The sequence below is a fragment of the Triturus cristatus genome, chromosome 7 (assembly GCF_964204655.1).
Source record: "Triturus cristatus chromosome 7, aTriCri1.1, whole genome shotgun sequence".
Lineage (NCBI taxonomy): Eukaryota > Metazoa > Chordata > Amphibia > Caudata > Salamandridae > Triturus > Triturus cristatus.
The window spans coordinates 176528665-176600753 of record NC_140590.1 but is presented as its reverse complement, the minus strand read 5'-3'; positions in this window follow the sequence as shown (position 1 = coordinate 176600753).

Sequence of the window (72089 nt, the reverse complement as noted above, 5' to 3'; positions counted from 1 at the left end):
GCAAAGTAGAAGGCAAGCTGCAGCGTGCTCATGCTAACTTATTGAAGACGACAATGTCCCTATAGGCCATGTGACAGGGCCTGTCTGACCACCTATCTCGGACTCGAGGTTGATGGGGAGATCATCTTGAGTGGATTAGACAGCAATGAATCGAGTTTGTTATTATGTGTACATATAACTTGGTGGTCATTGATATAGCATTTACTGACATTCTCATTATTATGCATACATTTGTCATGGCTTACATCGACATCATGTTTACTGGTACTGACATTGTTATGTGCACATATATTATGTTCAGAATCAAGGTAGGTATGGCGCCTAAATACCTTCTAGCTTTGGCCCATCCTTACATCCCCAAGCGAAGTCTTCGTTCACAATCACATTCCAACTTTTGTGTTCCGAGATTTAAATTGGCAAGAATGGGAGGCAGATTGTTTGCCTACCTTGGTCCGTCCCTCTGGAACGCACTCCCTCCTTTCATTCGAAAAGAGGAAAACTATGTCAGGTTTCGAAGAAATGTTAAGACCTGGTTATTCGAACAATAACTAGAATAGCTAGTAATCGCCCCTGACATTCTTTTGCTGTATCATGGCGCCGGGAAACCCTTTTTGGGTAGCTGTTGCGCCTTACAAGTTCAAAAATAAATAAATAAATAAATAAATAAAATGGCGTACATTGACTTCACATTCACCAGTATTAACACACAAGCCATACAGAGTTGTTACAGAAGAAATGTGTTTCTTGATTCCTTTACAACACAAATTATATACCTTTTTTAACATTTAAACATTACAAAATGTTAATGTTTACTTACCTTCCATAAATTTCCATAACTGAAAATAAAGGAATACAATGGTTTACAAACTGCAAGTCATTTTCTATTTGTTACGATTGAATATTTAAGTTTAAAACTTACCTAGAAAAGTAATGATTTGTCATGTTGACACATCTTATTCACCCTGCTGCTGCTTTTGACTCATCATGCGGTTGAGATGTTGGCATCTGTTCATCCTCTTCATCAGACTCTGACATCCTTACTCCTAAGCCTTTTTTTGTCGCTATATTGTGCAGAATTGCACATGTTTCTATAATTTTGCAACAGGTTTCTGGTAAATATATGGAGGACACTTCCCCTCTTATATAAACATCAGACTCGACTTTTTAGAAGTCCAAAGGTACTTTCAGTTACACCTCTTGTCCTATTAAGGGCAAAAATGTATCGACACTCACTTTGTGTGAAAGTGGACAGATAAGGATTCATTTTCTAGGAGTATAGGGCATAGGCACTGCCACCTACAACAGTAAATAAGATATTAACAAACAATACTTATATTATGTAATGAATAGGTACAATTCCTGTAACAACAAGCATTTGCAATGCAATCGGTCTCGCCTTTGGGACCTTATATGTATTTAGGTATGCAGCACATTAACCTGGGTACTGAAACATCTACTGTTCTTTAACATGGTGGAAAGTAAGCACCAAACTGCGTGAGACACCAGGTATGGGAACACATGGAGAGAAATATTGCCTTTCAGCAGGAAATGGTATAGTCCAAAGCTCTGTTTTTAATATCAAATCAGGGCCTTTGGTGTTCATATCACTGAAAATACAATATTTGAAAAAAATATTATTGTCTACGGGTGCTCTTTGAAGACAATTGGACTGGAATCTAGAGAATGCTAAAGTGATTCTGGTATTTTACTGACCTCTGCTGATCGTTTTCTCTCAAGAAAGTTAAATAGAGGCAGTTGTGTACATCAAGGAGAACTAGGTATAATATTGGTGCTCCTAGTGTATGTTTGTACAGGGGAAACACATTTGCATTTTTAGAAGACCCTCACTCACCAACCTAGTTGGTGATATGGTTCATCATTGGGACAGTTTTTTAATTCACATTCATTCATTTGCACTGCTCACTCAGCACAAATCCTGTTCCGCTGTATCCAGACGTCGAAGCACACCCAACGTGCATTCGGTTCCTTGGGTGAGACCCAATGATGAAGCATGTCACAAACTAGGTTGAGGAGTGAGGGTCTTCTAAAAACACAAATGTGTTTCCCCTGTACAAACAGATACTAGTAGCACCGATATTACAGCTAGTTCTCCTTGATTTACACATTTATACGTGGGGAAGTGAACTGGCTCCAGTACCTTTCCTCTCCCTCCCACTTGATACTTGCAAAATAGAGGCAGTTGCCAGGAAAATTAAAAAAATAAAGTCCCTCAGCATAAAGCAATTCTGGTATTTTTCTGACCTCTACTTGTCCTTTTTTATTAAGACAGTTAAATAGAGGCAGTTGAACAGAAAAAAAGTCCCTAAGCGGAAGCAGACAAGTCCTAGGGCTGATCTCCAGAGTCCACAAAGTACATACACATATAAGTATATACTGATATATAAGTATGTACTAAAGTATATACAAGAGGTCTCGAAGGCTCGATAAAAAAATTACCCAATAAATACCCATCCTCGAAATCTCCTCTTTGTAGCCTTGTATAAATGCCACTATGTTGAAAAAGAAAAGAAAAGCAAGGAAACACGGTTTATTATATGGCGTAGTTGTGTGAACTCACAGTGTAATAAACTCACAAACCCATCTTGGGTCCCATCAGGCTCATTTGTAAAACCTCAGCTCACCCTGGTTAGCTGTGGCTTCGAGCAGTCAGGCCTTAACAAAGGAACAAGTGCAGAGCAACAAAAAGGTAATCCAACACCATTCTTTAAAAAATAGATCTAATTTTTATGAATTTTTAAGCACCAAAAAAAATAAAATCCACCGGAGACATGAATTATTAAGCAAATCGTAAATCACTGCTTGTTACTCAAAATGCAAACAAGCATTGGTGACTACCACGGTTAGCGGCTACTTTGAAAACTTTTTGTAGAGTTATGTTCAGCTACTCTGACCCACTTTGGGTAACCAGCGTCACCAGACAAAAAAAACTACAGGGGCCAATAAGGCTTATCATGACAGGTACCTTACAGTCAAAGCAGTCTGCAGGCCAGTTCCAGGTTCCATGGGCAAACCACCATGGACATCAATGGTCTTGAGGCAAACGATTCAGAATGGTGAGGATGCTGATCCGTGGGTCTCTCTGGGGCCACCCCTCATCACAAAAACATGGTGAGCAACTTTGGACCCAGGGGTCATTGTCCTTTGAAGTCCAGCCAAAAACCAGTTGCCACTGGTCTACTGGTCTCCGATCACAGCAAAACCAGTGAGTCCTTTTAACTGCAGTTAGTATCTGTCTTGGACAACTAAACTGCACTTTGACAACTCTCCCGGGTCCAGTAGACTTGGGGGCAACCTTTGAGTGTCAGGATTTGGTCTCCTGGGTTGTCCTTCAGCAGTCAACAGTGATCAAGTGATTGTAGCTACCAACTTGCCAAGGTGGCTGCTTCAGCATTTATGGCCCTGAAGCTGAAACAAGAAATTGGCCAACTGACTTTTGGAGTTCACCTCTTCTGTTTGGGGCTCAGGGGACGACTTTTCCTTGGGCAGGGCACTACATGCACACTTTCTCTCTTTGTTAGTCCAGCAGCAGCAGATGCAGTCCGGTCTTTGGTGCAGCCTCGCTTTGCCAGGTCCGGGGAGCAGCAGCTTCTTTTGTCCTTTCTCTAGTTCAGATGTGATCTGAGGTCTGGTGGCCAAGGTGGCACTTTTATGTCCACAACTTGCCCTCCGAGAATGCATTGACTACTATCCAATGGGCTACCATGTTCCCTTCCCTCTGATGATGACTTCCTGAAATGTGTGGCATATAGCTATCCAACAGTGCAGCATTCTGCCCACTCCCAAGATAGCAACGCCCTTTTCTAGGTGTGTGGAGCTTGATAGCCCACCAAAGAGGTATTGCTATCTGAGGACTACACACCCAGAGGATAACTGTTTTCACCACTGATTCCCCCTCTTATGCCCCAATGCCATCCTGCTTACCAAGACAAGAAAGCAGCCCCTCTCATACAAATCCACCATTTCCCCTTCAAAGGTGGCTTCTCCTTCAAAGTTTGCCTTTTAGGCTTCCACCCTGTGTGGCTCCATGTCAGGGAGAGGTAACAACTCTTTCAGCAGCAGGTGTCTAGTGTGTCCTTCTCTTGGAGTTGTTCACATCTCTCCCCAGGAGGGCTGAAGTGTGTCTCGTGCCCAGCAACAGAGTGACAACTTTCTAAATTTGCCTTAACGCAAACTCAAAAGTTACATTAAATTAGACTTTGGCATCTAGTCGGGTTAATGCAACAATTATTTTGATACCTTGAAACACAACTTTACTAGACCAATTCAGAAATTAACACATATGAGAGGTCAGCGTGTAACCCTGTACTTGCCAAGCTTGCTAATAGCCTTTCCACAGTAATAATGACAATTTTGGGTTTTTACTGTTAGGACATAAAAATACATGCCCTACTTTTTAATGCGTGAATGCACGCTCCTATTTGAGGAGTGTGTGTCCCTTTTGCACTCATGGTTAATGTTCAATCGTTAGTCATGTTACAATAAATGTTCTTCTCATTGAAATTTCAAAGAAATCTTTCTTTATTTCTCTTTAAGATAGTCTTTGTTTCAATAGCGTAGTTCCAAATGTAAATAACGTGTATACACTCGAATTGAACAGTCATTCAAGTCTACTTTTTAATGCAGCACTCTCCTTGAGGGCCTGACGGGCCTACTTTAAGGGTTACATATTGAAAGGGATTGTCATTACTTTAAATTGGAAAGTCAATTTATCAGATTAAAACTGCTCTAACAGTCTGCAGTAGCAGGCTGAGAGACATGTTTTACTTTGTCACAATGATGGTTGAACAATAAGTGCTGCAGCCCATGAGGAACACTTTAACTCACAGGCCCCGGCTACCCCTTGTTCTAATACTCGGGACTTCTAAGTAAGTTAAAGTATGCCAATTGGATCTCAGACAATCATCTATATACATTTGAGGGTAAGAGCAGAGGAACTGATGTCTGGTTAGCAGCCTCAGTGCACTCTCAGAGTAAAAAAACAACCAGCATCATTCCAAAACTTTGGGGCGATCATGCAAAAAGAGACATTTCCTTACATGGGTGCTCCCTGGAAATCTTGATACAATATTGGTAATCATTTGTTTGTGTCACACACCACTAGAATCCCTGTGCATTGCTAGGAAAATAAGTTTTAGTATTTATTCCAATTAACATTGCATCAAGGAATGCAAAACAATTTTTAGATAGTGCCCTCAGTGAAACCCCACTACTTGCAGCAATAATATCTTGGTTACTACCAAAGGCTAGTATTTTATCAAAAGAAGGAGGCAGAAGCAGAGATCCCTCCAGCTTCCTATCTAAGGTAAGTAATCAAAAGGAGAATGGATCACTTGTACCTGCATTGACAGGGTCGGGTGTGTTGACCAATCTAAAACCCCTCATTCACGTACAGGAGTGGTAAAGCAGTTTATCATGGTTCTCCGCTTTTCTCCGCTTTTCTTAGAACATGAAAGCATCATCATTGGGTCTTTTTGATATTGTGCTTTCCTCCACCTGGAGGTAGACCAACTAGTGATAGCAGTAGTTATCAGTGATAGTTGAGAAAAATGGTGAGTTAAAAATGCTTTCCGTTCCTTGCCAAAGACACTTTATTCGGTAGGAGAGGAGGCAAGGTTAAAAAATGGGGCGGTGCGCTTATAGAAATGTTACTGTTCTATGGAACCTCTTCGTCCATGTGAAAGGTTGCCATGTTTCAGCCTTTTACTCACCCATAAGGGTCGGGGGGCTTTCTTCAGGACATATGTAATTGAGAGAAGGCTAGTTTTAAGCAATCTGTAAGAGCAGGTAAGTAACTCACCCTTCTTCGTATTCATAACCTTAATTGGAGTAACAACCTTTGTAACCAGGTTGAAAGGATCCACCTCTACCTTTACCTTGACCATTCCCCCCAGAGATTGTCTGTTCCCCAAAACATTGCAGGATTGCATGTTTGAATCAACATTTTGAACATTCATGTTTGTATCTACATGGGTTTCATGGAAAATATCCTCTGTTAAAATTCCAACAGGTGCCTGAATTGGGACTTGAAGACTTCTATAGTAAATTGATTTATGTTATCCTTATATGATGAAAGAGATAAATCCAAGATAGAAGAGCAATGGGAAGAAGACTTCGGGATTGATTCGAAGTTTGACAGACGGATTGCTCTGTCACAACATTACGGATGTACAGCGTCCGTATTACAAGTGATTTATATCCTATGGCACTTGTAATAAGGGGGACAGGGGTTTCCATCATTTTGTGACTGTGCAATCCATTCTTCAAACTTTAAATCAGGCCATGAGATATCATATGGTCCACTGATACATGGAAATCTATTTGGATTAAACTGCACTCTACTTCTCGGTCAGCAAGCTTGACACAGATCCTATTGTTCTTACACAACAGATGGTTTTTATTACCATTTACAATGCATAGTGTAAGGAGATGCTTAATTTTACATGTTAGTTAGGTAACTGGATTGATACAGGTTCTTTCATATAAAATATGTAAGAATTGCCTTTAGTTCAGAAATGTTGACATTAGGTTTGAAAAGTAGTCAGTGATATTCTAAATATAGTGATCCAATACACAATATCTTTTTGGGAAGTTTGGTTTTGGATTGGAGGAAGTTTCTCCTGAAGAGAAGAATTTAGACCTATTTTGGTGTTACCATTTCAGCAGATTCCCTAAAATTAAAAATATGAATCCAAAATTTCATATAAGGCATGGTGCAATGCAATATGTTACAATTGTAAAATAAACTATCTAGTTTGTACTAAATCCTCCATTCTGTTTAAAAAGGGATGATGTGGTAGATGCAATGTAGTAATGTCTAATTCATGTCCTATGATCTGAGCTGCGGTCTGAATAGGAACCATCAGACTAGAATGTATTAATGTCGTAAGAACCTTAAGCAGTAGTGATGACAGCTGGAGGAGCATTGTGAAGGATAAACAACTTGTGTCTGCTAACACTGAAGTCTCATTTGGCTTTTTCCTGTGTGTCCATTGTCTCACTGACGACGAGTTGGGATGCTGAGGACCCTGGAACAAATTCATGAGAACAGACCTCAACAACAAAGGGGTGTAATTTAAGGATGCTGCCCCAACTTCATTGCCAGCAGCAGAAACATCTTCATGTGTGCTTTGGCTATAAGAGATTTTGTCTTCCCACAGCTCCTGAGTGAGGTGAAACTACGTTTGCTAATATTTTTGGCAGCATCCACTGGGACAGTGTCCCTCAGCGCCTGTATACAGAATAAGGGCCGGGTTGTAAATTAAAAACCAGCCAGGACACGTATTTCGTGCCAAAAAAAAGAAACAAGAGGCCTGCTGATATGTGGAGTAAGACTGCAACCTACTGCATAATGTGTGGCGGTCCCGGCATGCCTGAATTCAGCGCGCACATATCCTTGGGTAGAAGCGAGTCAGCATGAGCACCGTGAATGGCAGCTGGTCACGTGTGCTGATCACAAGTGTAAGGATAACAGTGAAGCACTGCGTTTGAGATCCATAAACTATAAATCATCAATTAAATGTTTGGGAGACGTCTATAAAGCGTGACCGTGATCTGTAACACAGTGTGGAATCTCTGTTGGTTGCACACTTGACATGCAGTAAAGAATTAATCCCTGTCGCCTGCTTGTCACGCAGTTGAGAATTCATTAGAATCTTCAAGGTTTATGGGAGGCACAAGAAGCGCTGACAAAGACGAAGTGTGTATTTAGCTGTTTGTACTCAAAGGAGAGTCATCAAGTTGACACGAACTGCAGCAGTATCGGGTGAGGAGGCAATAACCAGACCGAGTGAAAGGCCGCATTATTGGGGCAGGTATGCAGATCGATATTTACAGAATATAAATCATCGCCTCACTAATAAAATAACGTATCCAAACACTAACCCCACCCTTATGATAAAATCCCCAAACCATTCTTACAAGATACATTCCTCACCATCCCCTTTCTCTCATCCCCTGACCTTCACACATGGCTCATCCATCGCTCCGCTGTGCTCCCTCTGCCTGCTCCTACTCTGCAATGCCGCTAACCCTTCCGGCCTGGCGGAAGCTCCTCGATTTCTGCCACCAGGAAAAAACCCTGCCAAGGCGTTTTTTCTGCCCCCCGCCCAAAAAAAAAGATCAGAAAAGCAACAACCACAGCCCTATTCCACCCTTGAGAAAAAGGGGAGTTCATGTATGTCGCCGAAATGCAACCAGTGCTATAGAAGAAGGAGGCTGTCGCCAGAACAGCCCAAAACTATTTTTGAATAGCCATGGTTAAATCTAACTTTTCCAGAATGTTAGGTAAATACAACTCATTACCTATGAATGACAAGTGAACAACATCCTGTCTATAAAATTGAAAATCTTCTTTCTTTATATCAGTATGTTATAACCAGCCTAAACTATTTATGCTGCTAAAACGATGCATTTCCCTATTAACTTTGCGTCTAGCCCTTTCTATTGCAGTACAGTTTTCAGCACCCCGCCAAACTCTCCTTGGTACCAAACAGTTAATATTATCTTTGTTACAGCTCAGGATTTGACTACCACTTCTAAATCTTTCTTCATCTATTTGATCAACCCCAAACCTGACAATTGAACAAGTCATTTTACCCAACATGTAATAGCAAAACATCGGGACACTCTAACTGAAATCAAATTAGATAACAAAGGTAACAGCTGTCCCAATTTCATAACTCCCTTTACTCACCGATCAATCTTGATTTCATCACTGCGGAAACCCAAAATTCTTCCAAATGGCCGCTTTTCCACTTGTTTCTCTATCAATTTAATAAAAGAGTATCCAATTATCCAAATAGAAAAGAACACAGACCTGTCATGCAACCTGCAAAAGAAACAGGAGTTAACAAATAGATAAAGGCTAAGTATCCTCAATGTTCCTAATTTCGACTCAGCGAAATCGCTGGGAGCAATGCTTGACAGAAATCTATACATGCAGAAACACATTAGCGCCGCAACAAAAGAGGCAACATTTTAGATGAACCCCTTGAAAAAATTAAAACCTTTCCTTACCACAAATAACTTCAAACTGGCAGTTTAAGCACTAGTTAATCCCAAGAGTGGAATATGGGAGTGTCTCTCTATGCGGACTTCCCAGATCTACGACGGCCCCTCTAAGAGCATCAATCAATGCTGCAGCCAGACTCATCACAGGCTCCAAAAGAAACTGCCGCATCTCCCCTGATCATAGAGCTCTTAACTGGTTACCTTTTGAAGCCAGAATTCATCTAAAAATCACCTGTATGACGCACAAGACTATACATCACCACACTCCGAGTTATCTGGCCCAGAAACTGGTGTTCTCTTGTGGCAACAGATCCTCCAGGAGCTCCAGTAACCTTCTTCTGAAACCACAACGATTTGCCAAGAAGAAAACATACAACCGTGCCTTCTCGGGAATTGCTCTCGCATTTGGAAGCATTGCCCCCAGAAACCAGACTAAATCCCTCCACTGCCTCTTTCCAAAAAGAAGTAAAATCTCTTTTCATGTCTAAATTCACATGAACAATGTATGTAACTTGTAAAACGGCCGGTGGTGTTTGCATAACATAATTCTGTCTTTCAATGTTTGTTGCTTAATTTGAGCCGGTGCTTTCCGGTGCTCAGCACCGGAACTTATTTCACAGGGCCGGGGCAAAGATTTCTGAACCTGCAGGTGGTCGTCTCAATATTAATTATTCCATTCCAAAATATAAAGAATAACATACCTTGCCATGGTGACTGGCTGGTATGTGTTCACAGGCAGGCATACGCCGATACAGGCAGGCATGATTGTGTATCACCACGTTAGTGAAGATGTCATCACACCTGTCACGAATTCAAGAAGTCATCATCAAAAAATGGCTTGCGTTCGATTCCACAAGTCTGCCGCACCCTGCCATTGCCTGAGCCTCCCATTGGCTTATTGTAGGTGGGGGCTAGCTCATGACGGATTTCAGGCAAGGACGCTGCGAGAGCTCATTTGAAACTTGGGAGTGAGGTCGCGAGGAAGAATAAACTAAAGTAAGTGTGCATTTTCAAATTGCTTCATGACCAGAGTAGTATAGATGGCAGTCCTACATTGCTGCTATCCTCAATGTGCTCAATACGGCTGTGGCCGAGCACAACTTTTGTGTGCCATGGAGTCACCTGTTTGTGCGCTGCCCCCCAGCATGTTAATTGTGAGCGCGTGAGTCCAGCAGGCGCCACATCCATACACACCGGCATTGGCAGCATTACGGTCGGGGACAATGCTTGTGCTGTAGCAGACAGGGTCACAGCAAGCTCAGCACTGGATGCCGATGCCGTTGTCACCCCTGGACCTACTAATTGCAGGCAGCACTAGCAGTGACATAACCTGCTGTGCTCGAGCAGCCGCCTGTTCCGCAATGCTCTGACCAATATGTGCAAAAAAGCATTTTATTTTGGTGTGCATTTCTTTTTTTTGCACTCGTGTCGTGTCGGTTTAGGTAAAGAATTAAAATACATGTCACCTTGCCCTTCTTTAGGAATGACAAAATAGCAGGGACATGTACAGGCTGGAGACAGGGCTAAGAGCACTAGTAAAGATGAGAGAGAGCAAGAGCAAAGAGGGGAAAGAAACAAGGAGAAGAGAGGGATAAAACACAGCAGAGTAGAAGAAAAGGAGGAGAGCAAATCAGATACAGAGAGAAAGAGAAGGCAGACATGGTGCGCAGAAGACAGTGATAGAAGAGAGAAGATAGATTGAAAGGGTGTAGAGGACAGGACGTGACAGAGAGAAAAAAAGAGCAGAGAAAGGATAAAACGGAGACACAGATAATCTATGTTAGAAAAAGTAAAGAGCCAAGATCGAGCGGAGTGAAAGCAGAATATGGATAAAAAGGAAGATGAAAAAGGGCACGGGTAGAATGCATAAGGAATAGAGGGCAAATCAGAAATACAGGGAACTAGGTAACACACCAGGTGTGACAAAGACGATAGAAAATGATTAGAGAGGTGAGAGGACAGACTCTTAGAGCAAAGACCTATGGGACAAACATCAGAGCATGGTTAGAAGATAGACTGAGGCAGTGCTAGTGTTGAAAGTGGAGCACACCAGAGGTAGAAGTGGGCTATGGGCTCCTTGGAAACATTTTCGGCACCGGCACTTCTTTTTTTGCAAATTAAGTACTGGTTTGTTGTTCAAATATATGCCCTTGTAAAGCGCTCTGATACCCGCAAGGGTCATGTTCGCGTGATATAAAAACCTTAAAAAAAATTAAATGTATCTCAAACAGCAATCTGACGACCATCGACTCAGTTTTTTTTTAACATCAACCAGGGAGAAACTTAATCTTGCTTCTTCAGAAGCAGCTCCAATTCTGAAACAATGGGTACCAACGCAAAAAGGATTTTCCCCAATATGACAAAGTACTTTCCTCATCAGTCCTAGCACCTGTGATGCTATAAGCAATGTAACGTTTTGGTGTTTGAACACAAATCCTGACTTTTCTCCCCCAGCCACCTGGAGGTCTTGCCAGGCTACCACTGGGAATTTTATGCCATTTATTTTTTGAAGAATTACTTTAGATCCTTTTCCTGTCTGATCTATCTTAGAGCGTTCTAAAAATGTCTGAATAGATTCTTCTGAAGCAGCTACATCCTCAACCTTTCAACCACCTGAATGGCCCCTTCCTAACAATTCAGTTATCTTAAAAGCCCCAAAAAATAACCAACACATGCAAAACCTGAATAGCAACTGCTCAAACTCTGATAAAAAATATGGAAGGAAGGATCCTAACCATCCGAAACAAGATTTTTATTGAAACTGGATCCCTAATAAACTGACCTCTCTTATTTTCTTTAGCCCAACCTTGTAACATACACCTCCCCATCTCGCCAGCTTAAGGCTCATACCCCCAGAAATATTTCCGTAAAAACTCAAGCTGGCTAGTTTACCAGCAATTGTGTTTGCTGACACTTTTTTCTCAATATTATACATAATGAAATGAAGAACATCCTCTCTGCATAGCCATAAACCTTGTTAATTGTGAAACTTAAGTGATGCACCTGATATCAGAAATTCTTCCCAAGCTCTTCTATAAGCTGACTTAGTACTTACATCTAGTGATTTTTCAACCAACGCTAGTATTCTCAGTCTGCTACCTCCCATACCTCTTGTGGGACATGAGTTTTCCGCCTCTCAGCTCCGCGTGGCAAAAACGGAATCTCAGCCACTTCGAATGAGATAATGCGTCTGCGATGTTACTATACGCTCCTGGGACATGTTTGGTTCTAAAAACAATATTGTACATTGAGCATCCCAGCATAAATCTCTGCAAAGGCTTCAACAGATATTTGTCTTTGGCTTTTCGTCCATTAACCAAATCTACCACCGTCTTATTGTCAATATTAAAGGTAACAGTTTTGTTTGCCAGCTTTGAACCCCATACTGACTTAGCCACCATATGCAGAAAAAATTTAAAAAAGGCAAGGCTTCTCTTTTCACTGACCCAGTTCTTAGGCCATTGTTCGGCGCCCCATCTGCCTTCCCAGAATAAACCAAAGCCATTGGACCCCGCCGCATCTGAATAAATCTGTACCATCCAAACAAAATTCAATCCAAGGACCACATGTTAACTCCATTAAAAGCTTTCAAGAACATCAACCATACATCGAAGTCTGCCCTTATTGCTGCAGAAACTCTGATTCTGTTGTGCGGCAACGTGGCTCCTGACACCTAGTCGTTTACAAAAAGACCTTCCTGCCCTTACCAGTCGACAAGCGAAATTCAAATGCCCCTAAATGTACTGAATTTGTTTTAATTTCAATTTAGGTGCTTCGTCCAGCATTTTAACAATTACTTGAACCTTTTCAGCTGGTAATCTCACCTCAATCTTGACTGTGTCTAATTCAATGCCTAAAAATACCAGATATGTGTAAGGCCCTTCTATTTTTTCAGGAGCCAGATGTACTCCTAAATCCTGTGCTACCTTTTCAAACTGCTGGAATGCCCTCTCGCAATTTTTCGGTACCTGCAGAACCTACAAACAAAAAATCATCCAAATAATGAATGACCATTTCGTGGCCTGTTCTGTAGGTAAAGCACCACTCCAGAAAAATACTAAATGTTTCAAATAGCTTGCACGAAATAGCACAACCCATTGGCAGTACTTTATCTACATACACTTGATTGTCAAGTTGAATAGCTAGCAAAGCAGAATCCAAAGGATGGAATGGTCGCAAACGTAATGCTGACATTATGTCACATTTAGCTAACTCAGCTTCTGGGCCAACCTCTCTAATCAATAATATGGCTACAACCACTAATGCAAACTGTACTGCCGTTTCATCTTTTGCTATAAAATCATTCACTGACGAGCCATGGGGCCATGAAAGGTTTTGTATCGTGAATTTCTCCTTCTGCTTTCTTAGGTATTACCCTTAATGGTGAGATCATTAGGTCAGGCAAAGGCCAGTAATTAAACGGACCTGCCATTCTTCCTTCTGCAACTTCTTTGTCCAATTTCGACTCACAATATGAGGATGCTCTTTCGTTGACTTTAGAATGTCAGCAAACCTACTTGCTTTCGTACCTTGATAATCCAGTCAAAATCCTTCTTTAAAACCCCATTCCAAACTGTTGCATCCTCCCTTTTAGGGTAAAGTTTTAACCAATAACTCAATACCTCAACCCTAATTGGAGTTAAACCCTTTGTAACCAGGTTGAAAGGATCCGCCTCTACCTCTGCCTTGAACATTCCCCCCAAAGTTTGTCTGTTCCCCAAAACATTGCAGGATTGCATGTTTTCCCCAACATTTTGATCATTTATGTTTGTATCTACATGGGTTCCATGGACAATATTCTCTGTTAAAATTCCAACAGGTGCCTGAATTGGGATTTTGGCTTCATATTTCATATACCCCACAACCCCGAGGTGGGCCTACTAAGAATAGGCAGGTGAGAAACAGCCAAACGGCTTGCTGTATGTATGGTGGGTGGAGGTCTTTGAGGATACATCCATTGTACACATAATTCTTTGTCCACTTCCCCCCAAGTTTTCTCTGAAATAATGACCATGTGGCTGTACGAATGGTGTCAATTTACTTGAATATGGAAAATGCCCTTTCAGGAAACTTCTCACGATAGACACTAGTAAATATAAAAATTGCTGATGTCCAACAATCAATTGTTGTTGGAACCTCCAGACTTTTTGCTAGTTCCCAAGCTTCCTCCCTAGACCCCTCTTTAGACTGTATTTCTCCATGGAGTAACTTGAACACATCCACAAAATCACCCCTCCAAATTTTTTCTTTTGTTGCCGTGCTGAGATGGGCCCCCACAAGCATTAATAACCCCATGTAAGGCAAACTTTTTAAACCATACATTTTTTTCTTTTCACCTTCGTCTTTAGTTTCTTCATCTTCATTCAAACTCGACTGAGAGACCCTCTCTGTTACCTCTTTTTCTGTGTCCTCCTTTTCTCTAATACCCCCCTGATCTTTCGTTCCTGTAGACTCAGACGCTTCTCTAATCAAATCGGTACCCACACCTTTATCGAAAACACTGGGCCTTGATAATTTAGCTTTCTTGTACTGATCTTTACCAATCCCCCAAGTGATCCACCACTGATTCTCACCTGTACTCAAGTTGCTGAATGACTCTGGAGATGCCCATCTTCTAGGGTCTCTTTCTCGTGTTCTTTTCACAACCTGATTTCTGGGCCATAAACTCGCTCTGGTGACCTCGAGTGAGATGACAATGTCCCAGCTCACAGAGCACTTGGTGCGAGGAGGCTGGAGTTCTCTGGTGGAAATACTGCTTGGGGAAAGGACTACACGGAGTTCAATGCACAAGCTCGGGAATTGCCAACAAACATATGCACTTACAAATAGACGTGGTGCACAGGGGCTCGAGTTATACAGCCCCCACGAGGTATACTGGCCTCCAAATCAACCTCAGGACCTTCAAAACCCACCTTCTGTGTTGCTGGACTCTTCAGAGTCTTCAGGAGCTCGGGGCAGGAGACCGGTCAGTTGCGATGAGGTGCCTGCGTATGCAGGGGAGTGACTCCTTCACCCCAAGGGAGATTCTTCAGTTGTCTTTGGTGCACCACAGGTCATGCACGGAACCTGTATAGAGCAAGGACCCAGACAAGCTTTGGATGGAGAGTGGGAAGAAGTTGGGCCCAGTCGAAGTCCAGCGAAGTCCCGAGAGTCCAGAGGGTCAAAGGTCAGTGGTTTCTTCTTGTAGAATCTTGTCCACATAAAATCTAAAGAGCTACAGTCAGGTAAGCCCTTTTGTACCTAAAGGAGAGGGTTGGACAGATTCAGGGGATCCTCCTAGGGGAGAGGCAGGACAGAGGGGAGGTTACTCCCATGTCCTTTGTCCAATGTTGCACCAGAGCAGAAACCAATAGCTCCCAGAACTAGTTTGAGCTGGACTATTCACAGGGACACCAAATGAGCCCCAGGTGCAGACTTTCAGGCACTCTCAGAGTGCACCCACTCAGCCCCAATAAACTAAATCCTGTCTGGGAGGTGGTCACACCTCCCTGTGACAGGATGCCTATTGTACTGCCTTCCTCTGCTCGAGCTTGGCTCAGCAGCAGGCAGGCAGAAATGTGTCTCTGGTCGGCAGCATCCATTTTGTGCTGTCCGGGTAGAGAAGGCTGGAACCAGATAGACCAGTGACCCCACAAAGCTTGCTTCAGACGGGTTGAATCATACCTCCCACACCGGTTACCGCTGTGGAGGTATGATTCCAAGGTGTTTGATAGCAAACACAACATGTTTCTATGCAGCCGTTTTCGAGATAGCATTTACGTCGAGGTTATAATGCACATCTACAGATATGTCTGGCTGAGTCACAGACAACCCAGTAGAATGGTCTCCGAAGGCTGCAGAGGGGCTCTGCTCATGCAGGAGCACCCTCTCACATAAATCCCAGCACCCTGCCTTCGGGATTGATAAGGCCTGCTATAGAGGTGACTTATAGTGTAGTGACCTATAGATATAGTGAACCTATATCTAAAGTATGTGGTGAAAACACCAGCTTACACAGGTTACAGTAGCATACCTGTAGTTCCATTTTGCATGGCCTCTCATGAGTGGCATTATGCATGATTCAGCCCATGGGAGGCCTCTGGTTCATGCATAACAGTTTAAGGAGAAAGCAGATAGACTGGGGTCCTGATTAGCAGGATCCCAGTCAGACTAGTCAAAAACAGTGCAACATCAAGCAAAAAGTGGGGGTAACCATAAAAAGCAGATCCTACTTTCCAACACTGGCTAAACATGGTTTGGTGCATCCCTACATACAATGTCTGGTCAAAACTTACCCGCCCACTCGCCAGCTGGGATCAGCTAGTCTTTTCTTTTTTCTGTACCTAGTTTCTGTCTTACTCGTATGAGAGGCCACTCCTTCTCTTACTTGGGCCTAAAACTTTGGAACTCTATTCCAGTGGAACTTAGGATGTGCCACTCATTGTTAGGCTTTCACAAGATTTTAAAGGCTTTCCTTTTCAGTCAAGTATAAACTCCTTATCCTGTTTGTGCTTTGCTTGTTGTCCTGCTCAGCACCGGGAGACTATGTTAGGTAGCTTCCCGCTCTATAAAACTATATAACATAACATGACATTGGTGGCAGCGCACTTGGGTCTTTTTAAAACCAGCCCAGGCTTGGGACAACACGCCGGGCTCTGTTAAATCTTCTTTACCAGCCTCGCAAAATATTTTAAGTGCCTGCCTTACTGCCAAATACTTATTGGACATTTTTACATATTTTAAGTAACTCAACCTAATTAGACAAACTGCTTTAATTACCCCTACCTCAGACCACAGCGTCGGAATGAGCAACTAACATTTATGCACCTCACAACAACTTAAAACACTCCCCGTGCATACCTTAACCTATCACAGCCCCCACAAGGTCTGGACTCAACCACCCACCTGAAGCTGCCCGGGGTGGAAACCCTGTGGATGCCACCCCCAGGATCCCCCATTCTGTGTTTTTGTGAGAATCACCGCTTGTCAAACAGAAAATAATTATTTGGCTCATCATAGTGAAGTGCTGTGCCTTTGATGCTCAGGTTTAGGTCTGCGTGCAAGGGCAATACCATTTTCTTAAAGAATTAACGCAACCGGGAGTGTGCAATGAGAATAGGAATGCATGTGTCATGCTCCATGGGACGTCTACTGATTCATCTTAACTATAGTAGAGAATCTCAGCTGGAAGTGAAATCGACATGAAATGTGGACAGGAGTCCAGGCACCATGCACAGCTTGAAGCCTGTTTGCTCAGTTGCTGCACCCAATTCACTCAGCGGTGAATGGAATCATGCACATGTGTAATTAGAAGAGCGCGTGTCACAATGATAATCAGCCCTGCTGGAAGCCTATTGGTTCACTGCACGTATTCATCGCGTGGCTGCATTTTTTTGGGAAACAGGGAAACTACTATGGGCCTCATTTATGAGGCCATACCAGCACTTTTATGCCACTGGAACATCACTTTGTTTGACGTTTCAGTGGTGCAATGTGCTATGGCATATTTGTAAGGCCAGCTAAAGCCATTTTACAAGTCTTTTCATGGCCTTATAAATATGTGCCCCTTTCACGCAGAAAAATGCATGAAAAGGGCGTTCCATGGGTGTTACTGTGGGAGCTTCCATGCTACACCCATGGTACCTGACACATTCCTATATTTACGAGAAATTGTAAACCTGGGAATGCATCAGAACCTAACACCACTCCCTGGTTGGCGTTAGGGCGCAACAAGGAGAAATGTTTTAATTTCTCCTCGTGCTTTCCTTTTTCTATGTGTGCTGCATTCTGCAGCACACACAAAAAAAGGAATTCGTCTGAATTGATTGATTTTGTGCAGGAAGGTGTTCCTTCCTGCACAAAATCACTCAGCCCTGCAACACAGGCACCCTTGCACAATGGTGCAAGGGGGCCTGCATTGGTGCAGGGCAGCCCATTGTGCGACAGCTCTGGGGAAAAGGACAGGAATGTGCAACATCACATAGATACGGCACATTCTGCCATTTTGTTTTCACGTAGGGCAGCGCAGCAATATTCCTTGCGGCGCTGCCCTATGTCAAAACCTCATAAATGAGGCCCTCGATATACACTGATTTGTTACTGCCCAACACGCGTGGCTGTGTTCACTAACGTTTTTTTAAAGTCAACACTTACCGAGGAGAAGTAATAAATGCTGCTGGAAGTGAAATACATGCTGTGACTCGACGTCTCTGTCAGGAAGTCTCAAGGGCAGTGTAGAGAAGAGAATATCTGAAAAAAATCTTGTTCCCTGTATTCAACAACTAGACTGCTTACTAAGCATCCTGTGTTCAATTTCCTGTGCTGAGTATTTAATAACTAGAACACTGGATGATCAATACTTATGGTTAATTGGAAGACATTCCTTTGTGCATATGGGTTTCACTAGTTCAGGTGTCTGAGGGTATTGGTTTAATCCATTGTGATTTGCAATGTAATTCTTCATACATTTACAAGTTGTGTAATTATTAATGCATACATTTTTCCGTAGGTAATTCTCGGACACAAGTATCGGGTGTCGGAGCTATAATATTTGCAGTATATTATAAGTAGTGTGGGAAAAATATGCAGAACCAGGGGTACTTCCTTTAAACTGGCAAAAATGGAAAAACTTTTTCGATAGATATGCTAAAGTATGTGGGGTTAAATTAAGTGTGGAAAATAAAACTTTATTACTACTACACTGTTTGGGCTCGGAAGGCAAAGAAGTCTTTGACCATTTGCCTGAGATTACAGAAGTGGAGGCGGAGGATCTCAATGAATATGAAACATGTAATATGAAACCAGCTAAACGTTACCTCCCTAAAACGAGTACCATTTTGGAAAGGTACTTTTTTGTTAGACATAATCATATGGAGAAGAGACGGTAGACAGCCTTGAGAAAATTGGCCTCTTCATGTAAATTTGCATGGTTGGTAGAAGGAAGAATTCTGGATAAATTCATGTTGGGGTGTAGTATTCACAGAGTTAGAAAAGAACTTTGGAAAAAAGATGAACCAACATTGGATGAAGTGCTAGTTGTGGCAAAGACCATCGAACATTCTGTTAAGTGTGTAGAGACTATAAAAAGAGAGAACAACAATAAAGAATCCCTCACAATGGATAATAAAGTTGCAAAAAGAATCAACCAAATTAAATTCACAATAACATAAATTAACCTAACTGAAAAGAAAGGTTTTCAGGCACATGCTATATGTGTGGGAAGATGGGCATTTAGCCAAAAACAGAAACTCTCCTGCCATTAAATCCGCATGTAATTATTATAAAAAGAACAGCCACATTGCTACAGCATGTAGGAAAAAGTCCATATCAGAGAAAAAAGATTCATAGATAAAAAATGATAGCAGTGATAGTGATAGAGATACTGAATGTGAATGTGGTCAAATTGTACTTCAGGTGGGCATGTTAAAATGTAACATGTCATTAGATGATTTAAGGGTGAGTGGAGAAAACACAAAATGCTTTTTGATTCTTGGGCAAAAATTACCATAATTTCAAAAAGGTTTTACAAAACGTATCTCAAGGCAGATGTGGAAAGTCACAGTCCGGACATTAGACCACATGCATATGGGGATAATCCTATTGATGTACATGGCTATTTTGAAGGCATGATAGAATATGGTCAGAGATATATTACTGCAAAATGTAAGTATCTGAAAAGGGAGACAGTATAATAAGTTGGTTTCACCAACGTGATCTTGGAATCATGCTTGATCTGAATAGTGTACCTCCTTTCATACTGAAAGAAAAGCATATGATCCAGAGTGTGGAAACTTAGGACAAGACTCTGCTCCAAGATGTACAGCTGAGCTTCCAAAACGTTTCCCAAAATAAATTGGGATGTTTGATGGGTTACATACATAAGATTCACTTGCTGCCACAAGCTAAACCTGTTAGTGGTCAGCTTTGCAGTATGCCGATTTCTATCAGAGAGGATGTGAAAATAGAATTGGAGAGGAAATTGAAGGCACTGAATGGTTGGCACCAATTGTGGTGGCTAGAAATTCTAATGGGAGTCTTCGCTTATATGTGGACATTAGAGAACTAAATCAGAACGTGATGATTGACAAATATCTTCTGCCTAATGTTGTTGGCATGTTGTTGATACTTGAAGGTGCTAAGGTATTTTCAACTATTGATTTAACCTGGGCATATCATCAGATTGAGTTGGATAAGGACTCCAAAGACCTGACAGCTTTCATTACCCCTTGTGTTACCTTTTTATATGTTAGATTACCATTTGACCTTGCTTCCGCAGCCTCTGTTTCAAAGATATCAAAATTCATCAAGATGACATTCTGGTGTTTGGAAAGGATATGGAAGAACATGATTATAGAGCCAGACAAGTTTCTGGAAAATGTGAGGAAAGATATTTGACAGTAAAGGTGGAAAAATCTAAATTTAGGAGGAATTCCATTGATTACTGTAGACATACCATTATTAGAGAGGGCGTTGTTCCCAAAGAGGAATTGATAGATTCAATACACAGGCTGCACTCACCTTATAACAAGGAAGAGTTAATGAAATGTATAGGGCTGAGTGAATATTGAAGCTAGGTTTTCAAAGGATTTTCAGACATTTTTGTCACTATGAAAAGACTTTTGAAGAAAGGTCGAATGATCTGTGTGAAAAAGAGTTCAAAGAGGTTAAAGACAAACTTAGCTATGCTCCTAGATTAAGGAGTTTTATTCCAAAACAAAAACACATACTTGTTACTAATGCCAGTCTGACAGGTCTGGGGGCTGTGTTACAACAAGATGAGGGTAAAGCACAAAAACCAATTTTGTTTTTGTCACGAAGCCTGAAGAAACAGAGACCAGGTATTCAGTGATAGGAAGAGAGGCGTTAGCATTGTATTGGGCAACAAGAAAACTCAAAAGGTTTTTATAGGGAGGAAAATTCTAAATCAGGACAGATCACAAAACTCTGTGTGAGGTTTTTAAAAAAATGAATTGATGCTGTCTGAAGTAGAATCACAAAATGGTTTGTTACACTTTAATAATATGGGCCTAATTAAAAGTTTGGCAGTGCGGAAGTGGGGCGTTGTGGCACACCACCATCCCCTTCGCCAATTTCAACCACCGGCCATCTGCCAGATAACGAGTATTCTCATTGTCTGGCAGGTGGTCCTTTGGTGTTCCCATGGCAGTGCCTTTGAAAAAGGCACCACAATGGGAAAGCCAAAGCAAGTTCCTGCAGGGCATGGACTTCTAAGTCCATAGTCCATGCAGTGGAGGAACTGGGTGTGTGCATGCAGACGGGGGCACACCATGTGCACCCCTGTATGCATCCCCATGGCCTGAGGTACCAGGTGGCCCGGTAGGGCCTCCTTAGTTTCCTCTCTGCCAGCAGCTTCATGGCTGGCTCACCGTCTTGAGACTGCTGGCAGCGGCCCTGTCAAGCATATTGTGATCTCACACCATCGCACCATCGCCACGGATTGCGGATCCCTGTTGTTGCGGTGGTGCCATGGAGGTCCAACCGCAAGGAGTTGTAAGACGGCGGTCGGACCACTGGTGCGGCGCTACTCGATGGCCACCACACCTCCACCACAGGTCTGACCGCAGAACTTGTAAGCAGGCCCTATGACTTTACAATAAAATAGGTTCCCGGAGTAAAATACATGGCAGCAGATTCTTTGTCTAGGTTAGTTACAACAGGTCAGGATCACAACCATGACAATTCTGCAAATGATTAGGTGGTTGATGATAAAATGGTTTGTTGTATAGATACAGCAGTAATTTCAGAAGACAAATGGTGTTTTGGGTACAAGTTACCGGCTTATTTGGAAGACTATGTGAAATAACATATGTATGATGAGATGAGTAAAGTTTTATACAAACAGTATTGTTAGAGGACAACGTGTGTTAGGCCCTTACCTGCAGAAGTCCAAAGTGTGGATTGAGCCTGTCTGTCTCCTAGGAGATCCTGAATAGAGGTGCAGCTTCCCAGCCCCCACTGGGCAGCAGCCTAAGCATTCTGATTGACTCCCCAGCTCCCAGGCAACCCTGAGCCCTCCTCTCACACCTGCCCATGCCCCTTAAGGGTTTGCTGGATTAACCCAAAACATTCACCTCCATTTTGTGAAATGCAGTTTCCCTGTGCCCCAGATTGCAGTGATCCAAAGACCAGAAGGTGGTATGGAGGCAGGCTAGTGCTGTCTCTTTCCTAAAATTTAAAAAGCAATTTTCCCTACCCGTGAATGCATAATTTTTTAACTGTTTGCTTGTGGTTGTTACAGTTTAAAAATGTAAGTTTTCAACCTGCCAGTGATTGCATCATTTCTCACTTGTTTTGTGTAGAAACTTGTGTTTTTTACTTGCCTGTGAGTGTCTCATTTAACCTTTTGAATTGGGGGATTTGTAGTCCAAAATCTGGTATTTTGTTTCCTCACACTCCCCGTGTGTGGGTTCTTGTTTTTCCCTCCTAATTTCTCTCTTGCTCTGTGCTCAGACCTGTGTGTTGAGCAATCTACACCCAGCTCCCATTTTGTGTTAGCCTAGCCCACCCTTAGCAATAGGGATATTCTACATCAGAGAGTGAACAGAGGGTCCTCTAAGACAGCAGTAATCTGCTGTGAGCCGTTGAAGCTGTGTTTTGTAGGTATGGTGCACTTGGTTTTTGGCTAGGCGAGTGAGTAATGTTTTATACAAACAGTATTATTAGAGGACAAAGTTTGTTAAGCCCATACCTGCAGAAGTCCAAAGTGTAGATTGAGCTTATATGTCTCCTAGGAGATTCTGAATAGAAGAGCAGCTTGTAACTCCCTGGCCAGGACACTTTGACTGAGGTCGCAGGAACCTTATCTAGTGTGCAAATGAATGGTACATGTGTGCACTGATTGGTGGTTGCATCTGGTGTTTGCATTGGATTAGGGTTAGTGTTCTCATTGGTTGGTTATTTGAGGGATCTGATTGTTTCCTGGGTCGGTGATTCTATTGATGTAGGGCTTAGGGTTAGTGATCTAAACAAACAAGATGACCACTGAGTAGGTGCTCTTCCCTAGAGCTCCCGGTTGGGGATTACCTTATGGGCTGATATCCCAGCGTTAACCAGCCATCCAACATCATCTTTCAACTATCTACCACCTTCAACATTCAACTCATTGTAATTGAAATTTGGAAAACACTTACCTGCTGCTGAACCGCTCTACCTGTATCGGTAGAGCCGTGACTCGTCTGCCCCGACGCTTTCATCAGGACTGTGCCCAACTTGATAGAAGGCACTTGTCCGCCTTTGATCTCGACAGAAGGGATCGGCTGAAGTGATCTCCTGTGACAGGCGCGACCTGCCTGCCAGAGCTGCACCGCCGATGCACCAGATGCTGACAGGGCCTCTAGCCGCACTTGCATGGGCCAAGGGCTGTGGCGACCTCAGTGGAGACTGATCCACGGGGAGAGTCGTCCCCTGCCAGCCTGCTCTTGTCCTGCTTGCGGGGAGCTGAATCACCCCTCATGGATGTGTCCTCTCCGGTATGACTGCCATTCACCAAGCCGCTTGACTTGGCCGATTTGCCCTCCTGAGGTATGCTTTATTGCTTTGCTGGTGGGGACATCCAGACGAGTCAGGCCTGACTCCCCTGAGATGGAGACTGAGGCCCGCCGCCTTCTGAGCCTGCGACTTGGACCGTGAGACTGGAGTGCCTGGTGCCAGTGAGCCCCATGTCACTCATCTCACAGCAAGGTAGGTTGCCAACCTGGCTAATCTCCTGACCTCAATGGTCTTCTGGGCCCAGGCTCCCGCTGATATCCCCAATGTGACTGGGACATAGTGGCCCTACATCCGAGACTGACTGCTTCTTGACTGCATCTTCTGCTTCAGGCTAAGCCCGCTGTCAAGCAGGGATGTCTCCCTGCTAATCTCTGCACCCCGAAGTCAGCCACAGCTGACTTCTGCCTCGACCCTGTGCATTGCCCTGGGCACAGGTCTGCACCAGATCTCTCTCTCCCTCCTGCTCTCTGGCCCCCTTCCCCTCCCGCGACGCTGCTGCTGACGATTGCTCCGTGACTGGGATGGGTGCGGCCAGGCCTTCCGCTGCACATCGGAGGCTGCATGTGGTCTTTGCCATCAATCTCCATCTTGCTCTAGCCACTCTCCCCCCCACCACAAGCCGAGTTCTCCGACGCTCTCAACGCTGAAGGGGTAGGCCAACGCCCAGACCTCCCATGATGCTACACTCTGTTTTCCCTCTGCCCCGCTATGATTACATGTCTCTGAGCCCCCAGCCCCCTTGCGTGTTGAATCCTCAGGGCTCAAGGGCATCGGCTTGGAGACTGTTGTGTCTGCGGATGCTCCTGCCTCCTGCTGCTGCTACTCCGGTGTAATTGCGTGTCTCTGAGCCCCTAGCCCCCTGGCGTGTTCCGGCCGCTGCCGGGAGAATCCTCATGGCGCAAGGGCATCGGTTTGGAGACTCTTGTGCCCGCAGACGCTCCCGTCTCCTGCTGCTGAGGGGATCACGGAGTGTGCTCTTCCGACGCTGAGAGCTGCCTGCTCTCGCGCTCTGATCTTGATGGCTTCATGTTTCGAATTACCTCTACACGCTGATGTTGGGGTAAGTGCCCATAGTAATACTCATGAAAGACTTCATGTCCCTGTCTCTTCTCAATCCTGAAAGCTCTAAAATGGCTGCCCCCTGCTCCTCTCTGGAATAACTGGGCCAATTGCATGACCCCACTACCACTAATCCTGAACTCGCTCTCTAAAATGGCTGCTCCCTGCTCATCAGTGCTACAGCTGGGCTGTTTTCATGACCTCAGTACCACATAATCCTGAACACTCTAATGGGACCTAACGCATGACCATGTTTCAGCCTATCCCTGAACTCTCTAATAGGGTGCTCCCTGGTCACAAGGGATTTAAAATTGCCGCCCCCCTGCTCCTCACTGTAATAACAGGGCTGATTGCCTGATCTCTCTCTAAAATGTCCGCTCCCTGCTCATCATTGCTATAGCTGGTCCAATTTCTTGACCCCAGTACCACATAATCCGGAACACTATTATAAAGGGGCAGAACTCTTGACCACGATGCAGTATAAACCTGAACTCTCTATAAGGGTTGCTCCCTGGGCACAAGTGCAACCGCTGACCTAAGACCTCCTCGGAGACATTGCTCTCCCGCTGAGCTCCGCTTAACTCCAACATTATGATAACTCTGTTAGGAAATTGCTAAAATGATTACGTTATGAGAAATATGACCATCCACGAGACCTCACCGTCCCGGTGAACTTCCGCTGAATTCCCACTGACCTCCAACTGTTTGGATAGCATGATTGCATGACAACGGGTTATCCCACAACTTGAGTTATGATAACTTGTTAGAAAATTGCTAATAGGATAACTTTGTGGGACAATTGCTATAATCGCCGCTCCCAGACCAAAGTTGCAACCGCAGGCCATATTTGTAGATCGCTCTCCCCCACTTAGCTCCCGCTGAGCTCCAACATTGTGACTTCATGAAGGCATGACCACGTGCTACCTCACAACTTGAATTAGCTAAATTGAACAACGGTGCATCCACAAGACACACCCTCAGGGAGGAGCACTCACTGGAATCCTGTTCACTCCGACCCCTCAGCTATACCGCGCATCTTAAGCTCTCTCCTTCAAGACCAGCCTTGCACAGTCGCAGAATGGACTCCACACTAGAAATGTTTGGCACTAATAGCTACACAATTAACTATCCAACCAACCTCTCCAAAAATGTGACTTTGTCTTTGAAACATAGACTACTCAAAGCTAACCCAGAAACCCTTATTTCTGACCCCTACTTCTGTCCAAAAAAAGGTGCTATTATTAGCGACCTGATCTTCTATATTAAAAGAAGAGCTCAGTGGAGATCAGCGTTCCACTCCTTACTCAGAATCGTCTCAGCCAAAAAGTTCCCTTACGGTCTTAGACTCTTGGTTACAACGTCTCCCACATTTAGAGCAAATGCTAATATATCCATCTACAACAATGGAGCTATACTAATTCAGGCCACCGATCGCAACCTCAACATCTTTGATGACAGATTTGCCCTCCTTAAAAGATCGTTGGTCACTAGCAACTCCCCTATTCAATCTAGGAACGGGCTTCCCCTTACCCCGTCTCAGGACGACCTTGATCCCTCTCCAAGGGGCCACAACCTGAGGATTGCCCTACATACCTCATTCAACACACACAGGACCATAGCTCCTCCAATCCCAGGCTCCCCAAACTCACCCACCGTGCCCCGACCTAACCAGACACATGGCAGTAATTTTGGAGCATGCGTTATCCCTTGCTCCGACCACCTCTCCGACACCTCCCCCATTCCCTCTCCCACTAGCTCTTTCCTACATAACTCCTTTACTCGACAGCTGGCTCACCCACTCTCCACCAGGAACTCATCTTACCCCCCTTCCCCTAACCTTCCTTCCAGCGCCCACTCACCTTGCACACCCGTACATCAGAGAGGGAACTCTCCCTTAGCGGATTTGACCCCTCCCCTTTGTCCCCCTACCCTGTTCTGACCTCTGCCCTCCCATTGATCAACCCTCCTCCTCCCCTCCACGTGAACCATAACCCACATCCTGCTCCTAAGCTCAAGGAAATAAAACAGGAACTTCTAACTCTCAAAACTGTCACCCAAAAACTCATTAAGTCTACCGAAGAGCTGGCCCTTGATCTCTCTTCCAACAAGACCTCACAGGAGTTCCCGCATATGATCCAGTTGAAACCCTCAGTCCAGATTTGGAATATCACTCCCTACCATAACGCCCCATCTAGACCCGCCAGACCCAAAAAGCCATTCTCAGAACCAGATATTCTCTCCCTCCTCCGTGCTTACAACTTTCTGCATACGTCCATCTCAGTCCCTTCTAGAACCTCACAAACAGCCCCATTAAATGCCACTACCTCGACATATCCTAAGCATGGCAACACGGAAGCCATCCAAAGCATCACACCCAACCCTCATAGAGAGCCGGGGCGTGGCCGAGCTGCCGACTGAAATGGCCGTGCGGCATTGAAGCTCCGCCAGCCGACCCACTACATGTGCAATATCCCCCTCATCTGGAGCAGCTTGTGCTACAATCGCAGCGCCGCTGTGCCCCTGATGTTCTGCTGTACGCACTGATATGTGTGCGCTTCGGCAAAACGAATTCATGGCGGTGCTCCGGTGACCTGAATTCGTGAAGCGGGATGCGAGGTGCCTGCGGCCTACTACATCTGCAGCGGCAATGAGGAGACAGCGGGAGACGGAGACTGCAGCCTGCCAGACATGGTGATCTTTGTTGCTGGTGAGTGTTCCGGGTGCCGGTTTGGTTTGCCTCCGTTCCCCCCCCCCTTCACTGGGCTCTCGATCGACTCGCGAGGGGCTGGGCCTACTCTCATTGCCCCGAGTCACAGACTGTGCTCCTGCCTTGTCCCTGAGGCTCCGCAGGGACAGGGCCTGCGGGCGAGCCCGGGAGGCGGCCGTCTGGTCGTCGTGGGTAGCGCGGTGTGGGGGAGGGGGTGGAGGCTGCCTGTTGCCCCCGGCGCCTGGTTCTGCTCCTGCCCTGTCGGTGGTCATACAGCTCCTGTCAACACGGACTGTGCAAACCCTGTGCCGCGGCTGCTCGCCTATTGACGGCGAGGCCCTGAGACCCTCCGGCACCAAGTGATGCTGCCTAGGGACATCGCGCTGAGACTGCGCCTGGCCTGGAGTGCAGCTCCTGCAGTGTGCTGTGGTCCCTCTCCTACTGGTTGCTCCCGGCCCCGGTCTCCGGCCACGCCATTCCTCGCTGCACAAGTCATTACAGCACCACTATGTAAACCCTCAAGATGCAAACCACAGCAGCATAAAGTGAGAAGCTATATTACCCGGATACAGCATTAGCAGTGACTGCAATGCATGCCCACATCACCCAGAGGCCTGGATTCGTGGATCCGTTGGCTGGCCCGGCGCGGAGGACACATTGTTCGCTGATTGCGCTCTTGTAGGCCTGTATACTTTCTGTGATGCCCCGTGGCTGTCTCAGCCCTCGGCCTAAGCCATCTTTCCCTCAGCATATAATTCAGCGGTCGCAACTTGGCGGCCTGATTCATCTCATTGCGCAGTGGCATGGGCCACAAGGACCGGAAACAGAAGACTCTCCCATTCGAGAAAATAGTCAAGAAGGTCACGGAGGAGAGTTCCAACATGGCGGAGGGTGGTCAGAGTTTGGAGTACACTGATACCTCCCCTGCCCCTTCGGATGCATTACTCCAGGACATGAGGGCAGGCTTTAGGGCCTTGGATGGGTGCTTTGATGCCAAGATGGCAAGAATCTAGAGTCACTAGGGGTCAAGATCCAAGTCCAAGACAGGCGCTTAGATGTGGCAGAAGCTCGTATCTCTGATATCGGGGACGGCACCGCTCAATCTGTCAAAAGGCTGGAGAGGGTGGAGCATACGCTGAAGGAGGTGGCCATCAAAAACGAGGACCTTGAGGCGCGCAGTCGGACATACGCAACCCGGGCGTGCCAGAGTCCACCGCCACTGGCTGATTTGATCTCTTCGTTGAGACCCTGCTATCAGATATGTTTGGGAGGGAGTCCTTCACACCTGGCTTTGTGGTTGAATGCACCCATCGCATCTTGGGGCCACAGCCCAACCCGGGGTGCCCCCGACGCCCTCTCATTGCTCGTATCATCAACGTCCGTGATCGGGACACTGCACTGCGCCTGGCCAGAGAACGCGGGGACACCACGTGGCAAGGCTCCAAACTTGCTTTATATCCAGACTTTACTGTCATGGTGCAGGAGGCCCGAAGCAAGTTTAACGGGGTGAAGGCCACCCTTAGAAACCTCGGACTGAAGTACTGCATGCTGTATCCTGCCAGGCTTAGGGTTGAGGCTGGAGGTCGGGTGCGAACCTTCGACAATCCCACCGAAGTACAAGACTTCTGTCGCACATAGAAACACAATAACGATCAGGCGACGGCTGGTGGAAGCAGGTCCTCTCCTCCGCACAGTGGTTCAGACGCAAGCATGGAACTTTTCTCAGGCTCCTGTGTTGGTTGACATTGCTTTGTTGCTGTCTCTTACTTCAGCTAGCCTACATGGGGATTTCACTACACACTAGGGGCCCAATTCACAGAACTAACTTAAGGTAAAATCCTAACCTTACTACCATTTTGGTATTCACAGAAGGCACTTACTCATTTCGGTATTCACAGAAGTTAGGAGTCCTAACTTTAGGACTCCTAAATGCCTTCTGTGAATACCGAAAGTCTTAAAGTTAGGATTTTTCTCAGTGTAGGTGTAGTAAAGTTAGGACTCCTAACTTTAGGACTCCTAAATGCCTTCTGTGAGTACCGAAAGTCTTCAAGTTAGGATTTTTCTCAGTTTAGGAGTAGTAAAGTTGGGACTCCTAACTTTAGGACTCCTAAATGCCTTCCGTGAATACCGAAAGTTAGGCTTTTTCTCAGTTTAGGAGTAGTAAAGTTAGGAGTCCTAACTTTACTTCTCCGAAACTGAGAAAAATCCTAACTTTAAGACTTTCGGTATTCACAGAAGGCATTTAGGAGTCCTAAAGTTAGGACTCCTAACTTCTGTGAATACCGAAATGAGTAAGTGCCTTCTGTGAATACCAAAATGAGTAAGTGCCTTCTGTGAATACCAAAATGGTAGTAAGTTTAGGATTTTGTCTTAAGTTAGTTCTGTGAATTGGGCTCTAGTTTACTATGTTACATACAGTTGGTCGACTGGTGTGGCATTGCCACCCCTCTTGGTGCACACCATGGGTTTGTTTATGATGTTTCTAATGTACCGATTTGAGGTAATTTTGTTCCACTGTAAAGACAATTGGTACTATGTCCTTTGTTTTCGCTCATGGGTTTGCCTTGCCGGTATTGTAGTAAGGTTGGGTGGGGGAGGTGGGGGGATGGTTGTTCCTACATTACAATTGATGATTATTAGGAGGTCTATTTTTCCACAATGGCGCTCGATTCTTCCATGCACTTCACGACATCTAGATGGCTCAGCCAGGTGTGATTGACGGCCCCTCCAGTTTGTCATTGATGTCCTGGAATGTACAGGTTCCAAATACTAATCGTAAAAGGCGACAGGTTGTTCATTATCTCCTCCAACACAATGTGGACATCGCCTTCTTACAAGAAACCCATTTGCCTACACTTGACCTCTACTTTCTTTGCTTCTTATTGGGGCACACATAGATATTTTGCAAATTTTAGCAACTACGCGAGAGGTACGGCTGTTCTTATATACAAGAGGGTCCCATTTAGCTGCCAGTCGGTTGTCAATGACGACGAGGGTAGATACACAATGGTAGTTGGATCGTTGATAAGTCACAAGGTTACATTACTATGTGTTTATGCCCGGAACACTGATTCACTGGAATGTTTTCATTCTTTGCACACACAACTCTCCAAACTGGAGCCCAATTTATTACTGGTGGTTGGGGACTTCAATATCCTTCTTAATACTGACCTAGATAGCACAGCCAATTCCCCTGACACTAAACCTCGAGCGCGTTGCACCTTCCTTGAACTGTATGATCAATTTTCTCTGATTGATATCTGGTGCAGGCGTAACCCTTCCCTTACTGACTTCACACATTATTCAGGTCAACACAATACTTGGACCAGAATTGACTATTGGTTTCTCTCTCCTGGTGTGTCCTCCTGGTATCACATGCTGAAGACGCTCCCCAGGACATACTCTGACCATTCCCCGGTCCAGCACTTTCTCCGGGTTCCACCGCCAGACGGGTTTGAGAGGCAATGGTGCTTCCCTGGTCGGGCACTTCTCGACGACCTCTTCCGCCATGAGATGCGCGAGGCCATCAAAGACTGCTTTACTATTAACATCGGCTCGGTTGACACCTGGGCGGTACTGTGGGAAGGGTTTAAGGCGCACATATGAGGTGTATGCATTTCCAAAAACGTGGGAGTGCTTAAGACTCTCCATACCACATTGACGAGATTGGAAGGTGAGCTCACAGATCTTGACAATGAGGATCGACTCACCCCTACATCTACTCTGGCAGACCGGAGGCTGACCCTCCTCTCTGATTACAGAGACACGGCCGATCGTGAGATCCTATTTTTGGGCAAATACCAGACTTCCCAACGGTATGGCGAGGGTGATCGCCCGGGTCGAATGCTGGCTCAGGTGCTTCGGCCCCTCTATAACAAAGCTTACATCACGGAGATTCGCTCTTCAATGAATACACTACTTACCTCAACGGCAGACATTTGTGATGAATTTCGGTCATATTAGACTTCTACACCTCGAAACTGGGTCGGGACCCTACTGCTCAGGACGCTTATCTCTCTGAGATTGCTCTGGTGTATCTCGAAAAAGATATGCAGGACTTCCTGGTGGAGACCGAGGTCCTTGGAGCTATCAAAGTTCTTTGCGGTTCCTCTGCCCCAGGGCTGGATGGTTCCACCGGGGAATATTACAAGGCCTTCCAGGACCTCTTAGTGCCACAATTGATCGAAGTGTATGCTGAGGCCCTAGAGAAACAGATCCTTCCCCCCACTCTGTAGGAAGCTGTTACTATTCTTCTCCCAAAAACCAGCAAGGATCCCTCCATCAGCGGCTCGTACAGGCCTCTGTCCCTACTTAATTTAGATGATAAAATACTCGCAAAAATAATTGCCAATCGCCTATCTCAATTGATGGAATTCATTATTTCCCCGGCGCAATCCGGTTTGTCCCTCACCGCTCAACCTCTTTAAACCGTAGAACATTGTTCGCGGTTCTACACAGGATCAACCCTGAGGTTCCCGCCGCTGCGATACACCTCGACACGGAAAAGGCCTTCGACACTCTAGAATGGCCTTTCTTCATGTCCATCATGCGCCTCATGGGTATGCCAGTTGGCTTTATGGCCACAATGGCTCTACTATACAGCCATCCTATGGCAACAATTCGCCTGAATGGTACGATCTCCCGCCCATTCTCCCTATCTCGCGGTACACTACAAGGATGCCCGTTATCACACCTTTTATTCATTCTGGCCATGGACCCTTTAATTCGATATTTACAGGAGAGGCACCTACAAAGAGGGCTACAATTTAACCCTGGCCCAAACTTGGTTTCATTGTATGCTGATGACACTAGCCTATACGTCAGGGAACCCCAACTAAATCTAGACCCGCTCATTCGAGAGATCCTTCGTTTTTGCCAGCACTCCGTGCTAGGCATAAACTGGCACAAATCTATTATCTTTCCCTTGACTCCCAGCACGACCCCCTGGTCCTGACTTGAATGGTCTGTAAACAAAAGGAACGTACGGCTGACCACAGTTAAGCACACCAAATCCAAAATCAATACACAATTTTTTCTAAAAAGGTGCAAAGACACGTCCAGAGCATGCCGTACTTTTGCTCTACTGGAAAACCAGATATACAAACTCTTTTACAAAAAGACGGTGCACCAAGGGAAAACTTCCAATTTGTTGTTCTTTTATTTTCATTCAATTTTCAAAAAACAGACTCAGCCAACGCGTTTCGTTCTCTACGAACTTCGTCAGGGCTGTGAAAGAACATAGATAAAAACATACATATGTATAAAACACATAAAGTACACCATGAAACACAACAAACTACATTGCCAATACTACACAAAAAAGTGACATTATTACATATTGCCATACAAAATAGTAGAAACACCACAACGAACATACAGAATAAATTTTAAATTTGACATATACATATATTACACACAAAATTTAGTTAAGAGTATTTCTTTTTAAAAAACAACACACATATTAGTCAAATACATATACATCACAAAAAGTTTAAAAATACTACAGAAAGCACATATATATCCTGCCTAATTTCACAGACAAAACCTTATGTGTTCTGCCTAACTACATACGCTGTCCAATGTTATGTAAAGAGAACTCCTTTGAATTAATTTAAAAGTGGGAAAAGAAACCCCGAAACCTAATCTACAAGCAAGTTGATTGATAGAGATAAAGAAAACGGTCCTTTTAATTTAAATAAAAAAATAAAAAAATGTTTTTCTTTATTTCTCTCTTTTCATAGATCAGTAGTTACTTTTGCTATTGTTTTTGGTATCAAAAGGACCGTTTTCTTTATCTCTATCAATCAACTTGCTTGTAGATTAGGTTTCGGGGTTTCTTTTTGTAAAAGAGCCTGACTTGAATGGTGCTCAGATTCAGTCAAATATTTGGCCATCCACGTTCACTTGGACACGGACCAGATTATCTGCCTTAATTATGGGCAGGCAGTTGGGGCTCTGGAGACCCAGGTGGAGTAATCGTTGTGACTCCCGATTTCCATAGCGGGCAGAGTCGCCATCATTTTTAGGGGTGGGCGGCATTTGCATAGTCGCGCTACGCAAAGCTCCGCGAAACAGTAAAAAATCCCCGCGAGCATGCTGAAATTCTGCAAACACTCACAATTGCTTGTTCGCAATGTTTTTTTCTTGTTCACGAATGCTGTTTGCGTGCTCGGGGGGAAATATCTTGCGAACACACATTTTGAAAACGCAAACAAGCAAAAAATTCCTCGAAGCCGCGGAACGCAGAATTGTGGGCAATTCTGTGTTCTCCGCGGAATGCAAAATTACCCAGATTCCACAAATTCCGCGAGTGAAACGGAATTTACCGCCCAGGCCTAATTTTTATATCTTTTTAATAATATCCCCATTCCCCTCCCGAACAGTTTCTTTTTAAAACTATGTCGCATCTCATTCGGCTGGTTTGGGGTGGTAAACAGGGACACGTTCATTGGCAGGTTCTCACCTTACCATGTGACAGAGGCGGGATTGGGGTCCCGGATTTTCACTTATATTATCTCGTAGCTCAATGCAGTTACGCCTTCACATGGTCTCACCCCGATGCCAGGATTCCATTTCTGTGCCCGGAGGCGGATTTGGTTCTGCCTGAGCGGCTGGCTGCTGTCCTGCCTAGAGGCGTACCTCGGGACCCTACCGATATACGAACTGTTTGACCACTAGCTGGGCATGGAATAAGCTTCAGCGATGCACTGGCACTCTGTTGCTTTACTCCTCAGCTCTTGTTATATGAATTTGTTACGCACACGGCTACTCGTGAGTGTCCCTGCATGAGACCATCGGGGTGAGGCAGAGGACTTCAAGTGAATAGATGTGTTTTTTTTTTTAATGCAACTGAATCCTGGATGGAGCGTAGGACCAGAGGAAGAGCATTCCATGCAACCGTTGCTTTACCTGAGAAGGAGCTGCCCCCCATCCTCTGACGCTGGAAACGTGGGACTTGGGCAAGGCATAGGGACGAAGATCGCAAAGAGCACGCAGGAGCATAGAAGGAAATATGCCTCTGCAAGTAAAGAGGGCCACACCCATGGAGAGTGCGGTGGGCCATAATCATTCATTTGAATTTCACTCTGGCTGCTAAGGGCAGCCAGTGGTATAAGCGCAACTGGTTATGGACACTATCCCTGGCTGACAGACCTGATAACAGTCTGGCTGCGGTGTTCCGGACCACCTGTAACTTCTTTAACAGGTAGCCCGGAATGCCAGCAAAGAGAGCATTGGCATAATCCAGCCAAGACAGGATCCGCGCGCATGTGGTGGTTTGTCTTGCCGCAGCAGTCAGGAGGGGAAAAAATCTTCTAAAGGAGTTAAGCAAGCCGAAGCAGCTGCCAGCCAGCTTCTTAAAATGTGATGCAAAGGACATTTCTTCGTCAAATCAAACCCCAAGATTTTTTGGTGGCTTCCCAGTAGAGGTCGGACGAGGGTACTCGGGAGGCCAGAGCTGCTCTCTGAAGTTCGAAGGAAATGTGCCAAACAGCAGAATCTCTGATTTCCCTTCGTTGAACCTAAACTGTGCATCCGCCAGCCATTTAAAGATTGATGAAAGGCAGTGTTGGACCTGAGATACAGAGTCTGCCCATTTGGCCCAGGTGAAGAGCAGCTTGGTGTCATCCGCATAGGCCATCACCTTAGCCCCCAGCTCTTCCCCTCCCGAATGCCCTCTGGATTCCTATCACAGGCAAAAAGCTTGCACAATGCACAATGACCAAATTCTTCATCTCTACATTGGATGACTTGTATCCCCTCGGTCACATTATTTCGGCAACAGAAGATGCCCGCTTCCAAAAAGCCACGTTCATGGACAGTTTTGTACTGAAGCGGCTACACTCTGCATTACGGGCGATGATTCCTGGGTTCCCTCTGGATCCCGACTCGTTTGCTTCTTTTTCCCCTCCTCATTCAAAGTGAGAGCGGAATGCACCTTATATCCAAACTCTACAAGGCTTGCTCCACGATGATCCCAATTATAGATGACAAGGTCCGCGGGGATTGGGAAGCTGATCTAGTTCGCCCTATTACAGATGACCAATGGTCTAAATGCTGCAAAGTCACGAAAGACGTCTCATTGAACAACCGGCACAAATTGCTCCATTTTAAATTTTTACGCAGAATATACATTACCCCGGCTAAAGTTCATAGACTGGATCCTAATAGACCGCACACATGCCTGAAATTCGGTGCCCCACATGCAGATTTTGCTCACCTCACCTGGTCCTGCCCAGCTATACAATCATTCTGGGAAAAAATCCACAAAGCGCTAGGTGACATGACTCAGCTCTCCCTCGCTCCCACTCCGGAAGTGGCACTCCTGGGTTACACGGTAAACTTCCCTAAGAATGTTCGGAGATTTGCATCACTAAGCTTGCTGTTAGCCAAGAGGAAAGTTGCACTTCACTGGGGTCGTAGGACTTCCCCCACTTTGCAAAGCTGGCTGAACAGTTTAGCCTACTGCAACACCAATAGCGAAGTCTACTCCAGCACGTTGACTTCTTCCTCTCGTCCCAAGGACATTTGGGGTATCTACAAGGCATACGTGGCCGCCCTTAGCAGTTCCTCCGCTACACCGCTGGGTTCGAATATAACCCCCACAGGTATAGGGTAGATGGTCAAGGCCACACACCAACATGACCTCATAGACAGCATTGCACCTTGTGGAATGGTTCTTTGACCCTTCTGGAGACTCCACACACTGGGACTGAGAAGGGGTGGGAACATGGCCTTACTGTTAGTTGGTGACTGGACAAACACTGGATACGGGGGATGCCTTGGAAATTGTATTAACCATCAAATTGTTATCTACCTTACTGCTATTGTTACTACTTTCAATATCGAGCTGTGACAGACCCTTTGGTTGTATTCCAATACTATGATCCCTTTCTTGTTGGCAACACTACGCAGTGAGCACCTATGATTGTATTGATTTACTATGCTTTGATAATCAATTAAAAGAGTTAAAAAAAAACTTATAGATCGCCCAGACTCAACGCCAATGCCTTAAACATTAATAACCTCATGCAGATCACCACTATACAGCCTGCGCTCACTGACAGCCTGCACAAATCACACCTGAAATGCATGTTACTTAACTGTAGATCAGCGGTGAAACATGCCACAGACCTTGCAGATCTTATCCTTGCCCAAGAACTTGACCTCCTTATCCTCACCGAAACTTGGCTCAGCTACTCCTCTGGCCCTATCCTTGACAAACTAGTCCCTCCCACCCACAACATTATCAGGCTCGACCGAGTTAAGAAAACAGGAGGTGGCATAGCCTGTATCTAACGCAACTCTCTCAGCAAAACAGTCGCCTTCAGCTAATCTCTCATCCTGTAAATACTTATGCATAGACATCACTAGCACACACAGACCCTTATGCAGCCTTTGCATCTTCCACCACCCCCCAGGTGATAACCTCCCTCTAATTGAAAAAACTATGAAAACCATCTCCTCCAACCTAGGCCGACACTGCCCCCAGATCATCCTTGGTGACTTCAATCTCCATTGGAATGACCCTCATGATCAGTTGGTTAACACTTTAAAAAAAATCCTAACTGAGCTTTCCCTGACTCAATTCTGTGAAAGTCCCACACAAAACTTAGGCTCAAACCTAGATCTAATCATCTCCAACCCCAAGTCCATTCATCTCGAATCTATTCTACCCAGTGACTGGTCGGACCATCACTATATCAACTTCCTTAGCCTTGAAAGCTGGAACTCCAAAAGTGCACAACCATTAAAACTAAAGTAGCGAAAAAGATCGCTCCATAACACAAGCGTAAATGAGCTCATAGCGAGCTGCAATTTCTCCCTTCCGCCACCTGCAATCATGAACGACGTTCACGACCTCACTGAGCCCTATAATAATGCCATGCGGTCTGCCCTGAATGCTACAGCCCCCCTTCAACTAAAAAGAATACCCATAAAAGACTCCAAACCATGGTTCAATGACAGCCTAAATATGGACAGACGCAGCCTAAGACTAGCTGAATGCACCTGGAGATCCACTCCCTCCACTGATCTTCTAAAAACTATAAGACTAAAAAGAAGTAGATACAACACACTCATTAGAATGGCAAAAGTTACCTTCTTCAAAGCCCAACTTGACAAAGCCAAAAATTGCCCAAAACGACTATTTGAGCTGATTAAAATACAATACAAAAACACCTCTATCCAATCTCAGCACATCTCTCGCCCTCAGCCAAACTGCGATGCTGTTGCTGACTTCTTCCTCAAAAAGGCGAATAAGATCGAATCAGATCTAAAGTCTGCTTCACTCGAACTCTCACCCTCACCTGTCCCTTCTTTCTTAACGCGCATTCCCACTCCTTACGGTCTCTCCCCCAAAAACAATGCCTCTTGGAGTCAATTCACACCCCTTAATGTCATTGCTATCCTCAACATACTCTTGACCCTTAAATCCTCAAATCACTTCATTGACCCTCTTCCCCGAACTTCTTTAAGGAAATAATAGGATCACTTGCACCACTCTGGTCCAAGATCATCAACGCCTCTCTTCTTCAAGGTGAGATCCCGGACTGCCTGAAGGCTTGCCTAGTGCTCCCTATTCTCAAAAAACCCTCGGCTGACCCTGAAAACGTGAATAACTACCAACCAATCACAAACATCCCTACCCTGGCAAAACTACTGGAGAAATGTGTACATGAACAACTGCTTAAATACTTTGAGCAATTCCAGCTTCTCGACCAATTCCAATCGGGCTTCCGCACTGGCCACAGCACCGAAATGGCCATCACTCCTATAGTGGACGATGCTCTCACTTTGCTTGACCAGAATGAAATCTGCCTATTAATTCTTCTCGATCTCTCATCTGCATTCGACACTGTCAAACATGGCAATCTACTCAACCTCTCGGAAGGCAGGCTGGGGCTCTCAGGCACGGTCTTTAAATGATTTGCCTCTTTCCTCAACAACAGAACACAAAGAGTCAAATCCAATCAGACTCTATCCAACCCCAGTCCCTGCACACTGGGTGTTCCCCAAGGGTCCTCACTCTCCCCCACACTCTTTAACCTTTTAATGGAACCACTGACTGTAATTCTAAAAGCCTCCAACATCCAATATCACATGTATGTGGATGACACCCGACTTTACATGGAAATACCCACCCCCCAAGATATCAAATCTCTCAGTGGAACCCTGCTCAAAACCCTAAACTGGCTAACTTCCAACCATCTCAAACTAAACGCCCTCAAGACGGAATTCCTCCTCATTGCACCCGCTAGGCAAACCCCCACTGTTGTGAAATATCTTTGTAACCTCAGCGCTCTCAACTGCACACCACACATCATTGATTCCACTAAATCACTGGGAGTTCTGCTAGATAAGAACCTAAACATGCAAGACCACATCAGAGCATCTACGAAAGGAGCAAACTTCAAACTGAGCATCCTAAGAAAACTCAAACCCTACCTTCCCCAAGAAGACTTCAAATCAGCGGTGCAAGCCCTTGTCATCTCTAGACCAGAATACAGCAGTGCTACTCTATGCGGACTGCCGAAACTCAGTTTAGCCCCCATCAGAGCATCTCTAAATGCTGCTACTAGACTCAACGAGGGTTCCAAGAAGACCAATGACATTTCGCCTGACCTGAAATCGCTCAACTGGCTTCTTTTTGAGGCAAGGATTGAACTAAAGATTGCTTGTAGACCCATAGAGCACTACACTTCAATACCCCACTCTACCTGACAAATAAACCAGAACTATCTGGTGACTCCCAGCCCTCAAGGAGCACCTGCACAGTGCTGCTTAAGCCAAAGAAATTTAATAAACTTAAAACCTCCAATCGTACATTCTCAGGTATTGCCTCAAGAATCTGGAACTCCCTTCCAGTGGAAGCAAGACTGATTCCCTCCACATTTGCCATCAAAAGGGAAGTTAAAGCTCTACTAATGAACAATGTGCTGAACTAGAAGCTTTTCTCCTCTTTCCTCGAGCATTTTTAGCTGTTTTACTTATTACATGTCATTTGTTGTGACCCATTGTTGGCTGCCATAATGTCATTTTTGTTCTTGATGTATATTGCCCTACTTTTCTTGCTCCTGTTGTATAATGTCCTACTTTTACTTTGATTTTCTCCCTTAGCTGTCTTTCTATGTCTTCCTCAACCGTATGTAAAGCGCTTTGATACCCACTTGGGTCATGTTCACACTATACAAAACTTTAAATAAATAAATAAAATAAATAATTGGTGGACAGGTTTAAGGTTTTGAATTGGTTCCTGGGGCTGAGCTTTCTATTGCACGTATGGCTTAGGGTTTCCTGTGTGATTGGTTGCTGGGTCTAGGGTTGGGAATAAGGCTAGGATTGGGCCTTCTATTTCAAATAGGGCTTAAGGTTTACTGTGTGATTGGCTGCTGGGACTAGGGTTGGGACTGGGCCTAGGGTTAGGCTTTCTTTTGGACATAGGGCATAGGGTTTACAGTGTGACTGTTTGCTGGGAAAAGGGTTGGGACTAGGGATGGTATTTGGATTTCTATTGGAAATAGGGTTTAGGGTTTCGTGGCTGATTGAGTGCTTGGACTAGGGCTATGATTGGTTATAAGGTCTTGGTGTCCTATTGGATCTAGGGTTTGGGCTAGTGTTGTGATTGGTGAGGGTTAGGGCTCCCATCAACTGAAAGGGTAACCTGATTACTATGGCTATATAAGACCAGGATTCAGTGCGTCTCAGCCTGGGTGTCGAGGCTAAGGGCAGAAAAGACAAGGGTGAGTGCCTGTTTGAGCTTGTTCGAGACTGGTCTGGACTAGGGCCAGAAATGCTGCTCAAAGTCATATATACCAGTAGCCACCCTACACCACCCACATCCACAGAGTAACACACTCACAGCACATGTATTCTACTCATTTACTACATTCTAACCCTATGCACAATTCGCAGTCTCAGTACCCACTACAAAACCCCACAAACCACAACTATACACCAAACTATTCCAGCTACCACACATTTGCAACATCCGCAGTACACAACTCTATCCAATACCACTAACCAATCCACTCATGACTAACTCAACCCAATTCCACGCCATACTTGTCTATATCCCAACCAGATACACGCTCCCTACTCTTATTACTCCTAACAGACCCCGTTTTGTCACTAACAAACCTATACCCAGCCTACCATCATATCTCCAACTAACACCCTCCTCTTCTTTCTACCACAATAACACAACCACAGAACATCTACACCCCACTACACAACACATATTACCTCTTGCAGCAAACAAGTCTAAGACAAACACTTACACCTCTATTTCATCCTTTCTTACACACAACATACACTCTACTCACAAACACATCAACACTCCCTTTACCTTACAACGTTCTGTCACAAACAATACTATACTAACAAATCCATCTCATAAAACAAATACATCAGCATCCCCTTTCACTACTCCTCAAAAACTAAACATATCATGCACACTAGCACAACAAAATATCTCAAGCGCCACAACTCATAATACTTACCATCACAAACTACAAACATCCACCCACCTTTCAAATAAGACAAATGAACAAACTCTAATGCCAAACTTTAGCTCTTCCATCACACCCAACACATATACAGCATCACAACAACTCTCTTTTAACCGCCTCTCAACCATTGGGCAATTTAGAACCTTACTACATGACCCACACCACATGCTGCAACGCCACCCCTAACTCTTACACGGATGCAAACAAAATAAGCAAAGTGTCACACCTCACAACTTTGCTTCTCCATGTCTACTGCACAGGTTACACTACAAAAACAACACAGCTCACCAACTCACTCTCAAACACTGTCTCCATCACCAACACATGCAGACCCATCAACATGCCATTTTAGCCTACTGGACGAAGAACACAATACAGAAAAGCTACAGGATTGGCGTCTTCATATACCTAATACCAACACTTAATGGACACACCAGCTGCAAGCCCCCAAAAACTGCTCACTCCTCTTCAACACAGAGTCACACTATCTCTAAAGCACACTCTCTAAACTGTCTACTGATGAATGCTAAATCGCTCTCTAAGGACAAAGATCACATCCACAACCTTCTAATTGACGCAAAAGCAGACATACTATTCATTACTGAATCATGGTTGGGAGATGATATGGCTCTAGTCCTGCATGAAACCGTTCCTCTAGGCTGTCAAATGATCACCCAAAATTGTATAGGCAAAAAAAGAGGTGGCCTAGCTGTTGTGTTCACGCAAACATTACATATCACTAAGGTTGACGAGGACCTTATAAAAAATTGTAAGGACTTTCTCACCAGATGCAACCCTACCCCATCTTCCTCCTGTAACTTCCTGCTCCTTTACAGACCTCCACCTAGCAAGGCAACTTTCCCAGATGCACTTCTAATAATAATAATAATAATCCACATTTGTAAAGCGCGAACAATCAACCGTAAGGGTCTCTAGGCGCTGGGGGCCGTCGGGAAGATTAAGCAAGCTATTGCCCAGAGTCACATGGTGCTGGGCTAATCTGCCGCCGGGGATCGAACCGTGATCCCCAGATTCCGGAGTCAGTCGCCCTGGCCGTGGTGCCACATCTCTTCTAGACACGGTTTCAAACCTGATAACACTACGCTCCAACCTATGTGTTCTGGGTGACCTCAACATTTGGTTTGACAAATCAAATATACCCCATCCGAAAACAATCATCACTGGCCTAGAAGCACTGATTCTGCTTCAGATCATCCACAAACCCACTCACATCGCTGGTCACATCCTAGGTGTCATTTTTGCTAGTATAGAACTAGTTACCTTTCAAACGATGACTCGAGTCACACAGTCAGACCACCATTTGCTTTCCTTCCAACATAAAACAACACTAAGCGACGCACCTCAAACCACCTTACATGCATCCACCTATCGGCCATGGAACAAACTCAATTCGGAACACTTAGAAACACAACTAACAACCAGTACATACCTAGAAACAATAAATTCTGTTAAAACTATCGGAGTGGCTCCAGAAAGCTTTTGATATCCTGATACCTCTAAAAACCACACAACAGAAGCACCTTGGAGAAATACAGAGATAAAAGAGATAAAACAACAACTTAGAAAAAGCAACGTGCCTGGCTCAAAATAAACGCCAACCAAGACAAACTTCTCCTACAGAAAATTTACAGATTGTACAAATCAGCTATCAAAAAAGCAAATAAAAAATACAATTCAGACAGAATTCAAAATGCAAAATTATCCAAATATATAATTCTATAAAATTCTCAATGAATTTCGTAAACCAAATTACCTAGAAGCAGCTCATCCCATTAGTCAAGAGTTCAAAGACAAACTGGCAAATCATTCCACAGACAAAGCAGACACGTTGGACTCATAATTAAAACAAAGCCAAAGCATCAGCACTACCCTTTTTACAAAACTACAATCCAAGAATACCCTAACCCAGACTTTCTGTTCCTTTCAGCACAATTCACATGATGAATTTATAGGCCTGGTCAAAGCAAGCAGACCTGCCACCACTCACATTAACTTCTTATTTTACTATACTAATTCACTACTAATCCTTTATGGGTTCCGAAGTAGTGTGCTACTTGCCGAAAAATCACTTCAACACCTCATCAGGGGTAGCAAGCACTTTACAAATGCAAACCTTGTTACCTCTTCTACCCTTCCGCTATCCTTCTCAATCCAAAAAACTGACTAACATAGCCACCATTCAAATTACTTTCAATTTCACTATACTCATTCACCACTAACACTGTATGGGTTCCAGAGTAGCGTGCTACTCGCCAAAAAAAGCACTTCAACTCATCATCAGGGGTAGCAAGCGCTATATAAATGCAAACCTTTTTTCCCTCTTCTATTCCTCCACTATCCTTTTCAATCCAAATAACTGACTAACATATCCACCACTCAAATTAGTTTATATTTTCCCTATACTAATTCACCACTAATCCTTTATGGGTTCTGGTGTGCGTGCTACTCGCTGAAAAAGTGCTTCAACGCCTCGTCTGGGTTAGTTAGCCCTATATAAATGTTTCTTACAAGTACTATGTATGGTGTATACTTTTGATTGTCTCGCTTAAGTTATATAGATGAATATTTATTCAAGAGTGTTTAAATAAGTTGAAAGGAGTGAGGTGTGTGGTATATGCAAAGTAGTAATATCTAATTCATGCCTTATGATCTGAGGCTGGGTCTAAATAGGAATCATCAGACTAGAGTTTGGTGATGTCATAAGAATCTTAAGAAGAAGTGATGACAGTTGGAGGAGCATTGTGAAGGAGATGAGATATTGGATGGATGAGGTCTTATTCCCGACAGTGACACTTCCAGTTTTAACTTATGGATCACAACTGCTTTAAATACAGTCGCTCCTTTAAGGTCAGTTAATACTTCCAAAGCCACACCTTCAGCCCCATGATTCTTAACCGAACTTAGAGCGGAAAGAGCAGCTGCAAGAGGTCAGAGCGCTGCTGGAGAAAGAGTCATATAAGCCTGCAGTAAAAAGTATCTTCAGGGAGGTCTTGAAGAAATTCCACAAACTGCTGATGTTGAAGAGGAGGGAACATTTTGTTAATCACATAGAGAGTTCTTTAAATTCCATTGAGGAAATCTTTAAGATTGTAAAATCCTTCACCAAACCGGTAGCGATGGAGAGTACTATCCATCCCTCATATACCCTGTGCACAAACCTGTCCAATTTCTTTGAAGAAAAAAATAGAAAAACAATTCTTCATTTTCGGCTGTAACAGGGGTCACTGTATATAAGCAGCCCATAGCTCTCCCCAAAGGCCTTGCTCCTTATTTGGAATTCCGTCCAATAACGGCTTAGGAATCATTGGCTTGCCCTTCTCGATTCTTAAGCTCAATGGCCCATTGGCTAAATCCTGTACTGAACCAAAACTGGAACTCTTCATTTAAAACGGGCAATTTTCCAGCCACTTGGAAACAGGCGTTTTTATTACCACTGTTGAAGAAACCTAATGCTGACCCTGAAGTGCTCAGCAACTTTCGACCTGCTCTCTGCACCTGCTAAAATCTTGGAGAAACTGGCTCAGTGACAATTAGCCGGCTTTGTAGAAGACAATGGCCTTCTATCTACCTGACTATCAGTCAGGCTTTCGGTCTGGTTACAGCACAGAGACAGCTTTGGTAGAAGTGGCCTAGTCAGTGAGTGTGACAGTTGACGGTAGCGCATCGGCCATGATTGTACTGTTAGACCTATCAGCAGCGTTTGATACAGTCGCTCATTCAATCCTGTTGGAAAGATTAAGTCATTTTGGTGTCCAGGGGGTGGCACTCACCTGGATCTGGTCGTATCTCGAAGACTGCTCCCAATAGGTTTTTCTCCATCTACTCTCTTCCTCACCAAAAGCAGTGTTTTGTGGAGTGCCTCAAGGTTCCGCCTTGAGCCCGCTACTGTTCAATATCTTTCTTGCTCCTCTGGCTTCTTTTGGTGCCTCATGGGGGTGAAGGCAGTCTCATATGCGGATTTCTCTCAATTGGTGTTCTCTTTCAAAGAACAGTCCACTGCGGCCTTACATAAATTTAAGGAATGCATAAAAGACAGTTCAATCTGGATGAACTGAAATTGTCTGATACTAAATGCAGATAAGACGGAGGTCCTGTTTTTAAGTCAAGTATCTCCCCCCTTCATGCCTTTGGTGGCCGGGGGAGGTTGGTCCCCCGCCTGTGCCCACAAATTCAGCTAGAAAACTGAGAACCAACAGGAAACTTTTACGTTTTCTGTCGGATGAAAGCCGCAGGATTATGGTCCATGCTTTGGTAACCACTCATTTGGATTATGCCAACGGCCTCTATATGGGGTTGCCTGCCTTTTTGATTCGCAGATTACAGATGGTACAGAATGCGGCGGCATGGCTAATCCGGCAGGTCCCCTTTCATCATCATATTTCTCAGCACTTGAGACAGCTACACTGGCTCCCTGTGGCCAGGAGGATTGAGTTTAAGGCGCTAACTTCTGCCTTCCGAGCCGCAAGCGGCAGGGGCCCTGGCTACCTCAGGCAGAGGCTCAACACATATTGACATGAACGGAGACAGAGATCCAATCACCTGCGACTCATTTGCGTCCCTCGATATGCCAAGGCTCGACAAGGGGGCAGGTCCTTCACTGTAAGGACCACAAAACTGTGGAATGCACTACCGAACCCCTTGCGCCAGCCCAGATGAAGATCCTGCTGAAACTCCAGCCCCGGCCACGGCAGAATTAAAGGACCTACTACTCGCCATGCAGGCGAGTCTGACGTCGATCGCATCTAAAATGGACTCCATGTCGGCCAGGATGGACTGGCTGAAGTGCAGGGTGGATAAACACGATGAACGAATGACCGAGGCAGAGAGGTGAATATCCGACCTGGTGGATACTTCTAACTCAACCTCCACTCATACACTCGAAATCAACAAAGTTTTGAAGGTGATAGCCGCTAAGAATGAGGAGTTGGAATCGCGGTCCAGGAGCAACAGCCTCCGCATTCTGGGTGTACCAGAATCCACGGCTACTGGACGGATGGAGGGATATGTGGAGCGCCTGCTCACTGCGCTTTTTGGCAGAGAGGAGTTCTCGGCGGTTTTAGTGGTAGAGGGGGTGCACCGGTTCCTGGCAAACCGCCCTCCCCCCGGAACTCCCCCACGTCCCATCATAGCCAGAATGCTGAACTATCGCGATTGAGATACTGGCTATCCCGGGAAAAAGGTCACCTCACGCATGAAGGGACAGAGATCTCCATATATCCGGACTTCACCATGGCTGTACAAGAACAAAGACACAAATTTCTCCAGGTTAAAAAGAAGCTTCAGCAGCTTAACATCCCTTACGCCATGCTGTTCTCAGCTCGCCTGAAGGTGACCTCCCAGGGGAAACAGCACTTTTTCACTAATCCGCAACACGCTCAGGATTTCATCAAAGCTCTGCCCAAGCCACCCGAGGGACGCCGACCCCCGACGCGGCGAGATGAGAACAGTAGAAACGCGTCCGACATTGAATAAGGGGCCTCACAGTCTTGTGCTACTAAATTCTAAGAACGCAGAGCCGAATCCACCTGACAGCTCCCCGGCTTCCTCGCTAAGCCCACTGGGCTTACTTTCATTATGAAGGCAACATGTACGTCTCCTATACTGGTGAGCCACCCCTTCATGCAAAGAACCCAGCAAACTCCCACAGGAACACGAAAAGCAGGACTCGACTTGAGATTCCAAAAAAAGCACTTCAACTCATCATCAGGGGTAGCAAGCGCTATATAAATGCAAACCTTTTTTCCCTCTTCTATTCCTCCACTATCCTTTTCAATCCAAATAACTGACTAACATATCCACCACTCAAATTAGTTTATATTTTCCCTATACTAATTCACCACTAATCCTTTATGGGTTCTGGTGTGCGTGCTACTCGCTGAAAAAGTGCTTCAACGCCTCGTCTGGGTTAGTTAGCCCTATATAAATGTTTCTTACAAGTACTATGTATGGTGTATGCTTTTGATTGTCTCGCTTAAGTTATATAGATGAATATTTATTCAAGAGTGTTTAAATAAGTTGAAAGGAGTGAGGTGTGTGGTATATGCAAAGTAGTAATATCTAATTCATGCCTTATGATCTGAGGCTGGGTCTAAATAGGAATCATCAGACTAGAGTTTGGTGATGTCATAAGAATCTTAAGAAGAAGTGATGACAGTTGGAGGAGCATTGTGAAGGAGATGAGATATTGGATGGATGAGGTCTTATTCCCGACAGTGACACTTCCAGTTTTAACTTATGGATCACAACTGCTTTAAATACAGTCGCTCCTTTAAGGTCAGTTAATACTTCCAAAGCCACACCTTCAGCCCCATGATTCTTAACCGAACTTAGAGCGGAAAGAGCAGCTGCAAGAGGTCAGAGCGCTGCTGGAGAAAGAGTCATATAAGCCTGCAGTAAAAAGTATCTTCAGGGAGGTCTTGAAGAAATTCCACAAACTGCTGATGTTGAAGAGGAGGGAACATTTTGTTAATCACATAGAGAGTTCTTTAAATTCCATTGAGGAAATCTTTAAGATTGTAAAATCCTTCACCAAACCGGTAGCGATGGAGAGTACTATCCATCCCTCATATACCCTGTGCACAAACCTGTCCAATTTCTTTGAAGAAAAAAATAGAAAAACAATTCTTCATTTTCGGCTGTAACAGGGGTCACTGTATATAAGCAGCCCATAGCTCTCCCCAAAGGCCTTGCTCCTTATTTGGAATTCCGTCCAATAACGGCTTAGGAATCATTGGCTTGCCCTTCTCGATTCTTAAGCTCAATGGCCCATTGGCTAAATCCTGTACTGAACCAAAACTGGAACTCTTCATTTAAAACGGGCAATTTTCCAGCCACTTGGAAACAGGCGTTTTTATTACCACTGTTGAAGAAACCTAATGCTGACCCTGAAGTGCTCAGCAACTTTCGACCTGCTCTCTGCACCTGCTAAAATCTTGGAGAAACTGGCTCAGTGACAATTAGCCGGCTTTGTAGAAGACAATGGCCTTCTATCTACCTGACTATCAGTCAGGCTTTCGGTCTGGTTACAGCACAGAGACAGCTTTGGTAGAAGTGGCCTAGTCAGTGAGTGTGACAGTTGACGGTAGCGCATCGGCCATGATTGTACTGTTAGACCTATCAGCAGCGTTTGATACAGTCGCTCATTCAATCCTGTTGGAAAGATTAAGTCATTTTGGTGTCCACGGGGTGGCACTCGCCTGGATCTGGTCGTATCTCGAAGACTGCTCCCAATAGGTTTTTCTCCATCTACTCTCTTCCTCACCAAAAGCAGTGTTTTGTGGAGTGCCTCAAGGTTCCGCCTTGAGCCCGCTACTGTTTAATATCTTTCTTGCTCCTCTGGCTTCTTTTGGTGCCTCATGGGGGGTGAAGGCAGTCTCATATGCGGATTTCTCTCAATTGGTGTTCTCTTTCAAAGAACAGTCCACTGCGGCCTTACATAAATTTAAGGAATGCATAAAAGACAGTTCAATCTGGATGAACTGAAATTGTCTGATACTAAATGCAGATAAGACGGAGGTCCTGTTTTTAAGTCAAGTATCTCCCCCCTTCATGCCTTTGGTGGCCGGGGGAGGTTGGTCCCCCGCCTGTGCCCACAAATTCAGCTAGAAAACTGAGAACCAACAGGAAACTTTTACGTTTTCTGTCGGATGAAAGCCGCAGGATTATGGTCCATGCATTGGTAACCACTCATTTGGATTATGCCAACGGCCTCTATATGGGGTTGCCTGCCTTTTTGATTCGCAGATTACAGATGGTACAGAATGCGGCGGCATGGCTAATCCGGCAGGTCCCCTTTCATCATCATATTTCTCAGCACTTGAGACAGCTACACTGGCTCCCTGTGGCCAGGAGGATTGAGTTTAAGGCGCTAACTTCTGCCTTCCGAGCCGCAAGCGGCAGGGGCCCTGGCTACCTCAGGCAGAGGCTCAACACATATTGACATGAACGGAGACAGAGATCCAATCACCTGCGACTCATTTGCGTCCCTCGATATGCCAAGGCTCGACAAGGGGGCAGGTCCTTCACTGTAAGGACCACAAAACTGTGGAATGCACTACCGAACCCCTTGCGCCAGCCCAGATGAAGATCCTGCTGAAACTCCAGCCCCGGCCACGGCAGAATTAAAGGACCTACTACTCGCCATGCAGGCGAGTCTGACGTCGATCGCATCTAAAATGGACTCCATGTCGGCCAGGATGGACTGGCTGAAGTGCAGGGTGGATAAACACGATGAACGAATGACCGAGGCAGAGAGGTGAATATCCGACCTGGTGGATACTTCTAACTCAACCTCCACTCATACACTCGAAATCAACAAAGTTTTGAAGGTGATAGCCGCTAAGAATGAGGAGTTGGAATCGCGGTCCAGGAGCAACAGCCTCCGCATTCTGGGTGTACCAGAATCCACGGCTACTGGACGGATGGAGGGATATGTGGAGCGCCTGCTCACTGCGCTTTTTGGCAGAGAGGAGTTCTCGGCGGTTTTAGTGGTAGAGGGGGTGCACCGGTTCCTGGCAAACCGCCCTCCCCCCGGAACTCCCCCACGTCCCATCATAGCCAGAATGCTGAACTATCGCGATTGAGATACTGGCTATCCCGGGAAAAAGGTCACCTCACGCATGAAGGGACAGAGATCTCCATATATCCGGACTTCACCATGGCTGTACAAGAACAAAGACACAAATTTCTCCAGGTTAAAAAGAAGCTTCAGCAGCTTAACATCCCTTACGCCATGCTGTTCTCGGCTCGCCTGAAGGTGACCTCCCAGGGTAAACAGCACTTTTTCACTAATCCGCAACACGCCCAGGATTTCATCAAAGCTCTGCCCAAGCCACCCGAGGGACGCCGACTCCCGACGCGGCGAGATGAGAACAGTAGAAACGCGTCCGACATTGAATAAGGGGCCTCACAGTCTTGTGCTACTAAATTCTAAGAACGCAGAGCCGAATCCACCTGACAGCTCCCCGGCTTCCTCACTAAGCCCACTGGGCTTACTTTCATTATGAAGGCAACATGTACGTCTCCTATACTGGTGAGCCACCCCTTCATGCAAAGAACCCAGCAAACTCCCACAGGAACACGAAAAGCAGGACTCGACTTGAGATTCCAAAAAAAGCACTTCAACTCATCATCAGGGGTAGCAAGCGCTATATAAATGCAAACCTTTTTTCCCTCTTCTATTCCTCCACTATCCTTTTCAATCCAAATAACTGACTAACATATCCACCACTCAAATTAGTTTATATTTTCCCTATACTAATTCACCACTAATCCTTTATGGGTTCTGGTGTGCGTGCTACTCGCTGAAAAAGTGCTTCAACGCCTCGTCTGGGTTAGTTAGCCCTATATAAATGTTTCTTACAAGTACTATGTATGGTGTATGCTTTTGATTGTCTCGCTTAAGTTATATAGATGAATATTTATTCAAGAGTGTTTAAATAAGTTGAAAGGAGTGAGGTGTGTGGTATATGCAAAGTAGTAATATCTAATTCATGCCTTATGATCTGAGGCTGGGTCTAAATAGGAATCATCAGACTAGAGTTTGGTGATGTCATAAGAATCTTAAGAAGAAGTGATGACAGTTGGAGGAGCATTGTGAAGGAGATGAGATATTGGATGGATGAGGTCTTATTCCCGACAGTGACACTTCCAGTTTTAACTTATGGATCACAACTGCTTTAAATACAGTCGCTCCTTTAAGGTCAGTTAATACTTCCAAAGCCACACCTTCAGCCCCATGGTTCTTAACCGAACTTAGAGCGGAAAGAGCAGCTGCAAGAGGTCAGAGCGCTGCTGGAGAAAGAGTCATATAAGCCTGCAGTAAAAAGTATCTTCAGGGAGGTCTTGAAGAAATTCCACAAACTGCTGCGGTTGAAGAGGAGGGAACATTTTGTTAATCACATAGAGAGTTCTTTAAATTCCATTGAGGAAATCTTTAAGATTGTAAAATCCTTCACCAAACCGGTAGCGATGGAGAGTACTATCCATCCCTCATATACCCTGTGCACAAACCTGTCCAATTTCTTTGAAGAAAAAAATAGAAAAACAATTCTTCATTTTCGGCTGTAACAGGGGTCACTGTATATAAGCAGCCCATAGCTCTCCCCAAAGGCCTTGCTCCTTTTTTGGAATTCCGTCCAATAACGGCTTAGGAATCATTGGCTTGCCCTTCTCGATTCTTAAGCTCAATGGCCCATTGGCTAAATCCTGTACTGAACCAAAACTGGAACTCTTCATTTAAAACGGGCAATTTTCCAGCCACTTGGAAACAGGCGTTTTTATTACCACTGTTGAAGAAACCTAATGCTGACCCTGAAGTGCTCAGCAACTTTCGACCTGCTCTCTGCACCTGCTAAAATCTTGGAGAAACTGGCTCAGTGACAATTAGCCGGCTTTGTAGAAGACAATGGGCTTCTATCTACATGACTATCAGTCAGGCTTTTGGTCTGGTTACAGCACAGAGACAGCTTTGGTAGAAGTGGCCTAGTCAGTGAGTGTGACAGTTGACGGTAGCGCATCGGCCATGATTGTACTGTTAGACCTATCAGCAGCGTTTGATACAGTCGCTCATTCAATCCTGTTGGAAAGATTAAGTCATTTTGGTGTCCACGGGGTGGCACTCGCCTGGATCTGGTCGTATCTCGAAGACTGCTCCCAATAGGTTTTTCTCCATCTACTCTCTTCCTCACCAAAAGCAGTGTTTTGTGGAGTGCCTCAAGGTTCCGCCTTGAGCCCGCTACTGTTTAATATCTTTCTTGCTTCTCTGGCTTCTTTTGGTGCCTCATGGGGGGTGAAGGCAGTCTCATATGCGGATTTCTCTCAATTGGTGTTCTCTTTCAAAGAACAGTCCACTGCGGCCTTACATAAATTTAAGGAATGCATAAAAGACAGTTCAATCTGGATGAACTGAAATTGTCTGATACTAAATGCAGATACGACGGAGGTCCTGTTTTTAAGTCAAGTATCTCCCCCCTTCATGCCTTTGGTGGCCGGGGGAGGTTGGTCCCCCGCCTGTGCCCACAAATTCAGCTAGAAAACTGAGAACCAACAGGAAACTTTTACGTTTTCTGTCGGATGAAAGCCACAGGATTATGGTCCATGCATTGGTAACCACTCATTTGGATTATGCCAACGGCCTCTATATGGGGTTGCCTGCCTTTTTGATTCGCAGATTACAGATGGTACAGAATGCGGCGGCATGGCTAATCCGGCAGGTCCCCTTTCATCATCATATTTCTCAGCACTTGAGACAGCTACACTGGCTCCCTGTGGCCAGGAGGATTGAGTTTAAGGCGCTAACTTCTGCCTTCCGAGCCGCAAGCGGCAGGGGCCCTGGCTACCTCAGGCAGAGGCTCAACACATATTGACATTAACGGAGACAGAGATCCAATCACCTGCGACTCCTTTGCGTCCCTCGATATGCCAAGGCTCGACAAGGGGGCAGGTCCTTCACTGTAAGGACCACAAAACTGTGGAATGCACTACCGAACCCCTTGCGCCAGCCCAGATGAAGATCCTGCTGAAACTCCAGCCCCGGCCACGGCAGAATTAAAGGACCTACTACTCGCCATGCAGGCGAGTCTGACGTCGATCGCATCTAAAATGGACTCCATGTCGGCCAGGATGGACTGGCTGAAGTGCAGGGTGGATAAACACAATGAACGAATGACCGAGGCAGAGGTGAATATCCGACCTGGTGGATACTTCTAACTCAACCTCCACTCATACACTCGAAATCAACAAAGTTTTGAAGGTGATAGCCGCTAAGAATGAGGAGTTGGAATCGCGGTCCAGGAGCAACAGCCTCCGCATTCTGGGTGTACCAGAATCCACGGCTACTGGACGGATGGAGGGATATGTGGAGCGCCTGCTCACTGCGCTTTTTGGCAGAGAGGAGTTCTCGGTGGTTTTAGTGGTAGAGGGGGTGCACCGGTTCCTGGCAAACCGCCCTCCCCCCGGAACTCCCCCACGTCCCATCATAGCCAGAATGCTGAACTATCGCGATTGAGATACTGGCTATCCCGGGAAAAAGGTCACCTCACGCATGAAGGGACAGAGATCTCCATATATCCGGACTTCACCATGGCTGTACAAGAACAAAGACACAAATTTCTCCAGGTTAAAAAGAAGCTTCAGCAGCTTAACATCCCTTACGCCATGCTGTTCTCGGCTCGCCTGAAGGTGACCTCCCAGGGTAAACAGCACTTTTTCACTAATCCGCAACACGCCCAGGATTTCATCAAAGCTCTGCCCAAGCCACCCGAGGGACGCCGACTCCCGACGCGGCGAGATGAGAACAGTAGAAACGCGTCCGACATTGAATAAGGGGCCTCACAGTCTTGTGCTACTAAATTCTAAGAACGCAGAGCCGAATCCACCTGACAGCTCCCCGGCTTCCTCACTAAGCCCACTGGGCTTACTTTCATTATGAAGGCAACATGTACGTCTCCTATACTGGTGAGCCACCCCTTCATGCAAAGAACCCAGCAAACTCCCACAGGAACACGAAAAGCAGGACTCGACTTGAGATTCCAAAAAAAGCACTTCAACTCATCATCAGGGGTAGCAAGCGCTATATAAATGCAAACCTTTTTTCCCTCTTCTATTCCTCCACTATCCTTTTCAATCCAAATAACTGACTAACATATCCACCACTCAAATTAGTTTATATTTTCCCTATACTAATTCACCACTAATCCTTTATGGGTTCTGGTGTGCGTGCTACTCGCTGAAAAAGTGCTTCAACGCCTCGTCTGGGTTAGTTAGCCCTATATAAATGTTTCTTACAAGTACTATGTATGGTGTATGCTTTTGATTGTCTCGCTTAAGTTATATAGATGAATATTTATTCAAGAGTGTTTAAATAAGTTGAAAGGAGTGAGGTGTGTGGTATATGCAAAGTAGTAATATCTAATTCATGCCTTATGATCTGAGGCTGGGTCTAAATAGGAATCATCAGACTAGAGTTTGGTGATGTCATAAGAATCTTAAGAAGAAGTGATGACAGTTGGAGGAGCATTGTGAAGGAGATGAGATATTGGATGGATGAGGTCTTATTCCCGACAGTGACACTTCCAGTTTTAACTTATGGATCACAACTGCTTTAAATACAGTCGCTCCTTTAAGGTCAGTTAATACTTCCAAAGCCACACCTTCAGCCCCATGGTTCTTAACCGAACTTAGAGCGGAAAGAGCAGCTGCAAGAGGTCAGAGCGCTGCTGGAGAAAGAGTCATATAAGCCTGCAGTAAAAAGTATCTCCAGGGAGGTCTTGAAGAAATTCCACAAACTGCTGCGGTTGAAGAGGAGGGAACATTTTGTTAATCACATAGAGAGTTCTTTAAATTCCATTGAGGAAATCTTTAAGATTGTAAAATCCTTCACCAAACCGGTAGCGATGGAGAGTACTATCCATCCCTCATATACCCTGTGCACAAACCTGTCCAATTTCTTTGAAGAAAAAAATAGAAAAACAATTCTTCATTTTCGGCTGTAACAGGGGTCACTGTATATAAGCAGCCCATAGCTCTCCCCAAAGGCCTTGCTCCTTTTTTGGAATTCCGTCCAATAACGGCTTAGGAATCATTGGCTTGCCCTTCTCGATTCTTAAGCTTAATGGCCCATTGGCTAAATCCTGTACTGAACCAAAACTGGAACTCTTCATTTAAAACGGGCAATTTTCCAGCCACTTGGAAACAGGCGTTTTTATTACCACTGTTGAAGAAACCTAATGCTGACCCTGAAGTGCTCAGCAACTTTCGACCTGCTCTCTGCACCTGCTAAAATCTTGGAGAAACTGGCTCAGTGACAATTAGCCGGCTTTGTAGAAGACAATGGGCTTCTATCTACATGACTATCAGTCAGGCTTTTGGTCTGGTTACAGCACAGAGACAGCTTTGGTAGAAGTGGCCTAGTCAGTGAGTGTGACAGTTGACGGTAGCGCATCGGCCATGATTGTACTGTTAGACCTATCAGCAGCGTTTGATACAGTCGCTCATTCAATCATGTTGGAAAGATTAAGTCATTTTGGTGTCCACGGGGTGGCACTCGCCTGGATCTGGTCGTATCTCGAAGACTGCTCCCAATAGGTTTTTCTCCATCTACTCTCTTCCTTACCAAAAGCAGTGTTTTGTGGAGTGCCTCAAGGTTCCGCCTTGAGCCCGCTACTGTTCAATATCTTTCTTGCTCCTCTGGCTTCTTTTGGTGCCTCATGGGGGGTGAAGGCAGTCTCATATGCGGATTTCTCTCAATTGGTGTTCTCTTTCCAAGAACAGTCCACTGCGGCCTTACATAAATTTAAGGAATGCATAAAAGACAGTTCAATCTGGATGAACTGAAATTGTCTGATACTAAATGCAGATAAGACGGAGGTCCTGTTTTTAAGTCAAGTATCTCCCCCCTTCATGCCTTTGATGGCCGGGAGAGGTTGGTCCCCCGCCTGTGCCCACAAATTCAGCTAGAAAACTGAGAACCAACAGGAAACTTTTACGTTTTCTGTCGGATGAAAGCCGCAGGATTATGGTCCATGCATTGGTAACCACTCATTTGGATTATGCCAACGGCCTCTATTTGGGGTTGCCTGCCTTTTTGATTCGCAGATTACAGATGGTACAGAATGCGGCGGCATGGCTAATCCGGCAGGTCCCCTTTCATCATCATATTTCTCAGCACTTGAGACAGCTACACTGGCTCCCTGTGGCCAGGAGGATTGAGTTTAAGGCGCTAACTTCTGCCTTCTGAGCCGCAAGCAGCAGGGGCCCTGGCTACCTCAGGGAGAGGCTCAACACATATTGACATGAACGGACACAGAGATCCAATCACCTGCGACTCCTTTGCGTCCCTCGATATGCCAAGGCTCGACAAGGGGGCAGTTCCTTCACTGTAAGGACCACAAAACTGTGGAATGCACTACCGAACCCCTTGCGCCAGCCCAGATGAAGATCCTGCTGAAACTCCAGCCCCGACCACGGCAGAATTAAAGGACCTACTACTCGCCATGCAGGCGAGTCTGACGTCGATCGCATCTAAAATGGACTCCATGTCGGCCAGGATGGACTGGCTGAAGTGAGTGCAGGGTGGATAAACACGATGAACGCCTGACCGAGGCAGAGAGGTGAATATCCGACCTGGTGGATACTTCTAACTCAACCTCCACCCATACTTTTAGTGGTAGAGGGGGTGCACCGGTCCCTGGCGAGCCTCCCTCCCCCCGGAACTCCCCCACGTCCCATCATAGCCAGAATGCTGAACTATCGCGATCGAGATACTGGCTATCCCGGGAAAAAGGTCACCTCACGCATGAAGGGACAGAGATCTCCATATATCCGGACTTCACCATTGCTGTACAAGAACAAAGACACAAATTTCTCCAGGTTAAAAAGAAGCTTCAGCAGCTTAACATCCCTTACGCCATGCTGTTCTCGGCTCGCCTGAAGGTGACCTCCCAGGGGAAACAGCACTTTTTCACTAATCCGCAACACGCTCAGGATTTCATCAAAGCTCTGCCCAAGCCACCCGAGGGACGCCGACCCCCGACGCGGCGAGATGAGAACAGTAGAAACGCGTCCGACATTGAATAAGGGGCCTCACAGTCTTGTGCTACTAAGTTCTAAGAACGCAGAGCCGAATCCACCTGACAGCTCCCTGGCTTCCTCGCTAAGCCCACTGGGCTCACTTTCATTATGAAGGCAACATGTACTTCTCCTATACTGGTGAGCCACCCCTTCATGCAAAGAACCCAGCAAACTTCCACAGGAACATGAAAAGCAGGACTCGACTTGAGATTCTAGACTCAGCGCAGACGTTGGGGGCCCTGGGGCTGGCCCTACGCAAATGCACCGCCCCTTGCTTATTGACCTTTCATGCCGAACTGGCATACCCAGGCCTATGACATAAATAATTCACTGTGCCACAATGGACCTAAGATACTACATCCGAACACCTTCACACAAGGCGAGGAACACCTGGTTGCCCTCTGGATGCCACCCACCAGGTGAACCCTATGGCTTGACCTTGAGTAACTTGCTAATGATGTTATCCCGTTGTCCCCTGTTGGGATTGGGAGTTACGGGACAGTTCGGGAGGGGGAGGGTCGTAGCACCGTAGGCTGGGATTGCTGTTGTGGGTGGGGGGAGGGACCCGAGATAGGGTACTATGTCATTTACTCTTACAATACTGATACAACTCTACTTGTTATTCCATTACTACACGGCCACACTCACTCTGACCTACACCAGAATCCCCTATTATCTATATGACGGAGCCCTGCCCCAAGACCCTCCAGTATAACTTTCTGACTTGGAATGTGCGAGGCTTAGGCAACCCCTGGAAGAGACGACATATCCTTGCATACTTAGATCGGCATAATGTCCATTGTGCAATGCTGCAGGAAACGCACCTGTCTCCTAGTGTATCCCCTGTGTTTGCCGCGCGCTGGGCCAGTCATAGAGGATTCTCGTGCTACTCCTCATATGCACGAGGCACCTCCATTTTAGTGAAACGTACACTCCCATACACCCCATTAGAGCATACACAGATCCACAAGGTAGATACAACATAATGTGGGGGAGACTATCTGCGCAGTCCATCTCTATGGTGTCGTGCTATGGGCCCAACTCGGATGACCCGGAGTTTTTTCGGGTGCTATGGGGGAAGATACAGGATGTAGGTACTACACACTTGCTATGGGGAGGCGATTTTAACGTTGTCATTAACCCTAGACTGGACAGATCGCATCCGCAATCACATCATTACACAGCTGCGCAACTGGTCCTTCAAACCTTGGTAGAAGAGAGCAACCTCATGGACCCATGGAGAACTCGTAACCCATTGATGTGTCAGGGCTCCTGCTACTCTTCAGCTCACGCTTCCTGGTCGCGCATAGACTATTGGTTGAGGGACAGGGGTCTTGCAGCTTGGACCTTGCATGTATCGTATCTGCCTCGCACGTACTCGGACCACTCTCCTGTGTTGTTGACTCTTGTCCCGCCTCAAGAGGGGTCCCCATACCTATCCTGGCATCTCAATCCACAGTCATTACTCAACCCGGTTTTTAAAGCTGAGGTTGAGCAAGAGATATCGGACTTCTTCCTCCGCAAGAACGGCTCTGTCTCTCAGTACTCTACCCTATGGGAAGCTTTCAAAGTTACCATACGGGGCATATGCATAGCGAAAAGCGGGGGGGTGTTAAAAGATGTTCGCAACACGCTCCACAAGTTAGACTTAGATATAAAGCGTACTGAGTCAGAGATCCAGACTACACCCTCTCCGACATTGCAGGCGAATCTACGCACACTACTCACTGAGTATCAAGAAACTGCTGAATGAGAATGTAAAGTCGGGGGGAAATATCATACAGCTCGTCAATATGGGGAGGGAGAGAGACCGAGGCGGGCACTGGCCTCCTCCATCCAGCCTCCGCGTTTCATCAACACTGTCTTAGAAACAGAAGATGAGGATGGCCTCATGCATAGAAATTTGTCGGCCATACTTGCTGCATTTAAGCGATTCTACAAAGCATTATACACTAACCACCGCCAGTCCCCAGTAGACTTTGAATCAATCTTCGAAGACACCGCCATAGCCTGGCTGGGCAATGGCCAAAGAGAATACCTCCTGGCGCATCACGAGGACGAGGAGATCATCTCCGCCATTATGCAATTAACATCTGGTAAAGCTCCGGGGCCAGACGGCCTACCGGCCGAGTTTTATAAACTGCATCGACACTTAATCATCCCCATACTCAGGCATGTGTTCGAGGAAGCCCGAGAAACTGGCATTTTACCCCGTACAATGCGGGAGGCACTCATCATTTCCATACCTAAGTCTGGTAAAGACCCCAAGCACCTAGACTCCTACAGGCCCCTTTCCCTTATAAATGTGGATGCTAAAATCCTGGCCAAATTAGTTGCAAATTGTATTAGCCCCCTAATACCGGTGCTGGTCCTCCCCGACCAATCTGGGTTTATCCCAAACAGAAGCACTGCTCATAATCTGCGAACTTTGTTCGCGTTGCTTCACGACATAAATCCCGAAGAGGACACGGCTGCCATTTTCCTAGATGCCACCAAGGCATTTGATTCCCTGGAATGGGACTACCTGTCCTTTGTCTTGGTGCGCATGGGATTCCCCCCCCTTTTTGGCATGGATCAACTTGCTATACACAGGACTCTGTGCGCCCGTGATGATTAATGGCCTGCGCTCCTCTTCCTTCCCACTGGCAAGGGGCACCAGACAGGGCTGTCCCCTTTCCCCCTGCTCTTTGCTTTGGCTGTAGAACCCCTCGCTGCGAAAATAAGACAACACTATAGGGAACACGCGTCATTTATCTAGAGAGGCAGATACTCACCTCAATGTATGCTGATGACCTCACTCTCTACCTGTGCCATTCGGACATCAGCTTGAACCCCATTTTATGGCTCTTCATTCTGTTCGGGCAACTGTCAGGGGTCAATTTAAACTGGAATAAATCGCACATATTTCCCCTTACTGATTCCACTAGGTGGTTCGCACCCGATTATCCCCTCAAATGATGCGAGGGCACTCTCACATACCTTGGAGTCACTGTTTCTCGAAATCGCGAGGAGCTCATGAGAGAAAATTATGGGCGGGTGTTAGACTCTATCACCGATAAAATTACGGGATGGATTGCGATGCCCCTGTCCATGGCTGGCAGAGCAACAATAATCAAGATGATCATACTACCTAAACTCCTTTATTTATTCCTCAATATTCCTTATGCCCCTAGCTGTCACCTTTTCTCCGCTATTAAGACCCAACTTATATGCCTCTTGTGAGGCGGGAAGCAGGCCAGGCTAAAATGGGAAATACTCGCGCGCCCCTTCTGGGTGGGAGGCTTCTCTGTGCTGGATGTTGAGTTATATTATAGCTGTGCTCAGGCACACTACGCTGCATACTGGAGGAAACCCCCCCTCCCCTTTCATGCCTCACTTGGCGATAGAAGACGGCTACATGACTCCCACCCCCAGTACCGCATATCTTAGCGCTCCTGGGGTTCCCAGACATCTTGCGGATACCACCGTCCAGTGCACCGTCAGTGTATGGCATGATCTGGCCAAGGCAACCCAATGCACTCTACTGTACTCCCCACTCCTGCCTCTCCCTGGACGGCAGGGCCTCCGGGTTATGCAGGAGGGCGGCTGCAGGCAGCTTCTCAGGAAACTCACTCTCCATACCTGGGGACAGCTGTATACCAATGGGAAGTTCTGCACTAGTGACAAATTTTTCGGAGCTGTCAACCCCACCCCCTTAGACCGCTTTTACTATATCAGGCTCAGACAGTGTGTGAAGACTGCCACGCCTGCCTTTCCCCACGAACCACCGGTGATGCCCGCGTTACATGCCTTACTCCAACAGGATACCCCTGCACACGTGCTCTCACTCTTATACCGCAATTTCCAAACCAACAGAGAATATGTCCCGCCATTGGCCCATAGACGGTGGGAAGACGAACTAGGGCACCCCACCACTGAAAAAAAGTGGCTACACTGCTGTAAACAGTCAGGAGAGATATCTGCCAGCAGCAGACTCAGAATTATACACTACAAGTTTGTTCATCGCCTCTATTATACGCCAGCGCGGATGTACAGACTGAAGATCCAGGACAATGATCGCTGTAACAGATTCGGAGGGGAGGGGGCCGATTTTAGGCATCTGGCCTGGGACTGCCCTTCTATAGAGCGCTACTGGACTGAGGTACTTGCTGCGCTAGACCTTATGACAGGCCTGCACATTCCCGTAGACCCCCTTACTGCTCTGCTAGGATACACGGAACCCCTGGCTGCCAAAATGCGCAAATACACATCCTTGGCGTTACTGTTCACTAAACGAAGAATCGCTTGTAGATGGGGCAGAGGAAGGGCGCCGAAATTCAAGGACTTGATCCGAGACCTTACTTATTGTCAAGAACAATTACACATATATGCAGACCTCCAGTCCCCCTCATCTCGCCCAAAGGACATATGGGGACCCCTACAGACTTATCTGTTAGAACATACCACTGGCAAGGACACTGCCACGGCTGCCTTATGACGACCAGCATATATTCCCAGCTTACGCCTTTTAGCCGGGCCTGTACATGTAACATACTGGAGGGCACGGGTCACTATGGAACACTATTGCAAGGGTTATAGGTCACAACACTCCACCAGCATAGCTACAATTCGATACTTTACGCTACATCAGTAGAGTCAACTGCTATTCATGTTTTTGATGTTTATAAGTGTTTGATATTACATGCATATAATGCTGCTCCTGGCTATACAGCTGAACGCCCCTTCTGACGCGGCCGGCCTGGCAGGGTTGTAGGCGGCTTGCTGTGCAATCCCCATTTGCAATGTCGCATTGCCGGCCCGATTGGGGTTGTAGGCAGGATGCTGAGATGTACACTTCTTGCATGTTTATAATAAAAATAAATAAATAAAAAAAACACTTGCGCCAGATAGAAACCGAGCATGAGTTTATAAAGGCATTAAAAACCTGGCTGTTTATGCAGGAGTAGTATTACTGGCTGATCTGTCTTTTTAGTCGGTGTCTAGCGTCTCTGATGAGGTAGCTGCATGCTTTATAAATGGCTATTGATTGATATTGATTGATTGATTACAGGAATAAACTATTTGTGTCTGCTGACATTGAAGTCTCATTTTGTTCTTTGCTGTGGATCCCTTGTCTTATATATTTTCCTTATGTATTATATTTATTGAGAGAGAACCTATAGTGTGTTACTAGTCCCATTGTGAATGATGCAGTATTGATAGCTACTTGAATGCACATAGAATTCATGTATTAGATATTTTGGGTCAGATTTATCAACACTTAGCACCGCTGCTAATTCACCAAAAGTGAAACAAGCCAGAGCAGAGTGCTGATTTGCTATTTTATTTCTAACACAAAACATGTATAGCATTGGAAATTTGTCTGAAAATAATGCATAATGCAGAGTAGCACTTTGTGTACCCTTGCATCAACTACTCAAACCCAAGCTACTAAAAATGGTAGACAGGGCTTTGCAACTAAAAATTGGGTCTCCTCGAGGGAGGTGCAATGTAGGAGAAATAATTATATTTCCCAAATGTTTCATGTATTGCATGTGTGCTGCAGTGTACAGACACACACAGACAGTTGGAAAAGTTTTAAAGTTAGTCTAAAGATAGTGAACGTACTGGAAGAGTACGTATCCAGTACAAAACCTTTGGTACACATCACACACAGACATGCCTTTGTACGATTGCTCAAAGGTGTGTGCATGGCTCATTGTGGCAGTGCTTGTGAAGAGAGCAGCAGTGCCATGTCTTAGTAGATATGATGCTGCTCTGCATACATTTTCATGCAATGCAGTGCAGCAACCTTGATTGCTGTGCTTATGTACATGAAATAATTGTAAATTTTACCCCAGGTATGAAACCTATGTTAGTTATCACTCACAAATCTGTGTACTATGATGCAAACGTGTATGCTTGACACTAAGCAGCCTGATTGTACACCAAACCTCTGAAAGAGATCAGCAGTGCCAAATCTGTGTAGATATGGTGCTCTCTTGCTCTCTTCATTTCATGCAAAGCTGTACAGAAATAATAGTAAATGCACCCCCTAATTTATACTACTAATTATATAACAGAGATTCCTATTAATATTATGTTATATATTTTTTTAATTGTTTGAATTTTGACATTGTGTATATTTTACCTTTTCTCTCCTATCTGTTCTCTCAATTCTTTCTTTTTCTACAGTTGTAAAAATAAAATGCTTTGTCGTATGGTTATTACTATTTCAGTAAAGGGGTGCGTTTGGACAACATACACATCAAAACTATGGGGGACTGAGTCCATGCACACCATCAGGATATGTTGACCTAAGTCCCTGCTAGCTCACAGTGCACCATCTGATCCTCTAAACCCTACAAGGTACCAGATGGTATGTGCAATCTCAGAAAATGAGAGCCCTGACACTCCAAGGATATTTTGGAATCATATTCTACCGTTATGTCAATGACTGAGGCATGCTCAAAGTGAAACACAAGAAATACTCAAATTGGCATTTCAAACATTTATTGAAGCAATAAGATTCTTGTGTAAAATAAGTGTGCTGTAATAATTAATAGAAGAAAACAAAATAGAGTAATCAGCATTATGGGAATGATAAAGAAAATAAACAGTTCAACCATTGTGGTGCTATATTGGTTATATGAATACATATGCATAGGGTGTGCAGATCTACCAGAATGTCACAGAGTGGTCTAACTCCCCATTTACCTGAGGGCATGTGTCATCTGGGAGCCCATCTTTGGTGCAGAGCAGGCCACCGTCCTTCTCAGGATCGTTATGGGATTCAGCTGGGCTGAAATTCTGGCATGGGGCGACCTTGACAATGCCAGCAAAATGTTCCTTTCCCCAACGGGCTGGGAGACTTTTTATAATAAGCTTCACCCATTTCTATGCCGAAATTCTAGTCTGGCTGTTATTGTTTATTCTATTCTCGTAGACATTTTGCGCTGTAAGCCTAGTCCTTGTACAGAAGGGCCTGATAATATGCCTAGGAAGAAGTGTAAGTGTAAGCAAACCTTTTTCTGAGAACATTATCCCATACAGATGCTCAAGCAAATGTGTGTTAACCCCTTGGCTGCGGCAGGAATTCCGCCGCAGCGCTGGGGGGGTTTGGGGGCAGCGCGGTGGCGCTGTGCTCATGACGGAGCCACTCCGTCATGAGTCACGGTTGAGCTGTGCTCATGACGGAGTGGTTCCGTCACGACTCCGCCCACTGCGCTAATCGCCCGCACAGGCGGGGAAATAGCGCCATCATGAGCACAAGGCACCCGTGGCTCATGACGGAGTGGTTCCGTCATGAGCGGGGTAGGGGTTAAAAGGCATCGTCCACAAATATGTCAACTTTAAGCATAAGCATGTAAAATGGCAAGGTTCTGTGGCCGGGGACTATGTAAGCACATGACACCCACTCCTTGTTTGTAAGGCGACTATAAAAGCTTAAAAAAACATTTGCTTAAACACAAGTCACTAATCTAAAAAGTCTCTAAAGGACAGTTCTCTGTAGTAGTAAATCAGAATGAAAGCCAAAATGCATTGGAAAAGATGACTAAAAAAGTGCACAAAAAGCTGTATATAAAAGGAATTCTGCAGTTTAAAAAATTACAAAAATCTTCTGCTTGAATCTGCTTGATTGTTTAAATGTTCCGCGAAGCAGACAAAACAACTTTGTTGTTCCCAGCTGCCACAGACGATGTTTCTGTCGGCACCCCTCTCATAAGTTCCAATGAACAAACATGGTCAAAACCCATCCATTCAGCAGCCGTTGAAGTTGTGACAGCCATATGTTTTGTTGCTGAGGACGAGCCAGGATTCGGAAATCCAGGAGCTGAGTCATCCAAGGAAGGCTCATAATATGCATTTCGTAGCAACGGCAATTGCACAGGGTAACTTTGCTAGTCAATTCCTAGTGGACCCTCTAGCAGTTCTATGTCTGTAGATTGGACCAGTTGGATTCCAAGGCATACACCCAGGCCACACTCGAAAATGAACAGCAGACAGCAGAACACAGACTGCATGCAATGTAACCAGATAGGCCGAAAGGACAAGAACCAGTTATCATTAAGTTCTTGAAGCAAGGGTGCCAAAATACTGTATCATCCTTTCACGACACTGTAGCACATGTGGCATTGCTATCCTCATATGGCCGTGTGAAGGAACATCCATTGTTGAGCAGAAAAAGTGAAATCACTATTCCTACAATTAGAAACAGGACAAGTGTTATGCTTCCAAATACGGAGTGCATGAAGGATGGAATCACTCCGAGGACAGTCTGGAAGGTACTAACAAACACAGACCCAGTCATTTAAAAAAAAGTGTACTATTTCTGCACTATTTGAGGAATTAAAAATATGGTGCACAAGCTCTTTAACATTATGTCGGAGTTTGGTGCGGTATAACAACTGGATTTCAGTAGAACACCGTGCAACTTTAAGATCAAACATCTCCTTTGCAAATGTTAAAGAAACTTCTTTTTGAAACAATAAGGCTTTCAGTCTACTCAAACTATCAAAGTTCACATTTGAAATGGAAATTGAAGGGTAAATTGTCACTTCCCTATCTGTAAGGACAGGTGGAAAACGTACTTGTGGAGAACAGGTCACAACCCTGCCAACCGTTTCCACATAGGGACTCTTGGTTTTATCCCACAACAGACTTGGTCATTCAACATTAAATAACTCCAGTTCGAAAGCAATCTGAATGGCGGACGAATCACACTAGCTGGGGAACCCTTCAGATAACAGGACAAGTTTGCCTTGGACGCATTACATGCTTCATAAAGTATGACTTCCATGCAAACTAGAGAAAGGCCTAAAGTGTGCTCGCAGTCCGTACAGCTAGGAAAAACCTCACTACCCCCATTTCTACACACTGTAAGTGAAAGGTAGGATCCATGCCTCATGTACAATCTCCCCTAGCGCTTCATATATGCCTACTTGATAGTGTTGTAAGCAGCTTTGAAGTGAAAAGTTGAAATTGGAAGAGAAATAAACCCATGTATTATTTAATCAGCTGATGGTGTCTCTGCTACAGTGAGTGGTCATTTCTATAGCTTTTCTTTGTGTAACATTGTGTATGTTGCGTCTTTACATGCCATGGTTTTCTGTTCTTCAGTCAAATTGCATGGTAAAAATAAACTTGTAGCATTTAAATGCTTTCATGGAACGTGACAATTTTGTAAAGTCTGCGATGTCCAGCTTAAAAGCATGATAGATCTAAGCTGTGTTTGTTCATGTTGTGAAAGGGGCATGTCACTCTGTATGATTTCAAAAGCAGATGATACAATGTTACTTAGAGAATATATCCTAGTGAATGATGCAGTCATACTATTGTCTACTATTGCTAGACCCTTTTCCAAATTTGCTCCGTCAATTTCATGCATCTGTTCATCAGCTTCCTACTGTGATGCCTTCCATGCTTTATTGTATATTGCAGAAAAAAAACACTTTTGATGTGGCTTTCTAGGACCTGACAAGAAATCCTGTAAATGCATGTCATCAGAAAGGAGAGACAAGGGTTCTTTCACCTCATCTAATGTTGAATGTTTCAGCCATTCTAGGCACAACTTTCCAACACTATGGGCCTTATGTAGGTAGCCCAACATTTACCACTTCATAAATACCGAATTTTACCGATTCGGTATTTATGAAGTGGTAAATGTTATGTAGATAATAATTCGGTAATTATTACTGAATCGGTAAAATTCGGTATTTTAGAACCGGTATTTACCGATTCGGTAATAATGCATCCCTTGAAGCCAGTTACCATTACCGAATCGGTAAATACCGATTCGGTAATGGGGGGAGCACAATCAAGGGTGGCAGGGTGTCACAGTGACACCCTGTTGCACCCCTGATTCCTGCATGTGTGCACATGGGGCACACATACATGCCCTAAGGGCATGTATGTTTGCCACATTGCACACTTAAACGTGCACAAAAATGCTTTTTTTCACCTATTCGTCATTTACCACCAACTTTTAGTTGGTGGTAAATAACGAATCCCCACAACACCCACACACTCCCCCTACATATCATTACAGGATTCGGTATTTACCGAATCGGTAAAATTACCGATTCGGTAATTTTACTGATTCGGTAAATACCGAATCCTGTACTGTTCCCCCTACATTGCAAAAGCCTAAATACCGGTCGGTAACGGAATAATTACCGAAAATCAGCCGTTACCGACCGGTATTAGGCTACGTACATATGGCCCTTTATGTTGTTACCACTCTCAAGTGTTGTGTCTACGTGTAATGTAGGTCTGGGCTGTTCTCCCTAAAACCCTTCGTGTTGTTGAGAAAATATACATGACACCCATTAGTATCCAACGGCCACACTAGCCAACCCTCTGAACTGAAATGAGAAGAATTGTATGTACCGTTCTCAAGTGCGTTGCTGAATGCTTCCTCCGTGTAATTTGTGAATTGCTGCCAATTCTCAAAATATGCACTTGTGGGAATATTTGTGGTGTGCATATCCTTTATCTAAGCTAAGCCGCGACAGGCCGCTTGCTGCACAGTTTGCCACAGGGAAATCATTTGTCTTGGTGTAAGGATTGCTCTAAACAAAGCCTCATTACCCTGAACTTGCCAGTCCTTAGTTTCCCAAACATATTTTAAATCAACATTGTCTTTCCAGAAGTCATACCCCTATATTGACAACTGAGAAATAAAGGGGACTGAATAAATTAGCATTGTGTTAGTTAGCATATTTTTCTTTGCTTTGGGGAAGGAAGCAGTTTCAAGTAATAAGCCTCTGGGTCTACGGGGTTGTAACTAGAAAAATATGCAAACGTCTGTGCAAATGTTTTGGAGCTACCCACTAGTGTCTAGGGCAGTGTTCCCATTGTGTAATTAAATACTGCACATGGAATACTTGCTTTGTGTAAGAGATGGTGTGCATAATGGTGAAACCAGAACATTTCATCATAATTAGATGTACCACTATACATATTTTCACTTTCAAATACAGTGTAATACTCTAGATCATCAAGCATTTGTTTTACTGTACTCATATCCCAATCATCAGAGATGCTGACGGAAGCGATAACATCACTAAGAGAAAATTTTAAAGCATAAAGAATCTGTAAAGTCTCTGTTGGTCCAAATATATCATAGGGTACCTTATCCAAAACAATTCCATCAATTACAGAAACCGCTAAAATGTTCACCAGGGACAAGTCTCATCACACTTTATGTGATGAAGAATGAGGCTTCAATACCTCGGTTACCAGTTCAACAGTAGAGCGTTCAGGGAGATAGTGTCCATTCAGAAGCAAGTAGAAAACTGTCACAAAACCTATCAAAAGGAAAAGCAATCAAAAGGAAATCCAAATGTGGATCCAAGGAGGAATAAAATATGTTTTTTTAAGACAAATTAAGTATACATGCTTTCCACGCTTTGGAGGTGGGTCTGACGAATCCAAAGAAAGGTCAACAATATCGAAAATAGCCTGATGCAGTTTGTGTAAACTGGGGGGGAAGCTGTGTAGAAGAGGTATTTAACTCAAATGATGGTGTATAATATACAACTTTGTATGCTTGTTTTGTGGAAATCTGTGAATTTGCACATGGTGATTATGTTGTAGAGATAACTGGAAGTAGCAACACTTCTGTGACAGATTTACCCAGCTGGAGAGAAGAAACTTCAGTGTTGGTGAAAGCTTGTAACAGGGTTTCCTGTAAGGTACTTAGAGGAGGCAGTTTACTACACAGAAGCCTTCTTGGCCTGCTATGTAGAACCAGCCACATGGTGATGAATACAGGCCCCAGCTAGGCCCGCAGGACACAAGGGTTCGCTCTCCTGTAATGGAATCTATAAGGAAGTTGGCACGGAAACTGCAAAGTACAAAGACAGCATTTATTAACCCTTAAGGGTGGTCCTACAATCCACACAACACTCTTCAGTATTGCATAGAGTAGCACAAAGAACTTACGTACATGGTCCCCTTTTATACACAATAGAGGGGCTCATAAGTGGGTGGATACAACATGAGACCGAAGAACATTACCATTTATGGTCATTTTCGATACTGAATCAATATGTGGGCGGAGCTAACACACTCCTTGAGCCCGCGAAAACATGGTCAAGCAAGGCTAACTGATAACAGATGTGGTCAAGTCTGGGCATGTGCCAGATGGACAAAAGAGCTATTTATAGACTGTTACTAGGCAGATTACAAGAGCAACTAACACAGAGGTTGGACTCTTCTCGTGGAGAACACGTGGAGGCATGACAATACAAAAATGGAGTCCGAACTTCGGTCAACATAACAGGGAGAACACGATCTAGGAAAGGGGAATTAATGTCTTTAGTAAATGCTTAATCACATCGTCGTTTCAATTTACAACAGACGACCCTTTCAGCATTTACTGAAGACATCCGGTTTGTTAGGATAATCATCATGTATGTCAATTGTCATCATTTCTTCGACTTCTTTAGCTAAACGTTTTTGGTGAGCAACATCAGCAATAGCTTTCTTATCAGGGATACAGAATGATACACATAATGAGCAGAACAAGGGACCACATTGAACGCAGATACAGCACGAAAACAGAACCACTACAATAATGCAGAGACCAGTTAGAACCTTCCATCCCCAGGCGGTAATTAACGCCCAAAACCATCCAGAAAAGGACCAAGTGCCGTTTTCTGTATGGATCTCAGCTGCAATTTTATGCAGTTTATTGATGGCATTATAAACTGATGGCGTATGATCAGGGATAAACACACAGCAGCTACTTCCAATAATTTTACATGCTCCTCCTCTGTCAGCTAGCATAACGTCTAATACCATACGATTCTGTAATGCAACAATTCTAGTAATTTGCAATTCCTCCGTAAGATTCCCAAGAGCAGCAGCAGTCTGATTTGTCACAGCTTCTACCACTCTTGTTAATCTTCGGATCTTCCTACTGTTCAGGGCAGCTCCAACAAAGAAAAACAGTCCTAAGTTAAAATCAATATACTGCTGCAGACTGGTGTCAGTCTGATCTACATCGTCAATTGATAAAGTACGTTTATACCTATTTACAGTCACATTATTCAATAATTTCAGATCCTTATGATAAGATGCGGGTGCTAGGAATACAGGAGGTAATAGAAATGATACATAGCATACCCCAGACCACCCAGCCGGCAGACGGTAATAACCTTTATTTCCACACACAAAGTACGTATTATGGGAGGCTAAGAAGGTACTATTGTTCAACCCATCAATATTCAGAACAGTAATGCAATCACTAACACCAACAGGGATGAAACCCACACTCTGGACACACAGGTCCGCCTGAGCTTGTGCTACTTGAATCACGAATTTGTCCTTTCCCACAGTGTCTCTTGTGTTCGTGAAGATGTAGGGAATGGATTCATTGTCTGGTCGGTACTCTTCCCACTCCCAAATTGTCCCATTCGCTTGTGGATACCCATTTTTGTCTTGATGACATTCTTTATTGAGTCTGAAGAGCAATCGTCCCACTGTCGGTTTCCGCGTGGCAAAAAGCAAAGTATACCATGCTCTACAAGAGCCATTATGAGAGAAAGGAAGTGGTATAAATGGCGTTCCTCCTTTCTTCTGATGAGCTGGCATCATCCCACATATCCAACAGTTCGTAGCATTCGTAGCAACGTGGGTATGATGCAGCATCTGGATGAAAGTGTTATTCAAGTAAGATTGTCGATGCTTCAACTCTTGATACGGTAATGTATAAAAGTAGTGCTCCTCAGGCACCGGAGTTGTCAACACAAGAATCTTCCGAGCGGGAGTTACATCCTCCACGAACCATGTGGTTATCCCAACAATGGCTACTGTCAACATGAACCCTAATGCACAAAGGATTTTCTTTCTCTCCATATCAAAGCAAAAAAAAAGGAAAAAATAAAACCCAATATCTTCCTGAAACTAAAAGTCTGTCAGAACTCTTCCCCTTGGGCAGCGGTTGATTTCTTCACCAGCGGGCCAAGACGGGTGTCGCTACACTAATGCAGGGCTGATCCCCCCCCCTTGCCTCATCGGCTCTCCGTTTCACTAACCCAAGGGCCGTTCTGACAGTATGTCCCGGTACTGGAAAACTCACTTCCTTGGTCGAAGATGATATCGCCTTCCTCCAGGAGTCGTGTGGTCCGGAAAGAGCTCCTCAGTGGCGTTTGGCTCCGCAGCACGGCCTGTCTCTGCAGCCAAAATTTCTCGTTGATCGGTCAGCACGGCAGGTTCCACCAATCCGGGCGGCACCTTCCTACAGTGCAGAGAGTGGATCCAATTCTTTCTGTTGGAGACTCGCACAGCCGTCCTCGTTGCGAGGAGGACCTGCTCAGGGCCCACCCATCTCGGCTCCAAACTGTTCGTTCTGTCGAAGACTTTCACCATGACATGGTCACCAGGCCGGAGACCATGTCCTTCGCCGGTAGACCGATCAGGGAGCGCCTCCCGGACCTGTTGATGAATAGAAACCAAGTTATCCGTTAACTGTGCCAGATAATCACTCATCATCACACAAGGTACATCATGCACAGCCTTAGGTTTTGGCGGACCCCAAATATTCATTGGGCGTCCGAAGACAACCTCATATGGTGTAAGGCCAGTTCGAGAGTGCGGTACTGATCTAATTGACAATAACGCCAGTGGCAGAGCGTCTGGCCAAGTCAAAGACGTTGAAGCTTGAATTTTGGCGATCTTAAGCTTCAGTGTACCATTATACTTCTCAACTAGGCCTGCAGACTGAGGGTGAAACACGGCGTAGAACTTCTGAGTGATGCCTAGGCCCTTCAAGACATACTTTATAACATCCGCTACAAAGTGAGGGCCATTATCACTCCACAGAAGTCTACAGACGCCATATCGAGGGAAGAACTCTTTCAGCAGCAGCTTCGCAGTAGTCATCGCAGTATTGTCTTTCGTAGGGTACGCTTCAACCCATTTGCTGAAAGCGCAGACCACTACTAGAACATACTTCAGATTATTACAGCGCTCCAGCTGGATGTAATCCATCTGCAGAACCTCAAAGGGTGCAGTGGGTGTCACAAATCCTCCTGTTGGAGTTCGAGTACCCTTTCCTGGGTTGTACCTCAGGCAGATCATACAGGTCTGCACCACCCTCTTTGCTGTGCTAGCAATCTCTGGATGCTCCCAGACTTGGGTAAGCAATTTTACAATTGCGGAAGCTCCAACATGTGCTAGCCCATGTGCCATCTGAACCATTGGTTGTACAAAAGCCGTGGGTAATTTCCATCTATCCATCTGCTTATTTCTCCAGCAACCCTCATCATCCAATTCTCCCTCGCTAGCCCATTGTTCCCGCTCTTTGTCAGAAGCGGTCCTTTGCATTTCTCGCACTTCCTCCTTCGCATCATGCCATCTCTCCACCTGTGACTTCACTACATACATGGCAGTAGTACCGGGCTGCATCGCAGTCTCCCGTGCTACTCGATCCGCTAACGCATTCCCTTCTCCAACTTTATCAACCACTTTCCTATGGGCGCTACACTTAACGATGGCAATTTTCTTCGGGTATGTCAGTGCAGTTAAAAGATTGTGAACTAACTCTCCATGCATTATCTGAACTCCATGCGACGTTAAAAACCCTCTCTCCTTCCAGAGTAGGCCGAAGTCATGCGCTACTCCGAAGGCATAGCGGCTATCTGTATAAACATTCACACATAGTCCTGTACTGAGCTCACATGCTCGTGTTAATGCTATCAGTTCCGCTGCTTGAGCTGATT